Raw genomic sequence first — 72,089 nt, 5'->3', positions numbered from 1 at the left:
GGAGGAACCCCTAACAACCTCTGGAGGAACCCCTAACAACCTCTGGAGGAACTCCTAACAACCTCTGGAGGAACCCCTAACAACCTCTGGAGGAACTCCTAACAACCTCTGGAGGAACCCCTAACAACCTCTGGAGGAACTCCTAACAACCTCTGGAGGCTTATTTCATATATCTTAATAATGTATCTGTTGTATTATTCGAAAACCCATTTATGTATATATATAGATTGTTGTGATAAAGGTTGCAGACAGGGGGGTGGAACTTCTGATCGTGTGTACGCGGCATTAGAGTTAAATTCCAATGACTTTAGGTTCAAGGACTTTAACTAATAGCCTCAGCTAAATTATGTGGGGTAAACATTCTTAGCCCATATATTTAAGCTAACGCCAGGATGGCTAGGGAAGTTGACACATGATTGTCAACCTTAGTTTTCTTGGTTTTCTGTGGAGCCTAGGTTAAAGGGTGTCATAAATTCTCTTAGAAGTCATTTCTTATACAACACTGCCCCTAGAATTTGAAATTGGTAATTATTCAAGATGGCCGCATACTTGGTTGTCATGGTAATATATAAAGCACATTGTCACATTACATCATCAATTACATAGTAATGAGACACACACCCACTTTTGGGGTGGGATAAAAGTAGCTAAAGATCACAGAAAAAGGATCTCTGGAGCTCGCTATGTCCCTCTATCTCTCTGGAGGCTGAAGGAAGAAGATCTCTCTCTCTCTCTCTCGAGCTGAAGGAGGAGATCCTGAAAGGAGGAAAGATGTAGGAAGGTTGAAAGGAATCCTGTGGGACTCAACTGAAGCTTCTCAAAATGACAGACTTCTTAATGTCCTGGTAAAGTATTATTGGATTGGTTATAGTATGTGTTGAACCATTGATTAATTCTAAATCTAAATTGAACATACTGGGCCAGATTCAGAGACAAGATATGACGGCGTATCTCCTAATACGCCGTCGTATCTCTGAGTGCGGGAGGTCGTATCTTTGCGCCTGATTCAGAGAATCAGTTACGCATAGATATCCCTAAGATCCGACAGGTGTAAGAGTCTTACACCGTCGTATCTTATGCTGCATTTTCAGGCTGGCCGCTAGGTGGCGCTTCCGTGTGTTTACGCGAGGAATATGCTAATTAGGTAGATACAGCGATTCAGAAATGTACGTTCAGCCGGCGCAATTTTTTACGTCATTTACGTTAGGCTTTTTTCAGCGTATAGTTACCCGTGCCCATTGCATCCTGACCTCACGTTGTCCATTGCAAAATCCGATCTGTGTACCCGAGTCTGTGACATAGACGGCGGCCGTGCAGTTTTAAAGAATCGCGCTCCTCCTTGTGCTGTTCCGTGATAGGCGGAACACTCGGTTTTCCAGCAAACACTGTGTTCAGTGTTCCGCCTATCATGATAACCCTCTCGTCCTCTCGTCTATCATGAACGAGAGGGCGATCATGATAGGCGGAACACTGAACACAGTGTTTGCTGGGAAACTGGGTGTTCCGCCTGTGTTCAGTGTTCCGCCTATCACGGAACAACACAAGGAGGAGCGCAATTTTTTAAAAGTCACAGACTCGGGTACACAGATCAGATTCTGCAATGGACACGGTGAGGTCAGGCTGCAATGGGCACGGTGAGGTCAGGCTGCATCGGGCCCAGTGAGGTCTGGCTGCAATGGGCACAGTGAGGTCTGGCTGCAATGGGCCCAGTGAGGTCTGGCTGCAATGGGCACAGTGAGGTCAGGCTGCAATGGGCACAGTGAGGTCAGGTTGCAATGGGCCCAGTGAGGTCTGGCTGCAATGGGCACGGTGAGGTCTAGCTGCAATGGGCACTGTGAGGTCAGGCTGCAACGGGCCCAGTGAGTTCTGGCTGCAATGGGCACAGTGAGGTCTGGTTGCAATGGGCCCAGTGAGGTCTGGCTGCAATGGGCACAGTGAGGTCTGGTTGCAATGGGCACGTTGAGGTCAGGCTGCAATGGGCACGGTGAGGTCAGGCTGCAATGGGCACGTGAGGTCAGGCTGCGATGGGAACGGTGAGGTCAGGCTGCAATGGGCACAGTGAGGTCAGTTTGCAAATGGGCACAGTGAAGCTGCAAATGGGCATTGTTGACCCTTATTTCCGCTTACAATAGCTGCTGCATTCTCACCCTCAGCTTATACTCGAGTCAATACGTTTTCCCATTTTTTTGTGGTAAAATTAGGTCCTTGGCTTATACTCGGGTCGGCTTATACTCGAGTAAATACGGTAAGTCTTGATTGAATTATCAAGCTGTGCACAATATAACATTTTGTTTGTGCATTTAACAGTGTAAGTAGAAGGTCTGTTTGTTTTGAGAAGGCATCACACCATACTTAAGTAAACGTCAATTGTTTTTATAAGTCTGTGAAACCACAGAAAGATATTCATTAAGTTACCAAGTCTAAAACGTACAAGTATCATTCAAGAATTGAAATATGAACACTAGACATGTGCACAGAAAAAAAATTCTTTTTTTTTTGTTCTGTTTCGTATCGTTCCGTAGGTTCGTTTCCGTTCGTTTTTCGTAAGACGCCCGTTTTCCTGTTCGTTCCCGTTCGTTTTTCATACGACGAGATTTTTCGTATTCCGATCGTTTCGTATTTTCGTTACCGTTTTATTTTCGTACATGCGGGATGGTTCGTTATTCTGTTTAATTCATGTTCGTTACTTGTTAGACAATAATTTTTGTGAATTTTCGTCAATGATTTGCATTCTGTGTTTTGGATTCCTTTTTCTGTTCGTGTTTTCGGTCGTGTGTTCGTGTTTTCGGTCGTGTGTTCGTGTGACATCTATGACAATTTGTTGTGGATGTCATGTGGGCATGCTACTGAAGATACGAACAGAAAAAGGATTTTCGTCATTTTGTACTTTCATAAATATATCACGGGATTCGCGGCACTTTCAACACGCGGCTGATCCATATTAACTATTGTTAAGCCCCATACACTTGGTCAGACTTTTTTAACAACAAACATAAAAACGATCGTTTTCCATTCGTTCTCAGAAAATTTGTTCGTTTTGAAACTCCATCAGAAAACCATTTTTGGGTTCAAAAGTCTGGCCAACTGATCTCCCTTCAGATGAAAATCCACAGAAAAGTTTATTTGGCTTTACTGTACTACTCAGCACAAAAGAGAAGCTGCTTCACTAACTACACTCACTGCCCATTCAAAAAAACGAAAATGACATCTGTGGCAAGGGATTTGCATTCTGTGTTTTGGGTCCTTTTTCTTTAGGTGTTTTCGGTCGTGTGTTCATGTGACATCTGTGGCAAAAGATTTGCATTCTGTTGAATCCAAAATACGAACAGAAAAAAAGAATTCAAAATACAGGGTGCGGGTCTTTTGTTGTGGATGTCATGTGAGCATACGACTGAGGGTGCGAACAGAGAAGGGATTCAAACAAGATACAGAGTGCAAATCTTTTGTTATAGATGTCATTTTCGTTCTTTTGCCGTTTTCGTTTTGTCGTATTTTCGTCGGATCCTTCGTTCGTATTTGCGGTTGTTCGTTATGCGGCTCATTCGTAATCCCGTCGTTTTCGTATTTTGGTGCTTTCATTTTTTCGTATGTACACATTATTCTGCGGGTACGAAAATGAACATTTTCGTATGAAAATAACATTCGTACGAACGGGAATGCACATATCTAGTGAACACCTGGTGTCAGCCAGGGATAGACTAATACAATTCAAGTTCCTCCACAGAATTTACTATATGCCCGCTAGGTTGGCATCTATCTACCCATCAGTACAAGCGGAGTGCTGGAGATGCGGAACATGTCTTTTGGAGCTGCCCTCTGATCACTAAATTTTGGTCGGAGGTGCTGCTGATCACTGTTCCAGTAATGGTTAGGGTGAGTCTCCTGGGTTTGGTCGAGGAAGTGGTCCCCTTAAGGGCTCACAGGACGCTACTCAACATCCTTTTATTTTATGGAAGCAAGGCCATACTGTTGAGGTGGCGCAAACCGGGGGCACCTACTTTGGGCTTCTGGAAAGGCCTAGTAAATTCTATGATGCCATATCACAAGTCAACGTATTTATCAAGGGGTTGCCGAAAGAAGCTTGATAAGGTGTAGTAGGCGTGGTATAACTCAGATCTGACTGTGGGTTAATGCCTGACAGTGGGGGACGGCTAACTGTGGAATGGTTTGTATGTGTAGTGCTTTAATTATATTTAAGAGTCATGTTGGAAAGTGGGGAGGTCTCGCCATGGATTCCGTGACAGATGTGGGGATTCGGGGTGGACTTTTTTCGGACATCTCATAATATTCAGAAGATCAGTAATAAAGTCTATAAATTGCTAAACGTTAATGTTTTGTATCTCCATGCGTTGACCACCAATGTCTTTTTATCTTTACAGGTGATGATCAACATGTCTTTCCTGTAAATCCTGATCTGTAAAGTCATCATGCCATCAGAAAACCTTTCAATCTCCTTCCCCCGTGTGTTTCTCTTTGAAGGCCTTCCAGGCTGCGAGTCGGCTCACGTATGGATCTCCATCCCCATCTTCGTCATGTACCTGATGGCCGTCATCGGGAACAGTTTGCTGCTGAGCCTGATTATGAAAGAAAGACATCTGCACAGCCCTATGTACTATTTGCTTTTTATTTTGTTCGTAGCTGACATAATTGTGTGCAGCTCCGTTGTGCCGAGAATGTTGGCCCTCTTCTGGATGAACGTCAAGGAGATCCCCTCCTTCTCCTGCCTCGTTCAGATGTTCTTCATCCATTTTTTCATCTCTTTTGAATCTGGAATTCTCCTGGCCATGGCCTTTGACAGATACGTGGCAATCTGCAACCCTCTCCATTACACGACCACACTGACCAACACCTTAATAGTAAAGATAGTCACAGTTTCCCTTATCAGAGGAACCATTATAGTGACTCCATGTCCAGTGATGGCCAGTAGACTGCCGTACTGCCAGAACAACCGCATTGCCCACTGCTATTGTGACCATATGGCAGTGGTGACGTTGGCTTGTACTGATATTACTGTGAATAGTGTCTTTGGGTTGACCGTTGTCATGTTTCTCACCATATGCGATGTCACCTTCATTGCTGTGTCCTACTTCTTCATCCTGAGGTCAGTGTTGAAGCTCTCCTCTAGGGCTGCCAAAAAGAAAGCCTTTAGCACATGTACGTCCCATGTCTTCGTCTTCCTCACGTCCTACACCCTGGGGGCCTTCTCCTCCGTGACCCACAGGATAGGTAACATTGTCCCGTGTTTACACGTCATTGTGGGCGTCTTTTACATGCTCATCCCACCAGCCATAAACCCCATCATTTATGGCGTGAAGACCAAGGAGATCAGGACTGCCGTTTACAAGGTCATCACACAACTTTTGAAATGAATATCAACTACGAGTTCCATCACAGACTAGACCTCATTTACCAAAGCTGTATTTTTTTTAGTATGGGTTTGTTTCGAATACTAAACCAAGGTTGCAATAAAATGTGTATTAATTTATTCATTCATTGAATCTCCTGGATTTTATTGTGAATCTGGGCTCACCATGTCTTCCTATTAAAACAGTTCATTTGAAACACAAGACTAGATTTTTTTTTTATTTGTAGCAAGATCACGGGCCCCCTTTAGTCTAATGAGAACCCCCAGAGTTAGGGACAGCTGACATCCTTCTGTGTAGAGTAGGTTACAAGGCATGGTGGGTGTAATGCAAGGTATATTGACGACATTTCTTGAGATGTATTGTCTCTCAAACAGAACTGTGGGAGAGAGGGTTAGGGCCAGTTCACCCTTTAGTGGTTGCAATTAGCAGACTCCGAGACTTCTATAGGTATACAGCCATGCAGGGAAAGGCATAAGCAAGACACCACATCTTCATGAGTAGGACTGCTGTCTCTTAGGCCCCGTACAGGCAAGGGGACATGTCCGATGAAAACGGTCCGTGGACCGTTTTCATTGGACATGTCCGCGGGGAGATTTCGGTCTGATGGTTGTACACACCATCAAACCGAAATCCCCGTGGACAGACAGCGCAGTGACGTGGCGGTGTCGTTGACGCCGCCACGTCCGCAAACCAGGAAGTAAAATACTTCCACGCAAGCGTCAAATGGATTTGACGCATGCGTGGAAGTATTTTACTTCCTGGTTTGCGGACGTGCCGGATTTCTGTCCGCTGGTTAGGTGTACTAACCAGCGGACATGTCGGACAGACGGGTTTCTAGCCGACAAGTTTTAAAGCCTGCTTTAAAACTTTTGTCTGCTGGAAACCTGTCTGCTAGGCTGTACACACGGTCGGATCTGTCAGCTGAAACTGGTCTGCGGACCAGTTTCAGCAGACATGTTCGGTCGTGTGTACGAGGCCTTATGGCAACAGTCTTGTAATGCCCCGTACACACCTTTGTCCGACCAAACTCACATCGGAATTCTGACGGAATTCCATCAGAGTAAAATAGAACATGTTTAAACTCTGATGGAATTCATTGGAATTTCTCAGATGAGGCATACACACGGTAGAAATTTCCAATGGAAAAAGTCCATCTGACTTTTTCCATGGGAAATTCCAATCGTGTGTACAAGGCATAACAGTTTCTAACACAAGTTGTAACAAACTCCTTTCCTTCCTCTACAATACCCTCTTGTAGATCTTCACTCCACTGAGCTCCCAGTTCCTCTCACTAGACTTTCCGATCCATTGCCACTGGATAACCTGAGCTCTTCCAACCTTCTCACACAGTATTTTCCTCAACCGTCACCCCCTCTTCCCTACTGGGTCCCTAGCTTGGCACTCACAGATACTCCTAAGGTGTCACCCCCATGTTCCTGCTGGGTCCCTAGCTTGGCACACAAGACTGCCCTGCAAGCATCACCTCCGCTGGCTGAGTCCCTGGCTTGGCACCTGCTGAAGTTTCCTAATTCTTCACCGTCCCCGGGTGGTGAGAATACTGCTCAGGTACTTGCTTCAGCTACTCACTGTGGTCCCTGGTAATAAGGCGGATGGTCCCTTACTGGTGATAGCTTCCCCTCTACCTCCGACCATGACAGGTTCTACGGCCGTCACTTTTGGTCGGACTTCAAGCCACAGTACCAACCCTAATCTGCTCTCTTTCTTCTGGATAGGCTCTCAGACAGTCTAGCAGACAGATGGATAGGCCTTAGGCTTTGGTCTACCAGCCCGGGGCAGTACAACACATGCCCACCCAGACAGCAATACAGGTGGCACAGAACACCTGACTCCACCCAAATAAATAGGCTCTCCCAGCAGGCCAAGGGATTCAAGAAAACCCCAGCCATTTGGCTGAGACACCCCATGTATTTCTAATCTGTTCCTGCAATGCCCTTGTCTTATCTACTGTTCTGTTAATATCTCCAACCCATCAGAAACTCCAGCCACGTCAGTTCCAAACCTTAGAAATCACAGATTTTGACAACTAAATAGAGTCCGGTACAGGGGGACTGACCTGTTTTGACAGCACAGCGGCTAACGAGGACAAACTTGTCGCCGCCTCGGAGGAGGCCATTTTGTTGGCCCGTATCGGAGCGCAGTTAGAATCTCCACTCATAATATCCTGCACCGGACTCTATGCGGTTGCCAGTGTTGTGTCCAACCACCAATTCGTAAAAAAAACTCCAATTACTGCTGGTTTTAAATAATCCGGAAGTTTAGCGGTTGGAGTTTATGACGGGTTGGAGAACTTGACAGAATGCCACCAGATACCCCGCAATCTAGTGACAGAAGAGAGAAGCGCAGCAATTCCAGAATTAGGAAAAAGGTCAATTGATCTCCTGACAATTGGCCAAAGCAAATATCGCTTGGCAAATCACTTTGATAGCAGCCCTGCCTAAACATCAGGGTGTTACATCCTCCCCTGACTAGGAAAACTAAGTCTCGAAGTTTGCAGAAAATAATATGACCCCATAAGCCTGAGGCCCCGTACACACGACCGAGGAACTCGACGTGCCAAACACATCGAGTTCCTCGTCGAGTTCAGTGTGGAAGCCGCCGAGGAACTCGGCGGGCTGACTTTTCCCATTGACTAACGAGAAAATAGAGAACATGTTCTCTTTACGGCCCGACGAGTTCCTCGACGGGTTCCTCGCTGAAAAGTGTACACACGACCGAGTTTCTCGGCAGAATCCAGCTCCGACCGAGTTTCTGGCTGAATTCTGCCGAGAAACTCGGTCGTGTGTACGGGGCCTGAGAGTTAATGTCCTGGCAAAAACTGGGGTGGGTGGGTGAACAAGGAAATAGAATAATATTAACAACAGTACACGTGGCGTGCCACATATAATAAACATGCATAACGTACACATGAGTAAGTGGTAATTCACACAAGGGCAAATCAATAACAGGCATTGTATACAATTTTACGTGTCGCATACCACCCAAACAATGGAGGGTAAATATAAACATTGGCCTTATATCCTAACTCTCTATCTAATATATACAGTAATAAAGGATATGAATTGTTAGCTTTATTATAAAAAAAAGGCGTGTGGGGTCCCCCTAAAATCCATACCAGGCCCTTCAGGTATGGTATAGATTTTAAGGGGAACCCGTGCCAAAATAAAAAAAATGGTGTGGGGGTCCAGACAAAATCCATACCAGACCCTTATCCAAGCACGCAACCTGGCAGCTGCAGGAAAAGGGGGAGACAAGAGAGCGCCCCCCCTCCTTAACTGTATCAGGCCACATGCCCTCAACATGGGGAGGGTGCTTTGGGGTCCCCCCAAAACACCTTGTCCCCATGTTGATGGGGACAAGGGCCTCTTCCCCACAACCTTTTGCCAGTGGTTGTTGGGGTCTTCAGGCGGGGGGCTTATCGGAAGCCACCAGATCCTGCCCCCCACTATGTGAATGGGTATCGGGTACATTGTACCCCAACACATTCACCAAAAAAGTGTAAAATAATAGGAGACAGTTTGGGACAATCCCTTTATTTAAAAAAAAGTGTCCCGCGATGTAACTCCATCTTCAATCACAGCGCAGACGACCCAAGAAAACCCCCAAAAAACTGAAAAACTCCGCCTCCATGGGAGTCATCCCACCGACTGCAGCTTTTTTCTGATAACATCTATTATACAGCTGAGGGCGGGGCCACCCGGTGATGTAAACGAGAGACCCCACCCCCTCTGACGTCACGTAACATCACATGGCATCAAAAGGGGGTGAAGTCACCCGGTTACATTACCAGGTGGCCCCGCCCTTGATTATAGAAGTGCTGTCATTGCGAAAAGGCTGCAGTTGGTGGGATGCCTCCCATCGAGGCAGAGTTTTTCTGTTTGTTTTTTTTTTTGGTCCATCTGCGCCATGATTGAAGATAGATGGACATAGTGGGACAGTTTTTTTTTTTAAATGAAGGAATTGTCCAAAACTGTCTTTTGTAATTTTTACTTTTTGGTGAATGAGTAGGGGTACAATGTACCTGATACCCATACACATAGGGGGGCGTGGGATCTAGAGGCCCCTTTGTTAAAGGGGGCTTCCAGATTGCGATAAGCCCCCCACCTGCAGACCCCCACAACCACCGGGCAAGGGTTGTGAAGATGAGGCCCATTTCCCCATCAAAACAGGGACAAGGTGTTTTGGGGGGACCCCAAAGCACCCTCCCCATGTTGAGGGCATGAGGCCTGTTACGGTTCAGGAGGGGGGCACCCTCTTGTTTCCACATTTTCCTGCGGCCTACCAGGTTGCATGCTTGGCTAAGGATCTGGTATGGATTTTGGGGGGACAACCACAATTTTTTTTTTTTTTTGGTGTAAGGTTCCCCTTAAAATTCATACCAGACCTGAAGGGCCTGCTATGGATTTCGGGGGGACACCCACCCCATTTTATTTTATTTTTGCGTGTTTTTTTCAATGATGTTTATCTATATTGCCAGGATCCGACAATTCATTACAGCCGCAAACCCTTTTAAATTAAATGTTTTCCTTTAGAAATTTCATTTTGCTGTGGTACTGTTATAAACATGGTTAAGATGCGCTACTTTACAGGAAGACTAAGGAGACCCCCCCCCCCCCCCGGCACGATATTTAACCACCTAAATACAGGACACTTATACACCCTTCCTGCCCAGACTAATTTTCAGATTTCAGCGCTCTCACACTTTGAATGACAATTACTCAGTCATGCAACACTGTACCCAAACAACATTTTTATCATTATTTTCAGTGAAATAGAGCTTTCTTTTGGTGGCATTTAATCACCACTGGGGTTTTTATCATTGGGTATTCAGGTACTCTGATGGGCTAGTGACAGGTACTCGGGTACTCTGATGGGCTGGCAACAGGTACTCAGGTATTCTGATGTGCTGGTTACAGGTACTCAGATGGGCTGGTGATAGGTACTCAGGTACTCTGATCGGCTGTTGACAGGTACTCAGGTACTCTGATGGGCTGGTGACAGGTACGCAGGTACTCTGATCGGCTGGTGACAGGTACTCAGGTACTCTGATGGGCTGGTGAAAGGTACTCAGGTACTCTAATGGGCTGGTGACAGGGTCTCGGTATTCTGATGGGCTGGTGACAGGTACTCGGGTACTCTAAAGGGCTGGTTACAGGTACTCAATGAGCCTTCTATCCCCACCTCCATCAATGAGCCTTCCCTCCCCACCTCCATCAATGAGCCTTCCCTCCCCCACCTCCATCAATGAGCCTTCCCTCCCCACCTCCATCAATAAGCCCCCCCCACCTCCATCAATGAGCCCCCCCACCTCCATCAATGAGCCTTCTATCCCCACCTCCATCAATGAGCCTTCACTCCCCCACCTCCATCAATGAGCCTTCCCTCCCCACCTCCATCAATGAGCCCCCCACCTCCATCAATGAGCCCCCCCACCTCCATAAATGAGCCTTCCCTCACCACCTCCATCAATGAGCCTTCCCTCCCCACCTCCATCAATGAGCCTCCCCTCCCCACCTCCATCAATGAGCCTTCCCTCCCCACCTCCATCAATGCGCCTTCCCTCTCCCCACCTCCATCAATGAGCCTTCCTTCCCTCACCTTCAATGAGCCTTCCCTCCCCACCTCCATCAATGATCCTTCCCTCCCCACCTCCATTAATGAGCCTTCCTTCCCCACCTCATTCAATGAGCCCCCCCCCCCCTCCATCAATAAGCCCCCCCTCACCTCCATCAATGAGCCTTCCCTCCCCACCTCCATCAATGAGCCTTCCCTCCCCACCTCATTCAATGAGCCCCCCCCACCTCCATCAATGAGCCCCCCCCCACCTCCATCAATGAGCTTTCCCTCCCCACCTCCATCAATGAGCCTTCCCTCCCCACCTCCATCAATGAGCCTTCCCTCCCCACCTCCATCAATGAGCCTTCCCTCCCCACCTCCATTAATGAGCCTTCCCTTCCCACCTCTATCAATGAGCCTTCCCTCCCCACCTCCATCATTTAGCCTTCCCTCTCCACCTCCATTAATGAGCTTTCCCTCCCCACCTCCATTAATGAGCCTTCCCTCCCCCACCTCCATCAATCAGTCTTCCCTCCCCACCTCCATCAATGAGTCTTCTCTCCCCACCTCCATCAATGAGCCTTCCCTCCCCACCTCCATCAATGAGCCTTCCCTCCCCACCTCCATCAATGAGCCTTCCCTCCCCACCTCCTTCAATGAGCCTTCCCTCTCCACCTCCATTAATGAGCTTTCCCTCCCTACCTCCATCAATGAGCCTTCTATCCCCACCTCCATCAATGAGCCTTCCCTCCCCACCTCCATCAACGAGCCTCCCCTCTCCACCTCCATCAATGAGCCTTGTATCCCCACCTCCATCAATGAGCCTTCCCTCTCCACCTCCATCAATGAGCCTTCCCTCCCCACCTCCATCAATGAGCCTTCCCTCCTCCCCTCCATCAATGAGCCTTCCCTCCCCACCTCCATCAATGAGCCTTCCCTCCCCACCTCCATCAATGAGCCTTCCCTCCCCACCTCCATCAATGAGCCTTCCCCTCCCTACCTCCATCAATGAGCCTTCCCCTCCCCACCTCCATCAATGAGCCTTCCCTCCCACCTCCATCAATGAGCCTTCCCTTCCCACCTCCAACAATTATGCCTTCCCTCCCCCCACCTCCATCAATAAGCTTTCCCTCCCTCAACTCCATCAATGAGTCTTCCCTCCCCACCTCCATAAATGAGCCTTCCCTCCTCACCTCCATCAATGAGCCTTCCCTTCCCCACCTCCATCAATGAGCCTTCCCTCCTCCACCTCCATCAATGAGCCTTCCCTCCCCACCTCCATCAATGAGCCTCCCCCACCTCCATCAATGAGCCTTCCCTCCCCACCTCAATCAATGAGCCTCCCCACCTCCAACAATTAGGCCTTCCCTTCCCCACCTCCATCAATGAGTCTTCCCTCCCCTCTTCTATCAATGAGCCTTCCCTCCCGACCTCCAACAATTTGGCCTTCCCTCCCCATCTCTATCAATGAGACTTCCCTCCCCACCTCCACCAATGAGCCTTCCCTCCCCAGTCCCCACCTCCATAAATGAGCCCTCCCATCTCCATCAATAAGCCGATAAGGCTGCCCATGACTCTGTCTCCGGTTCTCCTTTTTTACTTCCTTGGACCACCTTTGGTTGGTCCTGAACACTGCAGGCCGAAATTAACATCCCACAAGAGCTGCAGTTTTGTCCCTCAAATACTTACACTTGTCCATTTTTTTTCTGGGATAACATGGTCGCTTGCTGCCCAATATATCCAACCCGCTTTCAGATAACCTGATAATCAATGTTATTCACTATATTTATATATATACAGGGCTTTTTCTCAGCAGGAATGTGGGGGAACGCACCTCCAGCACTGAATGTATGTCATGGTAAGGGGTGTTGGGTGCGCTGAATGGTCTATTGATGGTCTATTGATCTATTGGCGCTGGGGGGATCATTTTTTTTGCGTAGGGGGGTCTGTTGTTGCTCAGGTGGTATTTTGTTGCAGAAGGTCCATTGTTGCTCGAGGGGTCTATTATTGTGGGAGGGATCCATTGTTGCTGGCTTTGAGGGGGATCTACTTTTCTTGATATCATTAACAAATTTCATACAAATTTCCTAAAACCACAAAATTAAACTGTGTTCTCTAAAATAGGTGGTACGGAGAAGTGGCTAGGGGGTGAAACCGAGGGACAGTGCGCAGAGGTGGGTAGGGTACAGAAACAAGGGGTGACTCAAAAGGGAGTTCCTGTATCTATTTATTGGGAGAAATAAAGGCCTGTATATACTGTATATTATTTTTTTTTTGTTTTGTTTAATAACCAGCCCACGTAGAAAAGCGGTTTATGAACCTGTAGTAGACATTATACTGATTATTCTCATGAAGCTGAGAACATCCACACACATATTTTATTGAGCCAGAAGAAATTAATCAAATACTAATAAATCTCTGATTATAATTATAATGACAGACAGTTTATTTTCTGAATTCTCGGGAGAGACGTTTCTTGGCTGCGGAGGGACCAATTATTCCTGAACTCTCCGAGACGGAGACTCGTTCTCCTGTGAGTGACCTCCATGGTATAATCACCTGTGTTATATATAGGTGGACTGACCGGGGCTCTCCTGTCCGGCAGTCGGAGAACGTACAGATCGCTGAGTGTAAGTTAAGTCTGTGTTGCGTCTCTGGATTCCTCGTCCGCCTTTTATTTCCCCCACATTTACCAAAACACCAAAATAACTGACCCTACTGATCGGGTGTAATTGGAAGGGACACTGTCACCTTCTTCATACAGGGAAGAAAAACAGGGTCTCTACAAAGGGACCCCTCCACCACCTTATACTCACCCTGCTTGTGCTCCTCCATTGCTCCTTCCTCCATGACAGCTGGGGACACTAACTGGGGCCTTCAGGTATGGGGGAGCATGCGACTTCTTGCCCCTTTAGGCCTTGCATCCAATCACTAGGTCCACTCACAATCACATGACCAAGGAAGTGACATCACTACTCCCCCTGATCACTGTCATCACAAATTCTTGTACTATGGCTGAGAAAAGAGCGGTGAGGGGGGCATAGAAAAGGGACGTATAAGGGGTTTAGGAGGCTTTGCATGGTTTATGTCACTTAGGGCCACCATGGGACCCTCTACAGGTCATGTGGTGGCCATGGTTGGTGAAAGGAGTGAGCTTACAGGGTAGGAGGTGAAGAAGATACCCTTCAGCATGCCAATGCTGTTGATTGAAACTGCTGGGGGGAGGTCAAGGCCGGGTGGTGCTGCGGAGTAAAGAGAGGTCCACTCTGTAGTGGTGGGTGGTCCTCTCTGTTGCTGTATAGGCTGGCAGGATCTCTATTGACAGCTCTGTCTGCATCCAATTACCATTTTGGTCAGGCTGGCAATGGTGGTATCTGACTACTCACAGCCCCCCCCCATGGTTTACTGACAGCTTTCAAGCACCAGCCAGAAAAGCAGGCAGGACCCTGATAGACCTTCCCAGCAGCAGGTCCCGGATTCTGCCCCCTAGTGATGGGGTGACTATCTGACATCTCTGTGATCCCCGTCCTTTAGGAATACTCTATAATAGGGATCAGTGACACGGATTGGTACAGGTGACTTTGCTGGCTGTAGTAAGAGGAGGGACCCTATGAAAACTTTGCTATGGGGCCCCACACATTACAGTCTGAATGTCCAATCCCCTCTGGATCTTCCCACAATGATGTCATTCAGTAGATCGGATGGTTCCATGTTCTTGTAGACAGGGCCATCTTAATAGCATCATGGGCCCCTGGGCAAAGTAATGCTCTGGGGCCCCTATAACGGAGACAGTGCAGGTAAACAGAAATCACATAGGTAGGAGGTAGGGGATATCTAGGGTGTAGAGGGGTCAGAGTTCTGGGGGCAGAGGCGGCTCTTTAACTAGGCAAATTAGGCACCTAAGGCCTCGCACTCACAGGGGCCTCACGGCTGCCTAACTTACCCAATGCATTACCCCAGTTTTGAGGGACAGGGGACCTTAACGCTGCTGTGCTCAGGCAGCATTAAGAGCCCTGACTCAGAAGAGGGGCCACCAGCACCCATAACAACCAGTGAATATTGGTGACACCACCCCTTGTGACGTCAATGACCCAGCATGCCCTCAGTCAATTATGTCACAAGGGGGCGGGTTCACCAGGTAATGTCACCCCACCCCTTAGTCACTAAAAAGCAGGATCTGGGGGCCGCCTTGTTAAAGGGGGCTTCCAGATTTCGATAAGCCCCCTGCCTGCAGACCCCCCACAACCACCGGCCAGGGTTGTGCAGAAGAGGCTTTTGTTCTTGAATTATTTTTCCCATCATGGGCCCCATGCCAAGTTTTGCCTAAAGCCTCACAAAGCCTAGAGCCACCTCTGGATATCTGGGATGTAGAGGGGCAGCCCGGGCTCAAGGACCAGCTGCTTTCAGGAAAGGGCAGGGTCCCCCCCCCCCATGCAGCAGGGGCCCCTGGGCAGTGCCCAGGTTTGCCCTCTCATTAAGACAGCCCTGCTTGTAGGTAGATGTATCTGAGATTGCAGGTCACACACAATACATTCTGGATGTCCGATCCCCTCCGGATCTTCTCACAATAATGTTGTTCAGTAGATTGGATGGTTCCATGTCCTTGTGGCCTAGAAAAAATATTCATCCCCTTGAAATTTCCCACATTTTCTCATGTTACAACCAGACACGTAAATGTATTTTATTGGGATTTTATGTGAGAGATCAACACAAAGTGACACATAATTGTGAAGTGGAAGGAAAATGATAAATGATACAAATAAATAAGTGAAAAGTGTGGGGGAGGGGCATTTGTATGGTGCCCCCCGGAGTCGATACTTTGTAGAACCCCCTTTCTCTACAAGTCTTTTTGGGGGTGTCTCTACCAGCTTTGCACATCTAGAGAGGGACATTTCTGCCCATTCTTCTTCTTTGTAAAATATCTCAAGCTCTGTCAGATTGGATGAAGAGCGTCTCTGATCAGCAATTTTCAAGTCTTGCCACAGATTCTCAATGGGATTTAGGTCTGGACTGTGACTGGGCCATTCTAACACATGAATAGGCTTTGATCTAAACCATTCCATTGTAGCTCTGGCTGAACTTTAGGGTCGTTGTCCTGCTGGAAGGTGAACCCCCCCCCCCCCGGTCTCAAGTCTTTTGCAGACTAATGCCGCGTACACACGATTATTTTTCGGGTTGAAAAAAACAAAGTTTTTCAGGCTCTAGAAAAAAACAATGTTTTTTTCAACTTCATCAAGCATCCCCACCACATGATGCTGCCACCACCATGTTTCACGGTGGGGATGGTGTGTTCAGGGTGATGTGCAGTGTTAGTTTTCCCCCAGTGTTGCTTTTAGGCCCAAAAAGTTGATTTTTGGTGTCATGTGACCAGAGCACCTTCTTCCACATGTTTGCTGTGTCCCCTCCCCCACATGGCTTTTCACAAACTGCAAACAGGGCTTCGTATGTCTTTCTTCCTCCAATGTCTTTCTTCTTGTCACTCTTCCATAAAGGGCAGATTTGTGGAGAGACCACTAATAGTTGTCCTGTGGACAGATTCTCCCCCCTGAGCTGTGCAGCTCCTATGCAGCTCCTCCAGAGTTACCATGGGACCTCTTGGCTGCTTCTCTGATGAATGCTCTCCTTGCCCGGCCTGGTCAGTTTAGGAGGACGGCCATGTCTTGGTATGTTTGCAGTTGTGCCATACTCTTTCCATTTTCCGATGATGGATTGAACAGAAGCTCCGTGAGATCTTCAAAGCTTGGAAGATTTTTTTTTATAACCTAACCCTGCTTTATACTTCTCCACAACTTTATCCCTGACCTGTCTGGTGTGTTCCCCGGCCTTCATGATGCTGTTTGTTCACTAAGGTTCTCTAACAAACCTCTGAGGGCTTCACAGAACAGCCGTATTTATACTGAGATCAAATGACACACAGGTGGTCTCTATTTAGTAATTAGGTGACTTCTGAAGGCGATTGGCTCCACTAGATTTTAGTTATCAGAGTAAAGAGTTATGATCAGTGGCGGCCTGTCCATAGAGGGGGGGGGGGTGTTATTTTGAAGCACCTGATTAGAGCCAGAAGCTCTAATAGGCTTGAAAAACTGGTGGGTTTGGAGCGCAGAGCATTGCACCCTGAGGCCACCTAGTTGTGTGACCATAGCAAATTAATTTTCGCTATATTCACACAAAAGTTCCTCCCCTTCAATCAGGAGGAAAGTCTGTGAGACCTGTTTCCCGATTGGCCAAAGCGTCAGGCGATCCTATTGGATACCTAGTGCTTTGGTGGAAGAGGAGACATACGGCGGGGGAAGCTAGAGGAGTAGACACTGAAGCTGTTGTGGTCACTGCCAGCACTCTAGGGGAGAAGGAGAGGAACCTACAGCCCCGCAGGTAAGTGCCGGACCGGCCGGAGGGGTGATGTTTCAGTGCCATGCCACGCCACCGGGGGTGTTCTTTGTTTACCGCCTCCCCAAAAGAACAACCCACCAGCCGCCACTGGTTATGATGGTATTTGGTGTGTTACGTGAGAGCTCTGCCTTGGAGATCTTGTAAGGCTAAAACTAGTTTAGGATGAAGTGTAGGGGGGGGGGGTTGGACCCCAGTTTCGGTCCTTATTGCTGTTTGTGTCCCACACTGGGGAGATTTACCCTCTCTGTATGTCCCGGTGTCACTGTTTTCATTGAGACAGAAAATAACGGGAAATCCAAAATGTTTTTAGCTGTCACCAGAACAGGAAGAGAGGGGGAAATCCTCCGATGGGGACACCGGTATTATTGATTGTTCTTGATTATTCTTTTAATTAATTATTCTTTTGGGTGATCAGGTAAAATGGGCACAGCCGATGACAGATCGGGCCGCAACGCGGTGCATTTTCAGGAAGATGTCATAGGAGGTCCACCAAAAAATGTCAAACGTCCCTGTGACGAACCCTCGTCCTCAACAAGGACTATGTCCGCCATCAATGCTTCCTCTGTCCAGAACCAGCACCATCCAAGACCCCTTGGCCCCCCCAGTCACCAGACGTAACACAGTGCAGGGTGAACAACAACATCCAACTGCTTTATTATCACACATGTACCACAGATATCCAACTCCGAGACACTTCCCCCCACCCTTGGATTCAGGGTGGATTAAACTGTTCAATGACAATAGACACACAGGTCAGGTGTATTCAAACTTGAGAGGTATCTTAATATAGCGCGGTCTTACCCCAAAGGGTCCCGACGCGCATAGCAAAGTTCCTGGGAAAAGAGGACCCAGGAACCAGAAGCAGCACAGAGCGGCAGACAGGGTGGAAGAGAAAGGCTATGCAGGAAAGGCTTGCGTGAAAAGCCAAGTCTTCAGTAATCCGCGGAAGACCGGGATAGTAGGGGCCTCCTGGAGCTCGATAGGAAGGCTATTCCATAATACGGCACCCTGGTTGGGCCCGACCACCACGCCGGATCTTCTTGGGCACCGAGATGTAGAGGAGATCTCTGGCAGTAGATCTAAGTCATCTGACAAGAGCGCGTTTATGGAAATGAGAGCAGAAATAGCTTGGGGCCAGGCCTCTCAAAATCTTAAACTTCTTATCAGTAAACAGTCTTATCAGCAGGGGTGGCTGCTGGAGGAATCCCCCTCCTTCTTTCCTCACAGCAAACACACTTACATGTCCCATAATATTTGAGGCAGACACCACAATAGAACAATAGAATACAGTCACACCCCAAACCATCCCAGCAAAGAGTAGACAATATACAATATAAATATATATATACACACACAACATTCCAATGTGGCTGTACCGTAAGTCCGATTACTAGTACAGATCAGACTCGATTTCTTGTCACCCTGTGTCCCTATTAGAGACACAGGGTGATTTACACATAAGAGGCCCTGGGGAAGCTGGACACAAAGTTTCCAAAGCTCTCCCAAGGTAAGCCGAGTTGCACAACCCCCCCACCCAAAGTGACTCCCGTCACAGTCCAACCCTGCCAGAAACCATGAATCAGACCGAGACAGAAGTACAATTAAATCACACTTGTTTAATAATAATAAAAAGGTAAACAGAGTAAGCGTAGTCAAAACATAGCCAGAGTTCAGTAACCGGATCGGGTAGCCGGCGAAGCCAATGTCAGAGAGCCAGAGATAAACGTAGTAGAACAGCAAGCAGGATCAGGAGCCAGAAGGAACATCAGCTGAGCAAGTCCACAACAGGGAAACAGGATATAGTGTCTGTGATGTTGACAAGGCGAAGGCAGAGAGCAAATGAACTGGAAGGCTTTAAAGAAGAAGTAAACCTGCAAAGGTTAAGCATAACGGGCTACTATGCATCGCATAGTAGCCCATTATGTGATACTTACCTGCAGTAGAAGCCCGCAATGTCACTGTCTTCCTCCATGACAGCGAGCATCCATTCTTCACCCCTCTTCTTCCGGGGGCCGCGAACTCTGGCTCTGTGACTGGCCAGAGTCGCGGGAGCCGCCTTTAATGGCATGACCCCGGCTTGAAACGGCACAGCGTGACCTTTCAAGATGGCACATGCGCCGTTGAAGGCGTCGCTCGTAGAAATTGCGAATATTTTAGAGACCGTGTAGGTCTCAGAGATATTGCAAAGCACCTACAGGTAGGCCTTAATCTAGGCTTACCTGTAGGTGTAACTTCTCCCCGAGGGTTTACAACCACTTTAAGTAGGCAGGACTGACAAGCAGGATCAACAACAGGTGAGTCACCGTGGAGAGATAGGAGCTGGTAATTAGCTTCCACCTCAGAGAAGGAAGGGCTGAGTCCAGCCCTGACACACCCATAGGCTGGATGGGAAGTGGTTAAAGATATCATAAAAGATAATTGGTATCAATGGTGACTTATCTGAGGGGCAGAAAGTGCCCATTGCTCAAGGAACCCTTAACATCCTCTGGAGGAACCCTAGGCTTTTCATGGAACCCCTAGTTGAGAAAGGCTGCTCTAAGGGAAAGTAAATTGAAGGCCAATCACCTACATATGACCCTTGAAAGTGTTCTTCAATATTAAAAGACGAGATTGATAAAGTTAGGTGAATTTCTTTTTCTGTGACTTGACATTTTAAAGAACGTATCCTCTGGATATATTCAGAAGACCAGTAATAAAGCCTATAAATTGCTGAGCGTCAATGTTTTGTATCTCCATGCGTTGACCACCAATGTCTTTTTATCTTTACAGGTGATCACCATGTCTTTCCTGTAAATCCTGATCTCTAAAGTCATCATGCCATCAGAAAACCTTTCAATCTCCTTCCCCCGTGTGTTTCTCTTGGAAGGCCTTCCAGGCTGCGAGTCGGCTCACGTATGGATCTCCACCCCCATCTTCGTCATGTACCTGATGGCCGTCATCGGGAATTGTCTGCTGTTGAGCCTGATTATGGCAAAAAAACATCTGCACAGCCCTATGTACTATTTTCTTTCTACTTTGTTCATAGCTGACATAATTGTGTGCAGCTCCGTTGTCCCGAGAATGTTGGCCCTCTTCTGGATGAGCGTCAAGGAGATCCCCTCCTTCTCCTGCCTCGTTCAGATGTTCTTCATCCATTTCTTCAGCTCTTTTGAATCTGGAATTCTCCTGGCCATGGCCTTCGACAGATACGTGGCAATCTGCAACCCTCTCCATTACACGACCACACTGACAAACACCTTAATAGTAAAGATAGTCACGGTTTTCATCATCAGAGGAACCATTATAGTGACTCCATGTCCAGTGATGGCCAGTAGACTGCCGTACTGCCAGAACAACCGCATTGCCCACTGCTATTGTGACCATATGGCAGTGGTGACGTTGGCTTGTACTGATATTACCATCAATAGTGTCTTTGGGTTGACCGTTGTCCTGTTTGTCATCATGTGCGATGTCACCTTCATTGCTGTGTCCTACTTCTTCATCCTGAGGTCAGTGTTGAAGCTCTCCTCTAGGGCTGCCAAAAAGAAAGCCTTTAGCACATGTACGTCCCATGTCTTCGTCTTCCTCACGTCCTACACCCTGGGGGCCTTCTCCTGTGTGACCTACAGGATAGGCAGCATTGTCCCGTGTGTTCACATCATATTGGCCGTCTTTTACGTGCTCATCCCACCGGCCATAAACCCCATCATTTATGGCGTGAAGACCAAGGAGATCAGGACTGCCGTTTACAAGGTCATCACACAACTGTGAAATGAATATCAACTACGAGTTCCTTCACAGACTAGACCTCATTTACCAAAGCTGTATTTTCTTTAGTATGGGTTTGTTTCAAATACTAAACCAAGGTTACAATAAAATTTGCATTTATTTGTTTGTTTATTTATTTAATCTCCTGGATTTGATTGGCTGAGCACAGAACATGGAAGAATGTCTCCAATTAACCACTTCATAACCAACGTTACAGCCAAAAGACGGCTACAGCATGGCTCTGTTATTCAGGCAGGCCATCCATGGTTGTCCTCCCAGAAACCACGCCCCCCCCCCCCCGGAATGCTCTGTGATCATGGAAAAGGGTCAGTCAAAGTGGTCCTGTACCATGTGATCAGCTGTGTCCAACCAAAGTCAATCACAATGTAAACACACTTGCAGGTATCAGCAGTACTTTTCTTATGTGCTGTCACAGCATGAGGAGAGGAGAGAGCCAGGACCCGGCAAGTGTGACAGGGGACATGTACACAGATAATCAGGGCCCCAACAGTGCCCATCAGTGCTGTCTATCAGTCCCCATCAGTGCTGTCTATTAGTGTCCGGATTATCAATGCAGCCCCAACAGTGCCCATTAGTGCTGCCATCAGTGCCATACATCAGTGCCCATCACCATCAGTCTCGCCTATCAGTGCCTATCAGTGCCCCTCAGTGCAGCCTATCAGTGCCTATCAGTGAAGAAGAAAAAATACTTATTTACAAAATGTTATAGCAGCAACTTAGAAAAGTTATCTTTTTCAATTATTTTGATGTCTTTAAAAAAAAATTCTCTCTTTAAACTATTTGTGTGAAAAAATGATAAAAATGTCCTGTGTGTACAGTGTAGCATGACTGCATAATTGTCATTCAAAGGGTGACAGCGCTGAGAGCTGGAAATTGGCCTGGGCAGGAAGGGGGTGAAGGGGTTTAAAGCAGCTCATTTGAAAAACAAGACTACAATTTATTTGTTAAGCATCTTGTGTGGTGAACATTCCCGAGCAAGACACAGGGCACGAAATGTGCCAAACATTAGATGGTGTGGTAAGGAGTGCCGGGACACAGGTGGGTGGAGGGTTGGAAGGTCCTCTCCAGAAAGGGAGGTACAGACAAATCTGGGTTCAGGGTACAACCAGCTGGAGGGTGCTTTCCTGAAAGGAGGAGGTGGTTTATCTTGGGTACAGCCAGAATAAGGGGCATTTACAAAAGCAAGGTGGTCACCAACTCTGGGTACAGCCAGAATAAGGGGCATTTACAAAAGCAAGGTGGTCACCAACTCTGGGTACAGCCAGAATAAGGGGCATTTACAAAAGCAAGGTGGTCATCAACTCTGGGTACAGCCAGCTGGATGGTGGGGGGGGTGTTCTTGTAGCGCCCAATTATCAGTCTTTTCCCTGCTGACTGGGACCACCAACTTGCCTGTCGATCTGCCAATCTTTTTTTTTTTACATTAAAGCATCTTCTCTGGTAAGTCGAATAGTTATGTGCAGCTCTAGGAAAAACATGTCTTAGGGTTAGAGGTCAGGGTCAGGGCTAGGGTCAGGGCTAGGGTTAGGGGTCAGGGCTACTGTTAGGGGTCAGGGTCAGGGCTAGGGTTAGGGGTCAGGGCTAGGGTTAGGGCTAGGGTTAGGGGTCAGGGTCAGGGCTAGGGTTAGGGGTCAGGGTCAGGGCTAGGGGTCAGGGTCAGGACTAGGGCTAGGGTTAGGGGTCAGGGTCAGGGCTACCATTAGGGGTCAGGGTCAGGGTTACCGTTAGGGGTCAGGGCTAGGGTTAGGGTTAGGGGTCAGGGTCAGGGCTACCGTTAGGGGTCAGGGTCAGGGCTAGGGTTAGGGGTCAGGGCTAGGGGTCAGAGCTACTGTTAGGGGTCAGGGTCAGGGCTAGGGTTAGGGGTCAGGGTCAGGGCTAGGGTCAGGGCTAGGGTTAGGGGTCAGGGCTACTGTTAGGGGTCAGGGTCAGGGCTAGGGTTAGGGGTCAGGGTCAGGGCTAGGGTTAGGGCTAGGGTTAGGGGTCAGGGTCAGGGCTACTGTTAGATGCCACTCAATGTGAGTTTATTTATAGTTTTTATTGCAAATAAATGCTGGTTTTGCTACAGAGAGCACTAGATCCCTTTCCTCTTTGTTCCATATGTCCTATTGCTGCCATACCTGGGGTCGTTTGTTTTGATACGGAGATATCAGTTACCTGCTGACCCTTGATACCAGGACCTGTGTTATTGCACACCACGTTTTGTGACCTCCCGGAGGTCGAAGTATTGAGGTGAGAGGCCATCCTTATTCTCTGGTGGAGGATCTTTTCTTTGGTCGCCTGTTCTGGATTCGCACTAATTTATGAAATTATTGGATTTTTTGGACTTTATTTATTTCTTTATTTTTATAAATTTCTGCGCTGCGCTTTTTTATCACAAGTCTTTATGGGATGTTTTATTTGAATTTATCCTAAGTACTGGCTAGCACTCTTATTGTATATTTTGTATTTCACGATGGATACTCTCTTATATTTTGAACCTACAGAATATTCTACAGGGATGTGATGCTCTCCAGAAATTCTGGTTTCAGTATTTATAAAAGAGAGAGATTTCTTGAGGCCCCTTAAATAATTTACCCACGAGGAAGTCCCTGTATCTGCTGGGGTACCGCTATACGGCAGATAGGGTTTGTTCTCTGAAAATGCTTTATTTGGTTTATTCTGTACACCTCAAATTTTAATTATTCAGACTATTTGAAGTGAATGGGAAAAAATAAATCATAGTCCTGATTCTCCTCAGCCAAACAAAGGTGATCGGTTGCCATATTTAATCGGTATTTTCTTTGCAGTGCGGGTTCAGTAAGTCCGGTAAGATATGTCCAAAATTACCGAGACGTCTGTGGACAGTATAATTTCAGAACGTTCTTCTGGATCTCTTTGGTTCTTATTCCATATATTATTGGGTTGAGCATTGGAGGAATTATCAGGTATAGGATAGACAGGATAATTTGGGTGGAAGAAGCGGTGTGCCCCCCAAACCTTTGAGTGACAGCGGAGAAAAGTTCCGGGACGTAAGCCAAAACTATGACACAAACATGGCTGACTCATGTACTCCCGACTTTGTGTCTGGCCTCTCGGGATGGGAGGTTGAAGACAGCGGTTACAATGATTACATAAGACACTGTAATGCACATGACATCTACTCCAACTACAAGCAGAGCGACTGTTAACCCGTACACAACATTGACTCTAATGTTTACACAGGACAGCTTAGCTACGGCCATGTGCTCACAATAAGTATGAATAATCACATGGCTCTGGCAAAATGGCAACCTCTTGATCAGCAAAGGAAGTGGAAATATCAGGAGAGTTCCTCTCATGACCACCAAGGCTCCAATTTTTGCAATAAATGGGTTGGTCAAGACAGTGGAATATCTCAGTGGTTGGCAAATGGCAACATAGCGATCAAAGGCCATAGCCAAGACGACAGTGGAGGACATAATGGCGGAGGAATGGATGAAGAACATCTGAACCAGGCAACCCTCAAAGAAGATCTCTCGGAGGTTGAACCAGAAGATCAGGAGCATTTTGGGACGGGCAGCACTGGATTGGACAAGGTCTGATAACAACAACATGGAAATGAAGAGGTACATGGGCTGGTGGAGGCTCTGCTTCTTTTTTATTGGTAAGAAGGACACTACTGTTGGCCAACAAGGTTATCAGGTACATGAAGAAGATCAGCAATGAAATATAGACATGGACATCTTCCAGACCAGGAATTCCAATCAGGATGAAATGAGAGGAGCTCAGGTTATCACCACCAGACGCCATGACTCTATTGTGTGCTGGTTCAAGATGTCCTTTTCTAATGTTATCAGTGTAACAACATCGGGAAACACTTTAGAGATTTCTCTTCACAGAGAAAAAAATACTATTCTGCAGAGGATAAAACACGTATGAAAAAGAGGTTCACATTTATTGGTAAAATTACCGAAACTTCTGTAGACAGTATAATTTCAGAACGTTCTTCTGGATCTCTTTGGTTCTTATTCCGTATATTATTGGGTTGAGCATTGGAGGAATTATCAGGTATAGGATAGACAGGATAATTTGGGTGGAAGAAGCGGTGTGCCCCCCATACCTTTGAGTGACAGAGGAGAAAAGTGCCGGGACGTAAGACAGAAGAATGACACAAACGTGGCTGACGCACGTACTCCCGACTTTGTGTCTGGCCTCTCGGGATGGGAGGTTGAAGACAGCGGTTACAATGATTACATATGACACTGTAATGCACATGACATCTACTCCAACTACAAGCAGAGCGACTGCTAACCCGTACACAACATTGACTCTGATGTTTGCACAGGACAGCTTAGCTACGGCCATGTGTTCACAAAAAGTATGATTAATCACATGACTCCGGCAAAATGGCAACCTCTTAACCAAAAAAGAAAGTGGAAATATCAAAAGAGTTCCTCTCATGACCGCTAAGACTCCAATTTTTGCAACCAGCGGGTTGGTCAAGACGGTGGAATATCTCAATGGTTGGCATATGGCAACATATCGATCAAAGGCCATAGCCAAGACGACAGTGGAGGACATAATGGCGGAGGAATGGATGAAGAACATCTGAACCAGGCAACCCTCAAAGAAGATCTCTCGGAGGTTGAACCAGAAGATCAGGAGCATTTTGGGAAGGGCAGCACTGGATTGGACAAGGTCTGATAACAACAACATGGAAAGGAAGAGGTACATGGGCTGGTGGAGGCTCTGCTCCTTTTTAATGGTAAGCAGGACACTAATATTGGCCAACAAGGTTATCAGGTACATGAAGAAGATCGGCAATGAAATCCAGACCTGGACATCTTCCAGACCGGGAATTCCAATCAGGATGAAATAAGAGGAGCTCAGGTTATCACCACCAGACGCCATGACTCTATTGTGTGCTGGTCCAAGATGTCCTCTTCTAATATTATCAGTGTAACAACATCGGCAAACACTTTAGAGATTTCTCTTCACCATCATCTGTAGAAGACAAAACACGTATGAAAAATAGGTTCACATGTATTAATAATATTCTGGGTCTAAAAATAATCATCTCAGTTCTTCCATCTTGACCTTGTCTTCTCCCACATCTGCACTCCATGCAACCTCTCCAACTATCCTTACCCTCTCTCTGATCACTACCTTATGTATTTCACTCTCTCCCTCTCCTCCGCCTCCTCTCCCTCCTCTCCTTCCGAACGCCTAAAGGTTACTGGTAGAAACCTTCGCCACCTCAACCCTTCTCTTCTCTGCTCTGCCACTGACCACCTCTATGACAAAATCGCACCCCTGTCCTGCCCCAACCACTTCTGTCTACAACACTTCACTTCTAGCCCTACTGGACTCACTGCCCCCTCACCACACACAGAATCAGGCCCGACCCCTTCAACCTTGGCAAACAGATGATCCTAGAAGTCTGAAAAAACACAGTCGTGCTCTCGAGTGCCTGTGGCGTAAGATGAAGGCCCAGAAAGATTTCAGGGTAGTATAAATCTGCCAAGCAGGCCCACTCACTGCCCAAGAAATTGCCAATCACTTTGAGCAGAAGATTGATACAATTAACGAGGAGATCTTTACTGTTCAGGTAGCCTCTGTTTTGCTGTGTCTGGGATTTGATCCTGGGACCTGGTGTTCGTTAGACGGTTCCTATTGCCTGAACCACCAGGGAACTTGCTTTATGGTAAAATCCTGGTTATGTTCTGCTGCGTCAGTTTGGATGTTGGCTCCACCCTGGGACCAGCTGTTGGTAGTCACCTGATCAGTGGCCCTATAAATCTTCACTTCCCCTTCCTTTCCTTGCCCTAGTATAGGTTCATGTTTGTGTGGATGCAATTTGTTTCTGGTTGCTGACTTGGCTTGTTCCTGACTCCGATTCTTGGATTACCCCTTGGATTTACGCTGATCTTGTTGCCGACCCTGCCTGTTTCCAACACTGCCTTCTGGTGGACCCCTGTGTACTTCTGCCTTGGTCCACTGACTGGATTGTCCTTTCTCCCACTGGGTTCCTGTCTTTGGCCTCTACCAACTGTGAGTAATTTGCTGGTGGTTCCTCGTTAGGCTGTTTGCACTTTCTATTGTGGTCCCTTAATACTGGCTGCAGGATCTCAACCGTCCCTCCACCTGATATTGGGATAACAATACTACGGTCAGGAAACCGAAGTGACTGTTGTAATCTCCTGGCAGACTTGACACCCTCCACGCTTTACACCTCATGCCCACAGGTACAATCATTACTTCCCTCTTTCAACCCCACCACTATAGACGAGGTTGCTAAATTACTTGACAACGTCCATTTTAACACCTGCCCTCTGGATCCTGTTCCCTCGCAAATTCTACATTCAACCTTCTACACTCTCTAACCCACACCTTCAATCTCTCCCTCTCTTCTGGCATCTTCCCCCAACTCTCTAAAACATGCACTAGTCAGCCCCAAACTTAAAGCTCTCACTGGACCCATCCGATCTTAACAACCTACTTCCCGTCTCCTTGCTCCCCTTTTTTATCCAAACTCATTGAACGTCTAGTCTACAACCGACTGAGCATCCACCTTGCCAATAATGGCCTTCTTGATCCCCTTCAGTCTGGATTTTGTCCTCAACACTCCACAGAAACTGCTCTCCTAAAACTAACAAACGATATACTAACGGCAAAAACTAAGGGACACTATTCTGTGCTCCTACTCCTGGACCTCTCAGCCGCCTTCTATACGGTTGACCACCCCCTCCTTCTCAAAAAAACTCCACACCTTCAGTCTCCGTGACTGTACTCTTCACTGGTTCACTTCCTACTTAACCAACCGCACCTTCAGAGTTACTTACAACTCTACTTCCTCCTCTCCTCTTCCATTCTCAGTTGGGGTCCCCCAAGGTTCTGTTCTTGGACCTCTCCTATTTTCAATCTACACCTCCTCCCTGGGTCAGCTGATAGCCTCCCACAGCTTCTAATACCACCTCTACACTGATGACACCCAAATCTATTTCTCTGCCCCTCAACCCGCCCCTTCATTCTCCTCACGTATCACTAATTTACTATCAGATATACCACTTTGGATGTTACACCACTTCCTCAAACTCAATCTATCCAAAATAAAACTTATAATTTTCCCTCCCCCACGTGCCTCTTCCCCCGATCTCTCTGTCAAAATTGATGGCACAACCATAAGCCCATCCCCCACATGCCAAGTTCCTAGGAGTAGTCCTGGACTCTGACCTCTCCTTTAAGCCTCACATCCAATCCTTGTTCGAATCTTGCCGCCTCAACCTCCGCAACATCTCCAAAATACGCCCCTTTCTAACCAATGACACCACAAAGCCACTCCCTGGTCATCTCTCACCTCGATTACTGCAACTCCCTCCTCATTGGCTTACCTCGGCATACTCTTTCCCCCCCTTCAATCCATCATGAATGCTGCTGCCAGACTCGTCCACCTTACCGATCGCTCTGTGTCTGCTACTCCTCTCTGTCAATCCCTCCACCGGCTTCCACTCACCCGACTAATTAAATTTAAAATACTAACAAAGCCGTCCATAACTCGGCCCCCAGCTACATCACTGACCTGGTCTCTAAATACCAATCTAATCGTTCTCTTCGTTCTTCTCAAGACCTCCTGCTCTCTAGCTCTCTTATCACCTCCTCCCATGCTCGTCTCTAGGACTTTTCCAGAGCCTCTCCAAGCCTATGGTACTCCTTACCCCAATCTGTCCATCCATCTCCCTCTCTATTAGCTTTTAGAGGATCCCTGAAAACCCTCCTCTCCAGAGAAGTCTCTCCTACCCACACCTAAAAACTGTGTATTTTTATTTTCTCCATCTGATCACCCCCCCCACAGCTACTACCCTTTGTCCAACTTGTCCCTCCATTTTAGATTGTAAGCTCTAACGAGCCGAGCCCTCTGATCCTTCCTCTATTGAAAACTGTACCATCTTCTCCGATGTTGTAAAGCACTGCGCAAACTGTTGGCGCTATATAAATCCTGAATAATAATACAGTGGAACCTCGGATTACGAGTATAATTTGTTCCCGGGAGAACGCTCGTAATCCAAAGCACTCGCATATCAAAGCGAGTTTCCCCATAGGAGTCAATGGAAACAAAAATAATTAGTTCCACATTGACTTTAAAGGCATGCAATACCGCATGTAGCCAGAGGTGGGGGGGCGCCGGAGAGCCTCGGAATCACTCGGAAAGGCCTAAGGACACCTCGGCTGAACTCGGAAAGGCTTGTGAACGTAGTATTTCCGTGTCTTTCCCGGGCATTTCTGAATGTCTCAGATCGGCACAGTTGGGCTCTGCTTGGCTTTGGCACCCCTCCCCCCTACTTCAGGCCAAACGTGGTATTGCACACCACTTTGGCTTGAATCCTGCTCGTTTTTTGCAAGACAACATTCACAAACCGAGTCAGGATTTATAAAAATACAGCGCTTGTATTGCGAAACGCTCGTTACTCGCAATCCGAGGTTCCACTGTAATAATAATAATAATAATAATAATTATAAATGTATGATTATAATATGTGACTGTGGGGGAGGGGACATTAGAGTGTAAGGTCCTCTGTACAGAGACTGATGTGACTTTTTTCGTACATTCGGAAAATTTCTTTTTTTATTTGTTTTTTGCTTTTTCAGAAATTCTGAATTTTCGAGATTTTCCATGTTTTTTTTTTATTTTTTTATTTAATGCTTGTTTTTCAGTTATACAGCAACGACATGTTTATAAAAACTTACCACATTTTTTGCTCCCGTTTTTAAAAGAATAAATAGGGTAAAAAGTTAATTAAGTGAAAATATTTGGAATGGTATTAGTCGTAGAAAATGTGTCGCACATTAGAGAAACTAAAACGGCATTTTTTTTGTAGTATGGGTTAATTTCTCTGTCTATTATATTATTTAAAAAAAAAAAAGAAAGAAGAAAGAAGAAATTTTTGTTATTTTTTTTTTATATATATACAAGGTATTAAAAAAAAAAAAGAAAGGAAAAGAAAAATAGAAAGAAAAGCCTGTTTGTATTTTTTTTCTATACAACAAAATGAATAAACATATTGAAAATAAAAAGAAAAAGAAAAAGAAACAAAGTTCCCATCTAAAAAGAAAAAAAAGATACAATGTGAAAATAATTTTTCTACGTATTTGATAAGTTTCTTTGCTGAACAATTAATAAACAAAATATATATTCAGGTTATAAAAAAAAAGTAAAATTTTTTGCAAATAAAATAAAAAAGAAACGTTGTTCCTCCTCCATGTAAAGTGTCCATAGAAGTATAATTCCTAATACTGGAGATGATGAGAATGTAGTCCGGTGGAGATGATGAGAATGTAGTCCGGTGGAGATGATGAGAATGTAGTCCAGTGGAGATGATGAGAATGTAGTCCGGTGGGGAAGACTCGGCGTTCCGAGGCGCTCTCTGTGATTATAAAGCTTGTGTGATCTTCTGGGGACCGGCATGGAGGTCACATCATCTCATTATAATTAGGATGTGGATCCCATAAGAGTCACACAGACAGGCTGGGGAGATCCGGCCTTCACCGGGAGGATTTCTTCCTTCCTGTGTCTTCCTTCCCGACACAATTCTATTTTTCCTCTCCTTAGGATCACATTTCATACAATTATTTCCCCAGACGGGACAAAGAACCTCCAATGTTTTGGTAGACGACCAATTCCAGGACAACTGAAGAACCTCGAGATCCCAAACCATGAAATGTGTGTAGACAATGAGGGATGACTCATCAGCTGTCAGAGGGTTTCCCGCTGACGGCTGAATGTAAAGAGAACATGCCGGCATTTAATAATGATGAAAAAAAACTGAGTGGGGGTCCCCCCCAATGCATACCAGGCCCTTTGGGTCTAACAGCACTCCGACCCCTCTACACCCCAGATATCCCCCCAGCACTCCGCCCCCTCTACACACCAGATATCCCCCCAGGACTCTGACCCCTCTACACCCCAGATATCCCCCCCAGCACTCTGACCCCTCTACACCCCATATATCCCCCCCAGCACTCTGACCCCTCTACACTCCAGATATCCCCCCAGCACTCCGACCCCTCTACACCCCAGATATCTCCCCCAGCACTCTGACCCCTCTACACCCCCGATATCCCCCCAGCACTCCGACCCCTCTACACCCCAGATCTCCCCCCCAGCACTCCGACCCCTCTACACCCCAGATATCCCCCCCCAGCACTCTGACCCCTCTACACCCCAGATATCCTCCTCAGCACTCCGGCCCCTCTACACCCCAGATATCCCCCCAGCACTCTGACCCCTCTACACCCCAGATATCCCTCCAGGACTCTGACCCCCTCTACACCCCATATATCCCCCCAGCACTCTGACCCCTCTACACCCTAGATATCCCCCCAGCACTCTGACCCCTCTACACCTGAGATATCCCCCCAGCACTCTGACCCCTATACACCCCAGATATCCCCCCAGCACTCTGATCCCTATACACCCCAGATATCCCCCCAGCACTCTGACCCCTATACACCCCGTTGATCGGCTTTTCTCCCTTCGCGTCTGACAGACACAAGTAGAGGAGAGCCGATCGGCTGCTCTCCTGACAGGGGGGGTCTGTGCTGATTGTTTATCAGTGCAGCCCCCCTCTAGATGGCCGCCCAGAACCAGTGGTGTATTTAGGTTTTGGGCTGCCCTAGGCCTGACAAAACCCGTGCACCCTCTAGTTTAAATATGACCCACAGCTTCCCACCCTTTCCTGTGAAGGCCACACCCCCATTTGAGACCTGCTCTGACATTTCCAGTGGCCCTGCCAGTATCATTATACCGACAGTAGTGTGGTCGCTTTATGGGGGCACTAGACTGATTTGCCTCCTGGCCCAGTCTGCCCCAAGACTGGCGCTACTCTAAAAGTGTAGCGCAAGCTACGGGGACTCTTTTTGTGCTGCCCCCCTACAAAGTGCTGCCCTAGGCCTGGGCCTTGTTGGCCTAGGCCAAGATACAGCATTGCCCAGGACCACCAGGGATGCCCACCAGGTATGCCACACTGGACCACCAGGGATATGACAATCAGTACCCAGGCAGATGGCAACCAGTTTCCATCAGCAATGCCTATCAGTGCCGCCTATCAGTGTCGCCCATCAGTGTGGCCTATCAGTGCCTATCGGTATCGGTGCCATCTATATGCTGGTAACATTGCCAGTTCTACGGCCATTTCCCTGACAATATTTTTACACCTTTAACATATAGTTACGCGTTTCACATTGAAAAAAAACATAAAAAAAAACATTTATTTAATTTGTAAATAATTTTTTGATGCTTTGTACCATTGCTGATAGCTTGAAGTGTAAACAAAACAGTTGGGTTCAGTATCGGTAATTGGTATCGGCGAGTACTAAAAAAAAAGTATTGGTACTTCTACTTGTTACTCGTGATTTCCATTATTTGGCAATAGTATTACGAGCAGCAAATAGAATATGTTCTAGACATGTGCACTGCTGAAAATGTGTTTGTTTTCATTTTAGTTTAATTTGTTATTTGTTTTTCGGGTGATCGCAATTTGGAAAATTTGTAAATTCGTAAATACAAAAATTCGTAATTTTGCTAAGTTTGTCAATTCTAAGTTTCGTAAATTCGAAAATTCTTAATTTCATTGGTATTGGAAACAGATAATCTCCAAAAAATTATGTATAGCAAAAAAAAAATATATATACTGTATATATAGTTATCAAACAACCACTAAAAAGTGCAATGTGCTAGCTGCACTGAAAATAGTCCAATGACAAGCAATCTTGATCCTATACAGTAGGTTCCAGCAAACAAAAGGTTCAATGTCGGTGGTGCTGTATACAGACAAGTGCCGCTATCTCTTCCACCCGATAAAAATGTGCCACCATCACCAATGGTTAAAATCAACACTCACCAGACCCCAGATATTAATAGGCTCCAAGGTGGTGTCTTTTCTTTATCCGTCAGTGGGTGTTACCTCCTTTTTCCTTTTACAAGGTATCCTTAAATCCTCAAAGACAAGGGGCTCATCATGGTGTAGTATGTTAAAAATATATTTATTTAAAAAAGGTAAAAAAAATAACACTTACAATATAAAGTGCCTCTGACCGGCACTGAGTGTCTTTGGCAGTGTCAACCGTTAAAAGCCGCTGACCAGCATTTAAATGGCGTCCTAAGAGGTGTGCATGCCCCGCTTTTCACCGCATGTGTTGCTACAAGGGGTCCTTGCGTGCTTCACCCTCTATGTGTGTGTCCAGGCAGCCTCCATCAATCAGTTATTGATTATGAGAACAAACCATAACTACAGGATATTCAATATTTCAATCTTCAACGTTTCTAGGGAACAATAATAGATTTCAGATAAAATAAAAAATGGCATAGTTACCGATTCCAAAAGGACTATTTCCTACTGATGATTTGTAGTTACGGCCGACATATTCATGCAGATCGAGTGGTCATGTGTAATATATGGGAAGAAGATATTGTGCACTCGATCAAAATTATGGACAAGGAAGAAAATTCTTTGACCCTGCCAGACCCCCGGGTTCTACTTGTAACTTTCGCATCAGCCGAACTGACATTGCTTGTTTTTGCACTCTAATTCCTTCCGATAGTGGAAAAGTATTCCGGATCAGAGTGAATTTTAGCCAGATCCAGAGAGACTTAGGCTAGCGTATCAGTAGATACGCCAGCCTAAGTCTGAATGTGCGCCGGCGCTAATTTAAGCGTATTCTGGTAACCAGATGCGCTTTATTAGGCTCAGATACGAGCGGCGTAAGTGTCTTACACCCTCGTATCCTAAAGTGTAATTTTAAGGCTGACCGCTAGGTGGCGCTTCCATTGCGGTCGGCGTAGAATATGTAAATCACTAGATACACCTATTCACGAACGTACGCCCGGCCGACGCAGTACAGATACGCCGTTTACGTAACGCATTAGTGGCCTAAAGGTATTCCATCAAATACTGTAGATGGAATAGTAATGTAAAGTATGGCCGCCGTTCCCGCTTCGAAATTCGAAAATTTTACGTCGTTTGCGTAAGTCGTCCGTGAATAGGGATTTACTTTGTTTACGTCCACGTCGAAATCAATAGGCCCGTGCAGCGGACTTAGCCGCAATGCACACTGGGAAATGTAGGCGCACGGCACATGCGCAGTTGCAAAAAAACGTCAATCACGTCGGGTCAAGCCTAATTATCATAAAACACGCCCCCTCAGACAAATTTAAATTAGGCGTCCTTACGCCCGCCCGCTTTAGGCTACGCCGCCTTAACTTAGCAGGCAAGTACATTGTGAATCATGTACTTGCCTCGCTAACTTACGGCGGCGTAGCCTAAATGCCTTGAGCTATGCCGCCGCAAGTATGCGCTCGCCATCCTGAATCTAGCCATTTGTCTCTATTATCAGGATGTGCTGCCTCAAGGAGAACAAAAAAGAAACGGGACAGAGAACACATTTTTTTTATCTCTGAAGGAAAGTTTTTTTTTTTTTTTGCTACTGAACTCTGGGGTTCAACTACTTGCCGACCAGCCGCCGGCTGGCAGGTCGGCTCCCCTGCGCGAGAGCCCGTAGCTCTACGTCGGCTCTCGAAGCGGCCACTAGGGGCGCATGCGCGCTGCCCGCTCGTCCCTGACTTCCGTGCGCGTTCCCGGGGGGCGCGATCGCCGCCGGGCACCCGCGATTGCTCGCTACAGAGCGAGGATTGGGAGCTGTGTGTGTAAACACACAGCTCCCGGTCCTGTCAGGGGGGAAATTCCTGACCGTCTGTTCATACAATGTATGAACAGCGATCTGTCATTTCCCCTAGTGAGGCCAACCCCCCTAGAGTTAGAACACACCCAGGTAACATACTCAACCCCTTCCCTAGTGTTAACCCCTTCCCTGCCAGTGGCATTTTTATAGTAATCCAATGCATTTTTATAGCACTGATCGCTATAAAAATGCCAATAGTCCCAAAAATGTGTCAAAAGTGTCCGAAGTGTCCGCCGTAATGTCGCAGTACCGAAAAAAATCGCTGATCGCCGCCTTTACTAGTAAAAAAAATATTAATAAAAATGCCATTAAACTACCCCCTATTTTGTAAACGCTATAACTTTTGCGCAAACCAATCAAAAACGTTTATTGCGATTTTTTTTTACGAAAAATATGTAGAAGAATACGTATCGGCCCAAACTGAGGAAAAAAATAGTTTTTTTATATATTTTTGGGGGATATTTATTACAGCAAAAAGTAAAAAATATTGGGCTAGATTCAGCAAAGAATCCATAGATACGCCATGTAAATTCAAATCTGCGCCGGTGTATCTACTTTCTGTATTCAGAAAGCTAGATACGCCGACATTAGCCTAAGATCCGACTGGCGTAATTCTATTACGCTGTTGTATCTTAGGGTGCATTCTCACGCTGGCCGCTAGGTGGCGCTTCACAAACGTACGTGCGCCCGGCGTTCGTTTTTTACGTTGTTTGCGTAAGGCTTTTTCGGCGTAACGTTGTGCCTGCTTCTATGAGGCGCACTCAATGTTAAGTATGGACGTCGTTCCCGCTTCGATTTTTTAATTTTTTTACGTTGTTTGCGTAAGTCGTTCGCGAATAGGGCTGGACGTAATTTACGTTCAAGTCTAAACCAATGACGTCCTTGCGACGTCATTTGGAGCAATGCACACTGGGATATGTACACGGACGGCGCATACGCCGTTCGTACAAAACGTCAATCACATCAGGTCAACACACACTCGCTCATTACGCCATATTTTACTTGTGATCACTTGTACTCGTCTTTCACTGGGCTTGTACTTTTTTATCTATTTTATATATTTTTATCCAGTTTTTTGTCTATTTTGGCTTTTATTTTCTATGCCTAATAAAGGCTTGTTTTGGGATTAACCGCACTATGTGAGTACGTTTTCCCTTACATGGTTTCTACGTTTGGCCTGCATATCATACTCTTTCATCTGAGAACCACACCTGCACGAGCTGTCTCCTCTCATTGGATTGGACCCGTCCTGGCGGATTAAAGGCCGGCACATCAAACAGCTTCCCCACTGACATCACGGCTGCCTAGGAGCTCGTACATGCGTGTTTGACATACCGTCGCTGACGTGTATGTCCACACTTTCCGGTAAGAGTACCCATCTTTATACTTGTTTATTTGGATACTATTATGGATTGCCGATGAGGTTCCAACTGCTTATTAAGAACATCTGAGTTCCATACCTGAGAAGATCACAACATCTTCCATTCCTCTACAGTCATTTGGTCTTTTCCACAAAGAACTTCTGACCAACTCCAAAAAAAGGAAATACATTGCATATATATATTTCTTTGGACTGTATAGGCCATTTTGACCTTGGACTATCACATTTACATTTTGGAGTTACACGTTTAAATTATATGGACTTCATCTGAGGTTCTTATTATCATTTATTTTTGTGTTCCCTCACTTATCACGGTGTGTTCACATTACACATTATCCAGCTAGATCTCACTTTCTAGCTGCCTTTCAGGTTATTTACCTGTCACATTACTTGGGGGTGTGTCCCCCTTTTTTGTGTTTTTTTTATTTTTTCTTTGATTCTTCACTGAATTTTGATTATTTACCATATTTTTTGATTCATTTCACTGAATATTCAGCGCTGCACTTTTTCTTTTTTACACATTAACATAAAACACGCCTCCCCTTCCACATTTCAATTCCGCGCGCTTATGCCGGCCCCATTTACGCTACGCCGCCGCAACTTACGGAGCAAGTGATTTGTGAATACTGCACTTGCTCCTGTAAGTTGCGGCGGCGTAGCGTAAATACGATACGCTGCGCCGCCATTAGATTGCGCGCCCCTACCTGAATCTAGCCCATTATTTTTTTTCAAAATTGTGGCTCTATTTTTGTTTATAGCGCAAAAACTAAAAACCGCAGAGGTGATCAAATACCACCAAAAGAAAGCTCTATTTGTAGGCGACAAATTTCAAATGATCAAAGACATAAATTTATTTGCTCAAAAACTTTTGTTCAAGGTTCTTTATGATAAATCTTTGGTTGCTTCCCATTCTGTGCCTTTTGAACAACTAAAATACGATGCAGATGAAATCCAAGCGATAGAAAATTTGATGGAACTGTGGGAGGAGGGCCACACTGATGACGATGTTCTAGTAACTTCGTCCTTATTGGGCATATGTGATCAAATACCACCAAAAGAAAGCTCTATTTGTGGGGAAAAAAGGACGCCAATTTTGTTTGTGTACAACGTCGCACGACCGCGCAATTGTCAATTAAAGCGACGCAGTGCCGAATCGCAAAAAGTGCTCTAGTCTTTGACCAGCAATATGGTCCGGGGGTTAAGTGGTTAATCAGACAGAGTAGGGTTGCTGAGAACGCCGCGTTCAACAATGTTTTTTTTTTGTGTGTTTGTTCCAGCCCCTGCTCAAAAGGACATTGTGCGATGCCTCTGACACTAGGTGGCAGCGGTTTGCTGAGATAGAAAAATACTTTTATGATAACCTGGTAGACTGACCGATTCAAACTTAAAGAGGGAAAGCTCCATCCTCCCGGGGATGCAGTTCTGCTTCTGTTTGTACAAATAGTGTGGTTGCCATGCATGTCTTTGTGTGTTTTTTCTTTTAGGTACCGGATCTGCTATCAAGTAGAGTTGAGCAGACATCTGGATGTTGGGGTTCGGACCCGAACCCGAACTTTAAAAAAAGAACCCGAACCCGAACTCCGAACCCCATTGAAGTCAATGGGACACAGACTTTTAGTAAAAAAAATGCGCGGAGGTCCCCCCAAATTCAATAACCAGACCCTTTAGGTCTGGTATGGATATTAAGGGGAACCCCGCCATCAATTTAAAAAAAATGACGTGAGGTTCCCCCTAAATATCCACTTTTAGCGATTCGGCACTGCGTCGCTTTAACTGACAATTGCGCGGTCGTGCGACGTTGTACACAAACAAAATTGGCGTCCTTTTTTCCCCACAAATAGAGCTTTCTTTTGGTGGTATTTGTCTGGGCTGTCCCAGTGACGTAGCAGAGTGTGCGTCAGAGGGGGACGGGGTCACGTGAGGCGTGGCCGCCTCCCCTATAAAAGAAACGTCAAAGCATCGGCGCGTCATTCGCTGAGCTGTGCTCTGAATGGATGGATGTTCTCATCGCTGTACCAATCGCTGAACACATCACCCATCGCTGGAGAGATCACCCGTCGCTGGATAGGTTATTGAATTTGCGGGGATCTCCACGCATTTTTTTTCCCGAACTCCGAACCCGGACCCGAACTTTCAGCAATTATTCGGGTTCAGGTCCGGGTTCGGGAAAAACCCAAAGTCCGTACCGAACCCGAACTTTACAGTTTGGGTTCGCTCAACTCTACTATCAAGACCATCGGAGAATGGGGTGGGACTAGATAGTTCAGAGATGGGCGGTAGTGTAATATATTTGGTGTGTGACTTACAATTGATGTATCTGGAGAAGTTCTAAGTAAGGATACGATGGAGTATCTCAGGATACTCCATCGTATCTCTGTTTTTGGCACGTGTATCTATGCGAGTGATTCTTAGAATCATTTTCGCATAGATACACTTAAGATCCGCCATGTGTAAGTCACTTACACTGTCGGATCTTAAATTTAATTATTCCGCCCGCCGCTAGATGACGTTTACGTTCAGGTCTCATTTGACTATGCAAATGAGCCTGATACGCCGATTCCCGAACGAATTTGTGCCGCGTCGTCGTCGTTTAAGTCGTTTCCGTAAGCGTAAGGTTACCCCTGCTATATGAGGGGTAACCTTACGCCAGTCCGCCGTATGCCATGTTAAGTATGGCGTCGGGTCCACGTCGTCTTTTTCCGTCGGTTACGTTGTTTTACTAAGTCGTTCTTGAATACGACTTTACGTCAATGACGCTCACGTCGGCGCCATTGACGGTTTCCATTGTGAGCTGGAGCATGCGCACTGGGATATTTTTTAGCCCGGCGCATGCGCAGTTCAATCGGCGCGGGGGCGCACTTAATTTGAATACAAGCCGCCCCCTTTGAATTACGCGGCCATACGCCGGGCCATTTACACTACACCGCCGCAAATTACGGAACAAGTGCTTGGAGAATACGGCACATGCTCCAGTAAGTTTCGGTGGCGTGGTGTAAATGGCTTACACTACGCCAACGCGGGATCTATGTGAATCTGGCCCAGTGTCTTTTTCTGGAGGGGGGTGTATGTAGCGCCCACCCCAAATCTAGGGGACGCTATTTCAAATTTCAGGGAAGTCTGGGCCAGTATTTGGGCCCAGACCTATTTTATTAATACAAGTTTGCCTCTGTTCTGGCTGTGGTACCGCTTGGTAGTTTCCCTTGTTGCCTGCAGGTGCCATCCCGGCCTTATGTTGGTACACAGGTGTACCATGGTGTGTTGGGTGTCCTTTCTCGGCAGCAGTACAGAGGGAGTGGTGACCCCGCTGTGCATGCTGGGGAAGGATAATTGAGGGGCAGACGCCATTTTCTGGGGTCCTTAGCCTCGTGGCCCTCCTGGCGCGAGGTGTGCGTGTGTGTGAGCCCGACTTTGGGGCCACGTTGGCCCGGAGTCGCTTCGCTGTTTAGTAGGCCCAGCTATTCTGGCTGGGGCCTGCAATCCTAAAAGGGGATCCCAAGCTGTCTGTCCACAAGGGAGGAAGCTGTCTTAATGAAGGAAACTGGGGGAGGACCTGCCCTGGAGGAGACCGGCAAAGTGTTAGCGTCTCGGGTGAGGCCTGGTGACCGAATTAAGGAGGGATCCACTACATTGAAAGCCCTGCAGTCTGCTGGTTCCGGCTTAAAGGCTCTTCTACTGCGCGGCTGAAGGTTTGGGACTTTGCAATCCTGTGGCCGAGGATTCCTGGACGCATCCAAGTTCATTCCAAGAGGTCCGTGGCAGAGACCGTCTGGACATTAGTTTGTGCGTCATCCCGGCTACTAGGCCATGTGAGGGGGGACTATCCGGGTGAGAAATACCCACTCAATAGCTGAGAGTGGAGACTGACTGAATATTTTTTAACACTCTGTACCGTGCGCCTGAACCAGAAACTGACTGCATGGTGTGAACTAGAGCAGCCCTCAAAATTTTCCACTCGCCTACTAGCATTTGGCGAGTGGATTTAAGCTGGGGGCGAGTGATGACAGGGCTGCATGCCCAATCTTCCTCCAATCTGTGCCTACACTTAGAGTCCCGATGAGATTGGCGGCCGAAGAGGAAAGGGGCATGCTCGGGAAAAGTAGTCTGGTGAGCCGCGCACAGGCAGAGCAGTACACAGGTGCTCTCCTTACAATTCTCATTAAGCCATGGGACCCAACAGTATGACCTCTCTGAGCCTGCCCCCCTCCCCCGAGCCCCGACCAATGTAGCTGGAGAGCAGAAAGTAATGAGTGAGGTGGAGGATTGCAAAAATTACCACTCCGGTGCAGCGCTCACTGAAAGTTGCCCTGACATGAGAGCGGCAGCCTTCCAGTTTGTGCCGTTTTCTTCTCCTTGTGCTCTATGTAAGTGTCCAGCAGTTCAGCCTGAGCACTGTGAGCAGACTGGTCTCAATGTGCGCTGTCAGTGTGCGCTGTCAGTGTGTGCTGTGCTATGGTGTCAATGGCTGTGCAGTTGTGTGGATCTCAGCGCTGGATTGTACTCCCTCCCGCTGTGCTGCAGCTCCTCTCCTCTCTGCCAGCCTGAATAAAAGGGGGAAGTGGGGACATGCAAGTGTGGAGCCGCACACACAGGCTCCTGATGATGAGATGAATGGGAGAGAGAGAGAGAGGATGGGAGTTGCAGAGGAGACAGCAAGAGAATGGGGAAGAGACCCAGTTCTAGTGCCCTGTCCCTCTGGTCTGCCCCCAGTGCCCTGTCCCTCTGGTCTGCCCCCAGTGCCCTGTCCCTCTGGTCTGCCCCCAGTGCCCTGTCCCTCTGGTCTGCCCCCAGTGCCCTTTCCCTCTGGTCTGCCCCCAGTGCCCTGTCCCTCTGGTCTGCCCCCAGTGCCCTGTCCCTCTGGTCTGCCCCCAGTGCCCTTTCCCTCTGATCTGCCCCCAGTGCCCTGTCCCTCTGGTCTGCCCCCAGTGCCCTGTCCCTCTGGTCTGCCCCCAGTGCCCTGTCCCTCTGGTCTGCCCCCAGTGCCCTGTCCCTCTGGTCTGCCCCCAGTGCCCTGTCCCTCTGGTCTGCCCCCCAGTGCCCTGTCCCTCTGGTCTGCCCCCAGTGCCCTGTCCCTCTGGTCTGCCCCCAGTGCCCTGTCCCTCTGGTCTGCCCCCAGTGCCCTGTCCCTCTGATCTGCCCCCAGTGCCCTTTCCCTCTGGTCTACCCCCCAGTGCCCTGTCCCTCTGGTCTACCCCCCAGTGCCCTGTCCCTCTGGTCTGCCCCCAGTGCCCTGTCCCTCTGGTCTGCCCCCAGTGCCCTGTCCCTCTGGTCTGCCCCCAGTGCCCTGTCCCTCTGGTCTGCCCCCAGTGCCATGTCCCATTTTGTTTAAGTTGTTGTTGGTAATATTTAATTTTGTAACTTGATTCTGCATAAAACATTGTCATTCCATGAGATAATCTACGAGGGCGTGTTTACGGGTGCAATTAGGCGCAGGGCAGTGTATGAATTAGGTGGGGCAACTGGTGGCGAGTAACTCTTGAGGCCTGGCTAGTAGCTCAGGACTTGAAATTTTGAGCCCTGAACTAGAGCCATTGGAATACATGGAAAACACTGCGCATGCTTTTGTAGTGCAGAAAAATGCTCACAAAACTGTACGGAACTGCATCTGGAGTGAACTGGCCCTAAAATAACTTTTTGACACCCTGAAATGCCAGTTTAGCCGCGTTTTACCGCGTTTGCGTTTATAAGCGTTTAGTTAAGAAACATCATAAGACCCTCCCTAAGCTCAAACAGTATTATTTACCATTTCAGCCATTTTGTGAGACCAGAGTGAGTAGCAGCTGAGAGAGCAGCAGTGTACTTGTATTTAGCGTGTCACCTGCCACAAGTTGTGGGTTGTCCACTTGCCACGTCACCTGCCACAAGTTGTGGATTGTCCACTTGCCACGTCACCTGCCACAAGTTGTGGATTGTCCACTTGCCATGTCACCTGCCACAAGTTGTGGATTGTCCACTTGCTACGTCACCTGCCACAAGTTGTGGGTTGTCCACTTGCCACGTCACCTGCCACAAGTTGTGGATTGTCCACTTGCTACGTCACCTGCCACAAGTTGTGGATTGTCCACTTGCTACGTCACCTGCCACAAGTTGTGGATTGTCCACTTGCTACGTCACCTGCCACAAGTTGTGGATTGTCCACTGGCCACGTCACCTGCCACAAGTTGTGGATTGTCCACTGGCCACGTCACCTGACACAAGTTGTGGGTTGTCCACTTGCCACGTCACCTGCCACAAGTTGTGGATTGTCCACTTGCCACGTCACCTGCCACAAGTTGTGGGTTGTCCACTTGCCATGTCACCTGCCACAAGTTGTGGATTGTCCACTTGCTACGTCACCTGCCACAAGTTGTGGGTTGTCCACTTGCCACGTCACCTGCCACAAGTTGTGGATTGTCCACTTGCTACGTCACCTGCCACAAGTTGTGGATTGTCCACTTGCTACATCACCTGCCACAAGTTGTGGATTGTCCACTTGCCATGTCACCTGCCACAAGTTGTGGATTGTCCACTTGCTACGTCACCTGCCACAAGTTGTGACTTGTCCACTTGCCACGTCACCTGCCACAAGTTGTGACTTGTCCACTTGCCATGTCACCTGCCACAAGTTGTGGATTGTCCACTTGCCACGTCACCTGCCACAAGTTGTGGGTTGTCCACTTGCTACGTCACCTGCCACAAGTTGTGACTTGTCCACTTGCCACGTCACCTGCCACAAGTTGTGGATTGTCCACTTGCTACGTCACCTGCCACAAGTTGTGACTTGTCCACTTGCCACGTCACCTGCCACAAGTTGTGGATTGTCCACTTGCCACGTCACCTGCCACAAGTTGTGGGTTGTCCACTTGCCATGTCACCTGCCACAAGTTGTGACTTGTCCACTTGCCACGTCACCTGCCACAAGTTGTGGATTGTCCACTTGCTACGTCACCTGCCACAAGTTGTGACTTGTCCACTTGCCATGTCACCTGCCACAAGTTGTGGATTGTCCACTTGCCACGTCACCTGCCACAAGTTGTGGATTGTCCACTTGCCACGTCACCTGCCACAAGTTGTGGGTTGTCCACTTGCCATGTCACCTGCCACAAGTTGTGGATTGTCCACTTGCTACGTCACCTGCCACAAGTTGTGGATTGTCCACTTGCCACGTCACCTGGCCACGTCACCTGCCACAAGTTGTGGGTTGTCCACTTGCCATGTCACCTGCCACAAGTTGTGGATTGTCCACTTGCCACGTCACCTGCCACAAGTTGTGGATTGTCCACTTGCCACGTCACCTGGCCACGTCACCTGCCACAAGTTGTGGACAGAGCAGGTAACATGTTTGTTATTTTAATTTGACTTTAATATCACTTTAAGGTTGCCCGTGGGACTTTAACCAGTTAGCAACCGCCCTATAGACGAAATACGTCTACAAGGCGGTTGCTTAATTCTAGGAGGGCGTCAATGTACGTCCTCCTAGAATCGCGCTCCCGCGCGCCCTGTGGGGCGCGCACACGGGAGTCTCCGTGACCGCCGGGTCCTCCGGACCCGGCTGATCACGGATCACAGTAAATCGCCGCTGATAGCGGCGGTTTACCACGTGAACGCTCCGTCCAATGACGGAGCGATCACTAGTAAACAAACCGGCGTCATGTGATGACGCCGGTTCCTCCCTTTCCTCTCTGTACCGAACTGTACAGTGTGAGAGAGGAGAGGGGAGAGAGCGGAAGCAGCAGCAGCTGCTGCTGCTGCTGCGGGCTGGATCTGTGACACATGCAGTCACAGATCCAGCCATCGATCCCTCCCTGTGCAATACTCTGCAGTACCAGCCATACTCTGCAATGCCCCCACACTCTGCAATGCCCCCACACTCTGCAATGCCCCCACACTCTGCAATGCCCCCACACTCTGCAATACCCCAAAATACTCTGCAATGCCCCCACACTCTGCAATGCCCCCACACTGTGCAATACCCCAAAATACTCTGCAATACCCCAAAATACTCTGCAATGCCCGCAATACTCCGCAATGCCCCGCAATACTCCGCAATGCCCCGCAATACTCCGCAATGCCCCACAATACTCCGCAATACCCCGCAATACTCCGCAATACCCCGCAATACCCCGCAATACTCCGCAATACCCCACAATACCCCGCAATACTCCGCAATACCCCACAATACCCCACAATACCCCGCAATACCCCGCAATACTCTGCAATACCCTGCAATAGCCCACAATACTCCGCAATACCCCACAATACCCCACAATACCCCGCAATACTCCGCAATACCCCGCAATACCCCACAATACCCCGCAATACCCCACAATACCCCGCAATACCCCGCAATACTCCGCAATGCCCCGCAATACTCCGCAATGCCCCACAATACCCCACAATACTCTGCAATACCCCGCAATACTCTGCAATACCCCGCAATACCCCGCAATACTCCGCAATACCCCACAATACTCCGCAATACCCCACAATACTCCGCAATACCCCACAATACTCCGCAATACCCCACAATACTCCGCAATACCCCACAATACTCCGCAATACCCTGCAACGTCGTCTATGGGGATTTTTAAGTAGCGAAGTTTGGCGCCATTCCACGAGCGTGTGCAATTTTGAAGGGTGACATGTTGGGTATCTATTTACTCAGCGTAACTTCATCTTTCACATTTATGCAAAAGAATGAAGAAAAAATACTAAATTTGCCAAATTTTATAACAGAAACAAAGAAAAAATATTTTTTTTTACAGAATTTTCAGTCTTTTTTCTTTTATAGCGCAAAAAATAAAAAACCCAACGGTGATTAAATACCACCAAAAGAAAGCTCCATTTGTGTTAAAAAAAGGACGAAAATTTCATTTGGGTACAGTGTTGTATGACTGAGTAATTGTCATTCAAATTGTGAGAGCACCGAAAGCTGAAAATTGGTCTGGTTATTAAGGGGGTTTACGTGCCCAGTGGTCAAGTGGTTAACAGGAGTTGCACCAAACAAAAATAAATCAACAAATTCTAAAATATGTACCGTATATATATTTTATTGAAATACATAATAAATGCCTAGATTACAGTTCCTAAAGAAACGCGTTTCGTAAAGCAACGCTCACTTCATCATGAGACAGACATGTTATATAGGATATATACGGAAAGACCAAGGCCCGGATTCACAAAGCACTTGCGCCGACGTATCTCCAGATCCGCCGCGTAAGTGCAAAAATATGCCGTTGTATATGTGCGCCGGACCCACAAACTAAGATGCGCCTAAAAACAGGCTTCAACCCGCCGATGTACCTTGCCTACGCCGGCGTAGCGTGGGCGCACATTTAGGCTGGACGCTCCCATTGTTTAGCCAGTCAAATATACAAATGAGGGAAATACGGCGATTCACGAATGTAAAAGCGCCCAACACAGGCTTAGCGATGTGATCGTAAGTTGTACGTCCGGCGTAAAGTTATGCCCCATAAAGGAGGTGTAACCCAGCAGCAGACATGCACAGGCGTATTTTACGTTGTTTGCGTTAGACGTGTGTCTGGCTGGGCGTAGGTTACATTCATGGCGTAGGCAGTGATCCAGCGTATCTTAGGCAGTTGTTCCGATGTGGTTTTGAGCATGCGCAGAGGGATGCGTCCACGTCCCGACGCATGCGCAATTCGTGATATGTATCTGTCTGGCGCTCGGACCATCATTTGCATGGGGTCACGCCTCATTTGCATGGCTCACGCCCACTTCCACCTACGCCAACTTTCACCTTCGAAACCCAGCGCAGTTTTGGAAGCAGTGCCTTTGTGAATTCCATGCTTGCCTCTCTGCGCTGCGTCGGCGTAGCGCACAGGGGGATGTGCTGCGGCGGCGTAATGTGCGCCTGCTGTCTGTGAATCCGGGCCATAGTCATTAATACACCGTATTACAAAAGAAAAATCTACTTGGCAGGAAAAAAGATATATGCCATGAAAAGGGTAATTATAGTAGTACCGTATATACTCGAGTATAAGCCGGGGCACCTAATTTTACCACAAAAAAATGGGAAAACGTATTGACTCGAGTATAAGCCTAGGGTGTCCATCTGCATGCCTCACTGTGCCTCACTTTGCCCTCTGTGTCCATGTGCATGCCTCACTGTGCCCATGCCTCACTGTGCGCATGCCTCACTGTGCCCATGCCTCACTGTGCCCATGCCTCACTGTGCGCATGCCTCACTGTGCGCATGCCTCACTGTGCGCATGCCTCACTGTGCCCATGCCTCACTGTGCCCATGACTAGACTTACGTTTACCATTGGAGTATATAGAAGGGGTGCCCGGCTTTAAAAAATCGGTGCACCCCAGTCGTAGGTCTCCCAGACAGCAAACTTTTCACACTTATAGAGAAGAACTGGGGCTACATGTGTGCCGAATTCCGGGTCTAGGGGACCTACAACCGGGCAGTACCGGGTCCCCAAATTTACCGGAGAAATTACCATTTAACATGGGAGTCTATGGAAGGGGTGCCGGAATTTGAAAAATCGGTGCTCCCCGGAAGTAGGTCCCCCAGACAACAAACTTTGCACACTTGTAGAGAGAGAGTGGGGCTACATGTGTGCTAAGATTGACCGCGGTATCGGGGCCCTAAAGTCCGGGAGATCAGGCGCAAACAGGAGACTCGAGTATAAGCCGAGGGGGCATTTTCAGCACCAAAAAAATGTGCTGAAAAACTTGGCTTAGGCCCCATACACACGATAGAATCCATCCGCTGATAAATCCCAGCAAATGGGTTTCAGCGGATAGATCCTATGGTGTGTACACTCCAGCGGATCTGTTTCCGCGGATATTTCTCCCCTGGGATGGATTCCAGCAGATCGAATATTCGCTGACATGCCAAACAAATCTATCTGCTGGAATCCATCCCAACGGATGGATCCGCTGGTCTGTATAGACTCACCGGATCCATCCGTCCGAAGGGATCCCCCGCATGCGTCGTAATGATTCGACGCATGCGTGGAATTCCTTATATGACAGCGTCGCGCACGTCGCCGCGTCATAATCGCGGCGACGGCGCGACACATCATCGCCAGAGGATTTCGGCGCGGATTTCAATGCGATGGTGTGTACACTCCATCGCATGGAAATCCGCAGAAATCCTCGAGAGGATTTATCCGCGGAAACGGTCCGCTGGACCGTATCCGCGGATAAATCCTCCCGTGTGTATGGGGCCTTATACTCGAGTATATACGGTAGTATTAACTCAAAAAACAATTGTCAAAAAGTACCAGGGATAACCACTGACCTTTGTTACTTATTTGGTGGGCGGTTATGCCCTGTACTTTTTGACAATAATTTTTTTTTTTTTTTAGTAAGTTTATCCTTTTTATGGCGTGTAAATTTTCCTTTTGGAATACGGTGCATTAATGAATTGGTCTTTCGACAAATATCTTATATAACATGTCTTCTCCTGATGAAGTGAACGCTGTTTTACGAAACGTGTCAGGGCTCCAACAATTTTTTCTCTCGTGTATACATTTTACAATTATGTACGACTTTTTTGGTGTACAATTTGTGTAAGATCTTTTATTATGCATTTCAAAAAAAGTGTTTTTTTTTTATTTGTTTTTTTTACTTATTTTTGTTTGGTGCAACTCCTGTTAAAGTCCCACGGGCAACCTTAATATAGGAGTAATATTAGAAGACTTCCAAATGAAAAGATCTACAAATCACGTAGAAGAACAAACCGTTAAAGCCTCGTACACACGCACGGTTTTCTCGGCAAGAAGGCTGCTGGGAGAGCTCTCTGCAGAGAAAACCATTCGTGTTCATGGTCTCTCGGAATCTCGACGAGAAAAATAAGAGAACCTGCTCTCTATTTTTCTCGTTGGGATTCTCGGCAGAGTGTTTCCTGCCGAGAAACCCGAGCGTGTGTATACTTACCGGCCTCCATGGAAACCAGCGCATGCTCGAAAAAGACTTTGACGCATGCGCGGTAGCTTCCAAGGGCAGTGTAGGGTGTATCAAGATGGCGGCGACGGCATCGAATGTGACGAGCGCATGCTCATCGTAGTCAATGATGTCCCCCGCGTTCTTGCCATTTAAAAGAACAACGTTTTTTTATGTGTGTGTACACAGGGCTTGGCAAGACAAGCTTGCCAGGAATCCCGTCGAGAAAGCCAAACTTTTTTTTTCTACAAGATTCTCGCCCGTGTGTACGAGGCTTAAAGGTATATTTCTCCTGAATTACAGGTTCTCACTGCAGAATGGTAAACATTCATTTATGGTCATGTCAACCACGTGCTTGTGCCAATTGAGAAGGTATAGATCATGGAACCATGTAGCAGGAAAAGTATCCCATAAGCCGCACTGTTAGAAATCATGGAGGCACTTTTATTACCTACAACTCAAACATGCATTTGAGGCTCAGCGGGAGGATGACATATGGGTCATGGATGTGGCATCGGTCTTTAACTACCTGTCCGACGTGTCCTCCTACAAGGGATTTATATCCAGTTGCTATGCTATGCTGCTAAACCTCTTCTTACCGGGTGCCCCTCACAAGGCGGTGGCGCTGTGGGAACGGGATGTAGGAGCGTTTGAGGATGAGCAGTGGGAAGAGGCCTTGCAGGCGGTTCCCGCTTGCTCCCTGAATGTGGCACATAGACTTTCACAACTTTACATCCTCCTACGGGTTCACTATACGCCGGCCAGGCTGGCGAGGATGGGACTGGTGGTAGACCCCTGCTGTACAAGGTGCTGTAGAGACCATGGAGATCTCATTCACCTCCTGTGGCGATGCCCGAAGCTCCATCTATACTGGTCAGGGGTGGTGGACACGATTAACAGGGCCTTTCAGGCTCAGGTTCCTTTGGAGCCCAATGTGTGTCTCCTGGGGATCACGGAGGGTCTCCTGGTAGAGGATATCCCTAGACAGGCTATAGGCAGAGCTCTGTTCCAGGCTCGCCTGATAATACTGAGACACTGGAAGGACACTGAACCACCAACAGTGCAGGAATGGGTTAAACAAATGGGGGTCACTCTGAGGTTGGAGAAGGTGGTGTATCAGAAACGAGGGACAAGCGGTAAATATGAGAAGTTATGGGCCCAGTGGCTGGATGTTCCTGGGCTTGCCCCAATAGATTTGGTCTACGACAGGTTATTTTAGGGCCTCTTCCAGTCGGGTTGGGAGCAACCTCACAAGCCCCGCAGGGGGAAGGGACGGGAATGGTTGCAGGGAATTTTACCACGTTGCGGAGATTTGACTGTACTACAAAGTTTTGTTTTATGTGTACTCTCCCATGTGATTTTCAATGTGAATATGCTCTGGAGATTGTAAACTGTTTTATTTTTATATATGCTCAATAAAAAACCTTTGTTTGAGAAAAAAAAAAGAAATCATGGAGCCCCGTACAGCCTACCTGACGGGGGCCCCCTTTAACCCGCCCTTGAACCCCACCCCTGGCTCCTCGCCTATCCTGGCTTCAAACATGTAACAGAATGAGCCATGGGAGGTCCTCTTTGTGGAGGGATCTGTGGTCTATGAGACCCCCATAGCTCTCTTTTAGCCTCCAAAGCATCTGGTCAAACTGATATTGCTGCTCCTACCGGGCTTTAGAAAGCCTTGTGTTTATTTTGTAGAAATTAACTATGTAGTTGCCCTGTGACGGGAGTCACTTTGGGTGGGGGGTTTGTGCAACTCAGCTTACCTTGGGGGGGTCTGGAAACTCTGGCCCGGATTTAGAAAGGACTTACGACGTCGTATCTCCAGATACGCCGTTGTAAGTCCAAATGAGCGCCGTCGTATCTATGCGCTGATTCATATAGGCAGTTATGCCCGAATTTGTCCAAGATACGACTGACGTAAGTCTCTTACGCCGTCGTATCTTGGGCGCATATTTACGCTGGCCGAAAGGGGCGCTTCAATTGATTTACACTTTGAATATGTAAATGAGCAAGATACGCCGATTCACGAACGTACTTACGCCCGTTGCAGTAATCTACGCCGTTAACGTAAGGCGTACGTCCGGCGTAACTTTACCCCTCATAAAGCAGGCATAAGTCATGTTAAGGTATGGACGTCGGAAAAGTCGGAACAGCCGTCGTATTTTACGTCGTTTACGTAAGTCGTACGTGAATGGTGCTGGGCGAAAGTTACGTTCACGTCGTACACATTGAGCCGGCGTATCTTAGGGCGTAAATTTGACGTGATTCTAAGCATGTGCGCGAATGCGCCATTCGATCGGCCATGCATTTACATGGGGTCACAATTCATTATAATACAACACGTCCACTACCTGCCTACTTTGAATTAGGCGGGCTTACACCAGCCTATTTACGTTACGCCGGCGCAACTATGGGAGCAAGTGCTTTGTGAATACTCAGCTTGCCTCTCAATGTTACGTCGGCATAGCGCATATGCGATGCGCTACGCCGGCACAAAGATGCGCCGATGTCTCTGAATTCGGCCCTCTGTGTCCAGCTTCCAGTTTGAAGACACCTGACCTGTGTGTCTACTGTCATTGGACAGTTTAACCCGCCCTGAATCCAAGGGTGGGGGGAGTGTCTCTGAGTTATTTATCTGTTGTAACATGTGTGATAATAAATCAGTTTGATGTCGTTGTTCACCCTACGCTGTATTACGGCTGGGGACTGGGTAAGCTAAGGGGTCTTGGATAGTGTTGGTTCTGGACAGAAGAAGCATTGATGGCGGACATAGTCCTGTTGAGGACAAGGGTTCGTCACATGCCTGGGCCCCTCCAATTGATCTGATAGGGCCAGGCCTGGTACAACAGGACTGGCTGTACTGCCTTGTTGGCAGCCCTGAGCCACACATCGCTGCACGTTCTCTGTAAAAGAGTATGTGTCAGGCTCAGGCAGGCCACATTCCAACATGTTTCACTCCACCCCCGCAGTGTCCCCATGGTTAAGCTTCGGAGGGTGGAGTAAATCCCGCTGGGGGCATGGCCTGGTTGGAGCGCAGGCTGAGACTGCCACAGGACTTGCAGTGATGTTCACCTTATGGGATACTTTTCCTGCTACCTGGTGACGTCTGGAGCTGAGACGTGCTCCGTTCCGGGCCGGCACTCCCAGCAGTTGGCATTGGATGAGGACCCTCTAAAGAGCCTGAGCAGCACCTATACTGTCTATCTCACAGGTGTCAAACACAAGGCCCACGGGCCAAATCAGGCCCTCCAGGTCATTTCATGTGGCCCTTGCACCTCTCCTGCAGCTGCAGGAGAGCTCCAGCCCTCCTCTGGTTCTCCTTCAGACCCCTACTTTCTGCTTTCAAGCAATGCATCCATATTCTTCCCAGCAGCATTATAAGGAAAGGGGGGTGCAATGTGATGTAAGGGAGAGTGGGGGACTCAACTTCTGATGGTGGGAGGGGGGGCTCTTGACATATAATGTAAGGGGAGGGGATGCGCTGGACATCTAATCTTACATACACAATCTGCCCTTTTGAGGGCAATCATAATGCTGATGCGGCCCCATGATGAAATTGAGTTTGACACTCCTGGTCTATCTGGTTCATAGTATAGATCATGGGCGTAACATTGCTGGCACTAACATACCCCCCCTCCCCAAAAAAATGTTTTTTTACTTTTTTAAACCATTAGCTATTAATTAGAACTTCTTCATAGCTTTGCTCAGCCAAGGGAATGTCATTGCCATTTTATCTGCATGTGATCGTTCTTTCCAGTGCGGGTTCAATACGTCCAGCAAAATCTGTCCAAAATTACTGAAATCTTGACTTTTGTGGACAGTATAATTTTAAAACATTTCTCTTGATCTCTTTGGTCTTTACTCCGTATATTATTGGGTTCAGCATTGGGGGAATTATCAGGTATAGGTTGGACAAGATAATTTGAGAGGAAGAAGCGGTGTGCCCCCCAAACCTTTGAGTGACAAAGGCGAAAAGTGCCGGGATGTAAGCCAATAGAATGACACAAATGTGGCTGACGCACGTACTCCCGACTTTGTGTCTGGCCTCTCGGGATGGGAGGTTGAAAACAGAGATTACAATCATTGAATACGAAACTGTAATACCGATTAAATCTACGGCTGTAAGCAGAATGGCTACTAACCCGTAGACAACATTAACTCCGATGTCTGCACAGGCCAGTTTAGCCACGGCAATGTGTTCACAATACGTATGCTCGATCCTGTGGCTGCTGCAAAAAAACAACCTCCTGACCAGGAAAGGATAGGGTAACACCAGAAGAGTTCCTCTTATGACCGCCAAGACTCCAATTTTTGTAATTAATGGGTTGGTCAAGATGGTGGTATATCTCAAAGGTTGGCATATGGCCACATAGCGATCAAAGGCCATAGCCAAGAGGACAGAAGAACACATGACGGTGAAAGAATGGATGAAGAACATCTGAACCAGGCAACCTTCAAAGGTGATCTCTTGGAGGTTGAACAAGAAGATCAGGAGCATCTTAGGGAGGACAGTATTGGACTGGACGAGGTCTGATAACAACAACATGGAAAGGAAGAGGTACATGGGCTGGTGGAGGCTCTCCTCTGTTTTAATGGTAAGAAGGACACTAATATTGGCCAACAAGGTTATCAGGTACATGGAGAAGACCGGCAATGAAAACCAGAACTGGATGTTTTCCATCCCAGGAATTCCAATCAGGAGGAAATAAGAGGAGCTCAGATTATTATCCCCGGATATCATGATGTCTGTGTGCTGGTCCAAGATGTCCTCTTCTAATATTACTCAGTGCGACAAAATCAGGACACACTTTAGGGATTTCTCTTCAATGAGATAAAACACGATTCTGCAGAAGACAAACAGATATGAAAAAGAGTTGCACGTTGTTTTTACTAATAACACAGGCCTAAAAAATGCTAAGCAGGGCAAGAGCAGGCTGAGTAGGAGATGGCTCTATGGGAGGAAAGCTATCAAGTAATCTTCCCCTAGGCGGTATCTGTTACTGAGTGTCACGTACCTGGTGGAGATCGAGCTGGAGAGGGGGCTTCTCTTGCACCTGCTGTCCAACACCCCTGGTAGTGATGACAGGGAGTGAAGGACACAGAGTGGCATGGGGGCCAATGTAGCAGTTGGCTCTGGCTGGGTCTTGGCAGGACGCAGGTAGCTGAAGAGCGCTGGGCAGGTACCAGGAACAGGAGCTCCATGACGCTGGATCAGCAGATGTACGCGTAGCCGTGACATGAGCCAGGGGGTCAACAACAGCCTGGCAGAGCAGGTACCGAGACATGAGACAGTGTCATGGATATGCAATAAAGTCTGGCAGCTTACCTGATCTCCATGTGTTCATTAAAGGCCTGACCCTCCTTCTGACTGTCTTTTATCACCTTCCTCCCTGTATTGCTCCACCCTAGGCCATCCCAGGAAGCCTATATTAACCATTGCACTGCTAGTCTGCTTTGCTGTTCAACCGTGTTGTTAGCTTTAGTTCCGGTCTGCAGTGTGCTATGATTATCTTCCTGTGTACCGTTTTTGTCTCATCCCTGACTTCTCCTGTTTGTCTGTGATCCTGACCTTTTGCCTGTCCCTTGGTTACCCTTGTCTGCCTGTTGCCCTGACCTCGGCTTACCCATCACTATCGCTTGTCCTTCTTACTGCTTCCCCTCTCTCCCTGCGGAGCATGGCTTAGGGGATCCCAGGGGTCGCGACCTGGATCCAGCTGCGGTGAAGGCCATCCCCACCACTAGAGGCTCTGGTGAACACAAAGCTGGGTCTTAGACTCCGCGCCCTGGGCGATCTTGGGTCCACGCTTCCTCTCTAATCACAGTAGTCGGCCATAGTGTTCACTACCCTGTGGTGCATCCCTGACCTCAACGGGGTGCATTTGTCATCTGGCCGCAGGTGACCTGACAGTTTGAACAGCAAAGCAGACTTGCAGTGCAATGGTTAATATAGGCTTCCTGGGATGGCCTAGGGTGGAGCAATACAGGGAGGAAGGTGATAAAAGACAGTCAGGAGAGTCAGGCCTCTAATGAACACATAGAGATCAGGTAAGCTGCCATATGGTGTCCCCCTTGGTCCTCCAGCCCCATGGTGTCCCCCTCTGTCCCCCCCCCCCACGGTGTCCCCCTCTGTCCTCCAGCCCCATGCTGTCCCCCTGTGTCCTCCATACCCCCCAACAGTATATATACTGTTTTTGTGTGTGTTTGCAAAATGAAAGTGGGCCGGTCTGGATGATGTCCAGGGCCACATTTTTGTCCCAGTCCAGCCTTGGCCTATAGTGTGCCTTACTGTGTCTGAAGAATACCCCGCATATCTGTGTTGATGCTGTGTGATCTACGAGTATAACTGGGAAGACCTTTGGCACCATTAGTGCCTGCACCCGGGCAGTGTTGGGGAACGTTCTTTTGATGGAGCAAAGCTTTACTCATAGCAGTTACCGAGACTGTTACTGCAAGTCTTACTTGCCCTGTGTAACGGATTATGGACTATTCTGCCTGGACATTGATAATAATTGCAGGATCTTGAGAGACTACAAGATGTTGGTTAATTGTGACCCCAACCAGTCAATATTCTATGACTCAGTCTAGTGACATGCTAATTGCGTCAGGGCCTGGGAGACAGTCCATTGTCCTTGTATAAAGGTGTTGTAATGGACAGGTGTTAATCCCAGGTCTGCTCTCAGAACTATAATTATGCATGCTAAAAACTGTTTATGTGTGATAACACTGTCTCTGTATGCGGAGACGAAACGTCTGCCTAGGAGACAGAGTGGGTGAAGGTTTTGTTGTTATTAATTAAAGAATGTTTAGTAATTAGCCTTAATGTGTGATGAGGGGGGGAGTGTCATTTGTTTCTGTACAGTTGTAACCAGATATAAGGAGGAAAAATGTGGAAAATAAAGGCAGTCTGCTTGACCCTTCAAACGTAGCACGTCTCGTTTCTTGGAAGGGCGTTCGATGGGATATACCGGCGGTACTTGCATATCGCAGCTTGCCAGGGAAAAGGACGTCTCCAACGGCTGAGACCCTCACACCAGTGGGTAGCCGTTACACCCTGCTACCACAAGTGTTAATACCAGAGATACCTACTGTGTTGCTGCAAGTAGTCTTGTAACCCTTCCACCATACTACTTTTCCAAATACAAGAACTGTTACCTCTTCTTCAGCTCTGTGTTTGCCATGCTCTCCGCACAGGTACCTTAGCCCCTGGCCCCACCCACAACCCACCTATCACAGTTCCACCTTATCGTGCCAATAATGCATATCCCTCCATGGCCTCCTCACTCCCTCATCACAGCACACCCCTCTCCACCTACCTTACCCCACCAAGAAGCACACCCTCCATGGCCTCCTCACTCCCTCCCACAACACAACCCTCTCCACCTACCTTATCCTACCAAGAAGCACACCATCCATGGCCTCCTCACTCCCTCATCACAACACACCCCTCTCCACCTACCTTATCCCACCAAGAAGGACACCCTCCATGGCCTCCTCACTCCCTCATCACAACACACCCCTCTCCACCTACCTTATCCTACCAAGAAGGACACCCTCCATGGCCTCCTCACTCCCTCCCACAACACAACCCTCTCCACCTACCTTATCCTACCAAGAAGCACACCCTCCATGGCCTCCTCACTCCCTCATCACAACACACCCCTCTCCACTTACCTTACCCCACCAAGAAGCACACCCTTCATGGCCTCCTCACTCCCTCATCACAACACAACCCTCTCCACTTATCCTACCAAAAAGCACACCCTCCATGGTCTCCTCATTAGGAATGAGCTTCGAGTTTGAGTCGAACTCATGTTCGACTCGAACATTGCCTGTTCGCCGAACAACAAACAATTTGGGGTGTTCGCGGCAAATTCGAAAAGCCGCGGAACACCCTGTTAAGTCTATGGGAGAAATCTAAAGTACTCATTTTAAAGGCCAAAATGCAATTTATTGTCCTAAAAAGTGTTTGGGGACCTGGGTCCTGCCCCAGGGGACATGTATCAATGCAAAAAAAAGTTTTAAAAACGTCCGTTTTTTTCAGGAGCAGTGATTTTAATAATGCTAAAAGTGAAACAATAAAAGTGAAATATTCCTTTAAATTTCGTACCTAGGGGGGTGTAAAGTCAGCATGTGAAATATCGCATGTTTCTCGTACATAGAACTGTCCCTGCACAAAGTGTCATTTCTGAAAGAAAAAAAGGCATTTAAAACCGGACTTGCGGCTATAATGAATTGTCGGCTCTGGCAATTCAGAGATGATTCATTCATAAAAAATAAAAAAAAGCGTGGGAGTCCCCCAAATTCCATTACCAGGCCCTTCAGGTCTGGTATGGATATTAGGGGGAACCCCGCCGTCAATTAAAAAAAAATGACGTGGGGTTCCCCCCAAATATGCATTACAGACCCTTCAGGTCTGGTGTGGATTTTAAGGGGAACTCCACCCCAATTTAAAAAAAAAATGGTGTGGAGTTCCCCCAAAAATTCACACCAGACCCTTATACGAGCACGTTAACCTGGCCTGCTGCAGAAAAGAAGGGGGGACAGAGTGCGGCCCCCCCTCTCCTGAGACAAGGGCCTCATCCCCACAACCCTTGCCCGGTGGTTGTGGGGGTCTGCGGGCGGGGGGCTTATCAGAATCTGGAAGACCCCTTTAACAGGGGGGAAAAAAAGGGGACCCCCAGATCCTGCCCCCCCCCTATGTGAATTGGTAATGGGGTAAATTGTACCTCTACCATTTCACAAAGGAAGTGTAAATAGTTGTAAAAAACACACACACACTGTAGAAAAAAGTCCTTTATTAATAAAAAAAAAAATAATAATCCAGCGGTGGTAATCCACTCGGTCCCGGCTTCCTGCTCCAACGTTGTCTGTATCCAGCGACGGTGATCTCCTCTCCAGTCCAGCGATGAGAAGATCTTCAAAGCGCAGCATCGGCGGCCTCCTCTCTCCGCCAGACACAGCCCGGCGAATGACGCTGCTGAAGCTGTGACATTTATTTAATAGGTGAGGCGGTGGCCACCAGTCACGTGACCCCGCCCCCTTTGTTAAAGGGGTCTTCCAGATTCTGATAAGCCCCCCGCCCGCAGACCCCCACAACCACCGGGCAAGGGTTGTGGGGATGAGGCCCTTGTCCCCATCAACATGGGGACATCCTCCCCATGTTGAGGGCATGTGGCCTGGTACGGTTCAGGTGAGGGGGGGCTCTCTCGCCCCCCTCTTTTCTGCGGCCGGCCAGGTTAACGTGCTCGGATAAGGGGTCTGGTGTGGATTTTTGGGGGAACTCCACAACATTTTTTTTAAAACATTTGTGGTGGAGTTCCCCTTAAAATCTTTACCAGACCTGAAGGGTCTGGAATGGATATTTGGGGGGAACCCCACGTCATTTTTGTTTTTAAATTGATGGCGGGGTTCCCCTTAATATCCATTCCAGACCTGAAGGGCCTGGTAATTGAATTTGGGGGGACCCCCACACTTTTTTTTATTTATTTTTTATGAATGAATTCGCCAGAGCCGACAATTCATTATAGCCGCAAGTCCAGTTTTAAATTACTTTTTTTCTTTCAGAAATGACACTTTGTGCAGGGACAGTTCTATGTACGGGAAACATGCGATGTTTCACATGCTGACTTTACACCCCCCCAGGTACGAAATTTAAAGGAATATTTCACTTTTATTATTTCACTTTTAGCATTATTAAATTCACTGCTCCCGAAAAAACGGCCGTTTTTAAAACTTTTTTTTGCATTGATACATGTCCCCTGGGACAGGACCCGGGTCCCCAAACACTTTTTAGGACAATAACTTGCATATTAGCCTTTAAAATTAGCACTTTAGATTTCAAATGTTCGAGTCCCATAGACTTTAATAGGGTTCTAAAGTTCACACGAACATTTGGTGCGAACCGAACAGGGGGGTGTTCGACTCATCCCTACTCTCCACCTACCTTATCCTACCAAGAAGCACACCCTCCATGAACACCTCACCCCCTCATCACAGCACACCCCCCTCAACCTACCTTACTCCACCAAGAAGCACACCCTCCATGGCCTCCTCACTCCCTCATCACAACACACCCCTCTCCACCTACCTTACCCCACCAAGAAGCACACCCTCCATGGCCTCCTCACTCCCTCATCACAACACACCCCTCTCCACCTACCTTACCCCACCAAGAAGCACACCCTCCATGGCCTCCTCACTTCAACATCACAGCACATCCGTCTCCACCTACCTTACCCCCACCAAGAAGTGCACCTCTCCATGGCCACCTCACCCCCTCATTACAGTACATCCCTCTCCACCCACCTTACCTGACCAAAGAAGCACATCCCTCTGTAGCCACCTCACCTCCTCATCACAGCATGTCCCTCCACATCCACTTCACCTCACCAATGACGCACATATATTCTTCACCCCCATATCAGAATACACCTCCCCTCATCACAGCACAGTCCTCTGTTGCCAACTTACACCATTATTGCAGTGCACCCCTCCTCCATCACCTCTGGCCCCTCTATGCAGTGCACCCCTCCACATCACCTCTGGCCCCTCTATGAAGTGCACCCTTCCACCATCACCTCAGCCCGTTCATCACAGCACTGCTTCTCACACACACCTAGCCCCCTCTGTCACCGCTCCCCCTCACACTCACCTTGGTTGTCCATAACAGTACCAACCACCTTACCCCCTCGGTCACAGCATCACCTCCCTATTACTTCACCCTTCGGTCACAGTACCCCCCACCTCTGCTGTGCACCAATCTACCCACTGAAGGACATTAGAGTGTAAGCTCCTCTGGTACAGAGACTGATAATACTGGATCAGTGTTCTCGGTGATTTCTCTCTCCTCCCTATATTCCTGTGTAATACTACACTATAGTCCCCCAGTCTGTAGAAATCTAGATGAGCAATCGTTTCTCACCTCGCCGTGTAATGGCGGTCAGAGGACGCAGGTTGTCACATCTTCAGCTATTCTACGGTAATGGAAATCATCTGTAATTATAAAGCTTGTGTGATCCTCCGGGGACCCGCACAGCGGACAGTAAAGTGACGTGGATGTCAAACCATTTCATTATAATTAAGCTGTAGATCCCTCAGGAGTCACATGGAGCAGCTGGGGAGATACGACCATCGTCTGGATGTGTCTGCCATAGAGAATTCTAATTGTTCTCTCCTTGTCATTCCATAATTATTCCATAAGACTGGACAAAGACCCCAAAATATTTTGGATGGCTCTACTTGCTATAGAGTTCAGTGAGACAATGGGAATCCATGTTGATAATCCATGTTGGAAACTCATGTTGGGAACTCATGTTGGAAATCCATGTTGGGAACTCATGTTGGGAATCCATGTTGGGAATCCATTTTGGGAATCCATGTTGGAAATCCTTGTTGGGAACCCATATTGGAAATCCATGTTGGGAACCCATGTTGGGAACCCATATTGGAAATCCATGTTGGGAACCCATGTTGGGAACCCATATTGGAAATCCATGTTGGCAATCCATCTTGGCAATCCATGTTGGCAATCCATGTTGGCAATCCATGTTGGCAATCCATGTTGGCAATCCATGTTGGCAATCCATGTTGGGAATCCATGTTGGAAATCCATGTTGGCAATCCATGTTGGGAACCCATGTTGGAAATCCATGTTGGGAATCCATGTTGGGAATCCATGTTGGGAATCCATTTTTGGAAATTCATGTTGGGAACCCATGTTGGGAACCCATATTGGAAATCCATGTTGGGAACCCATGTTGGGAATCCATGTTGATAATCCATGTTGATAATCCATGTTGGAAACTCATGTTGGGAACTCATGTTGGGAACTCATGTTGGGAACTCATGTTGAGAACTCATGTTGGGAATCCATGTTGGGAATCCATTTTGGGAATCCATGTTGGGAACCCATATTGGAAATCCATGTTGGAAATCCATGTTGGGAACCCATGTTGTAAATCCATGTTGGGAACCCATGTTGGAAATCCATGTTGGAAATCCATGTTGGAAATCCATGTTGAGAACACATGTTGGAAATCCATGTGGCCAATCCATGTTGGGAACACATGTTGGGAACACATGTTGGAAATCCATGTTGGCAATCCATGTTGGGAATCCATGTTGGGAATCCATTTTTGGGAACCCATGTTGGAAATCCATGTTGAAAATCCATGTTGGGAATCCATGTTGGGAACCCATGTTGGTAATCCATGTTGGGAACCCACGTTGGCAATCCATGTTGGCAATCCATGTTGGCAATCCATGTTGGAAATCCATGTTGGGAACCCATTATTGGAAATCCATGTTGGAAATCCATATTGGAAATCTATGTTGGGAACTGTAACAGGAGGGCCCGTGGGACCCAGAGGCTCTTGCAGGGTGTGGGGTACTCCTGTTTCAGCTTCACCAATGACTCTTGTGTCTAAAGTCATCCTATGTCCACTAGGGGCATAGGATGACTGAGAAATGATATATTGGACTACATGAGATGGGGCAGTAATGTAATCCACAATATATTCAAGAGTGTCTGCAAGAACTAATTACAGGTTGTTGATTCTGAACCCAACATGTCAATAGAAGAGTGACTCATTCATGTGGGAACACAGACTGTTAAGTCTGCTACTGTCATGTAAACTAACCTTAGTCTGGCTTCTAAAGACCTTCCATTGTGTGATGCTAATTAACACTGTATTGTGTGAATTTCTATTGATGATAAATGTGTATTGTATAGCAGGTGAGAAGAGCTAGAGTCATAATGTCTGACTTGTCAGCTGTAGCTAATTAGCTCATGTGGATTGTGTCAGACCGGGTGCCAGAAAGTCTACCCAAGATGTGTATTGGAGGCTCGTTAGGAAGCATTGTATAATGTTGTGGGTAGAGTTGAGTCATTGTTCATATTTGGTTGCTGACTGTATATAAGAAGCCTGAGTTTACCATTAAAGGGTCTATTCGTTTTGAACCAGAGAACAGAGCTGTGTGTCTCGTTTATGGGGAATCCTATGGGTTGTGTTTGTCTGCTGGATTGTGGAGTGTCGACAAGCTGTCGTGGGTTGGTGGAATGGAATATCGTAAACGGCGTTAACCTCTGACCGTTACAATTGGTGGCAGCGGTGGGATGATTCCATCGCTGGAACAGCTACAAGAGGACACAGGACAATGGAGACACAGTATAAACGGCTGAAGCTCTCTTCCCTCATGGACTTACTGGAGAACCGGTGCAGACCGGCCAACAACCGTAAAAAAAGGATCATTATCGCAGAACTTGTCGAAATGGATAGAGCTGAAAGGCCCAGCGTAACAGACAGGACACCCGAGAAGGCAAGTTTTGACCGGGCTGTTAAACTAAGACTGGCACAGTATGGTCCTAACCCTCCATCGGAGATCATAGACCTGGTTATAGCGGCTGTGGATGCAACTTGGCTACATCAAAGAGGTGCTGCAGCAGCAGAAGTCACATCAGCACCAACTGAAGAGAGAGGAGAGGTACAGATACCAGTCCCCATGGAAGAGGAATTCAGAAGGAGGTTACAAGAGATGCGGAAACAGCACAGAGGACCAGTATCAGAGGAGGCCCTGCTGGCATGGTCGGATGTGATTTGTTGCCAACTCTGGAAGGAAGCGCTAGCTCTTGAGCAGCAACACCAGGGAAAGGTCCTCCCCTCCATCCATGGAAGGTACTGGCCGCAGTATGACGCACGAATGCCGTTGTTGGGGGAACAACCGAAGCAGGAGTGGACAGCCGAGTTAAGCAGGCTGATCCAGACGAGAGCTACAGAGCCCTCTGGTGGTATGTAGCCCAAGAGTGCCCGTTGTCAGTGGATGACAGCCCCACGGTCATCCACTCTACTAAGTCTTCGGCATGTTGCGGCTCAACATGGTTAGCTGCCGAAAACAAGGACGAGCGTGTCCAACGGCCACGTGCTGATGAGGATGCACCGTGTCCACGACCAGCACTGTTGCCTCTAGACACAGAGCCTGCTTGCCCTTGTGACTCTCTGCCTCTCCTTGTTGTCCTTCCAGACATATTAATGGCCTGCAGAGGACACGTGCAGTACACACACCTCGTAGCTTTAGGTGCAAACTACAGAGCACACGTGCAGTACACACACCTCGTAGCTTTAGGTGCAAACTACAGAGCACACGGGCAGTACACACCAAGTAGATTTAGGTGCAAACTACAGAGGACACATGCAGTACACACCTAGTAGCTTTATGTGCAAACTACAGAGGACACGGGCAGTACACACCAAGTAGCTTTAGGTGCAAACTACAGAGCACATGGCCAGTACACACCAAGTAGCTTTAGGTGCAAACTACAGAGCACATGTGCAGTACACACCAAGTAGCTTTAGGTGCAAACTACAGCGCACACGGGCAGTACACACCAAGTAGCTTTAGGTGCAAACTACAGCGCACACGGGCAGTACACACCAAGTAGCTTTAGGTGCAAACTACAGCGCACACGGGCAGTACACACCAAGTAGCTTTAGGTGCAAACTACAGAGCACACGGCCAGTACACACCAAGTAGCTTTAGGTGCAAACACCACGTAAGAATGCTGCAGCTAGCACAATCAACTACCTGTCAGTAAATTAGGAAGAACTGATCTAGCTAAACTATACAGTGTATAAATATATATACAACACCTGGGATGTATATATATCCTCTACACACTGCAACTTTAACTGACTAGCCTGCCTGCTCTATCTACCTAGAAAAAAAGACACACTCTCTCTCTCTAGGACAGATCTCTAACCACCGCCGCAACACACTACACAAGGCCGCCCTGCAGGCAGCCTTTTATAGTGTGGGGCGTGTACTAAAATCCCTGAGCCATAATTGGCCAAAGCCACCCTGGCTTTGGCCAATTATGGCTCTCCGTTTTTTGCGCGCTGTGATTGGCCAAGCATGCGGGTCATAGTGCATGCTTGGCCAATCATCAGCCAGCAATGCCGCAGTGAATTATGGGCCGGGACGCGCCACTCAAATTTGGCGCGAACGGCCCGTAACGTTCGTATTTCGACGAACGATTGAAAATACGATGTTCGAGTCGAACATGGGTTTGACTCGAACACGAAGCTCATCCCTATTTCTAACCCATGTAATAGGCTTAAACACATTCTACTGCTCCTAACAGGTAAGAAGATACCACTAGGGATGAGCCGAACACCCCCCCTGTTCGGTTCGCACCAGAACTTGCGAACACACCAAATGTTCGTGTGAACTTTAGAACCCCATTAAAGTCTATGGGACTCGAACATTTGAAATCTAAAGTGCTAATTGTAAAGGCTAATATGCAAGTTATTGTCCTAAAAAGTGTTTGGGGACCCGGGTCCTGTCCCAGGGGACATGTATCAATGCAAAAAAAAGTTTTAAAAACGGCAGTTTTTTCGGGAGCAGTGAATTTAATAATACTAAAAGTGAAACAATTAAAGTGAAATATCACTTTAAATTTCGTACCTAGGGGGGGTGTAAGGCCCTTCAGGTCTGATATGGATATTAAGGGGAACACCGCCATCAATTTAAAAAAAATTATGTGGGGTTCCCCCCAAATATCCATTCCAGACCCCTCAGGTCTGGTGTGGATTTTAAGGGAAATCCACCCCAAATACAAAAAAAATGGCGTGGAGTTCCCCCAATTCACACCAGACCCCTTATCCGAGCACGTTAACCTGGCTGGCCGCAGAAAAGAGGGGGGGACAGAGTGCGGCCCCCCCTCTCCTGAACCGTACCAGGCCACATGCCCTCAACATGGGGAGGATATCCCCATGTTGATGGGGACAAGGGCCTCATCCCCACAACCCTTGCCCGGTGGTTGTAGGGGTCTGCGGGCGGGGGGCTTATCAGAATCTGGAAGACCCCTTTAACAAAGGGGACCCCCAGATCCTGCCCCCCCTATGTCTTCCAGTCTTCCCCCTTGCGTCAGAGGGGGCTTCCCCAGTGACGTAGCAGAGGGTGCGTCAGAGGTGGTGGGGTCACGTGACGGGTGGCCCCGCCTCCCCTATATAAGAAATGTCAAAGCTACAGAGCTGTGAGAGCTACAAAGCTGTGAGAGGAGGTCGGCATGGCTGCGCTCTGGATGGATCTTCTCATCGCTGGACCGGATGATCTTCTCATCGCTGGACCGGAGATCACCCGTCACTGGATACAGACAACGTTGGAGCAGGGAGCTGGGACTGAGTGGATTACCACCGCTGGATTTTTTTTCTTTTTTTTTTCTAATAAAGGACTTTTTTCTACGGTGTCTGTGTGTTTTTTCCAACTATTTACACTTCCTTTGTGAAATGGTAGGGGTACAATGTACCCCATTACCAATTCACATAGGGGGGGCCAGGATCTGGGGGTCCCCTTTGTTAAAGGGGTCTTCCAGATTCTGATAAGCCCCCGCCCGCAGCCCCCACAACCACCGGGCAAGGGTTGTGGGAATGAGACCCTTGTCCCCATCAACATGGGGACATCCTCCCCATGTTGAGGGCATGTGGCCTGGTACGGTTCAGGAGAGGGGGTGGCCGCACTCTGTCCCCCCCTCTTTTCTGCGGCCGGCCAGGTTAATGTGCTCGGATAAGGGGTCTGGTGTGAATTTTTGGGGGAACTGAATTGTTCGTTGTTCGCCGAACAGGCAATGTTCGAGTCGAACATGAGTTTGACTCGAACTCGAAGCTCATCCCTAGATACCACATGCATGAGACTTTTTCACAGCCTAACTACATGAAGAGGTCCAAAATCCAAGGAGCACCTTTGGGCTTTCTAAGGGCATAAATTACACATCTAGGCCCAGATTCTCGTAGATCGGCGCATCTTTATGCCAGCGTAGCGCATCTCAGATGCGTTACGCCGACGTAACTTAGAGAGGCAAGCTCCGTATTCTCTAATCAGAAGCATGCATTTTTGCGCCGGCGTACCGTAAAATCGTCGGCGTAAGATGGCATAATTCAAAGTAGGAAGGAAGTGGGTGTGATCCATTTAAATTAACCGTGACCCCATGCAAATGAATGACCGTCACGTGATCGTGATGTCCCGCGCCCCTCTGCGCATGCTCACTACTACGCCTGCCGTTAATCCTGAGTTACGGCGGCCCACCGTTTACACCCAGGGCATAAATGCGCCCAGACATGCGCCCGTCGAGTGCAAAAGTACACCTGTTTGGTTTGGTGAATATACTTTTGCGCTATTATTGTGGATATGTCTGCCCGGCGTTCTGGGAACAGAAAAAAGTACTTCTCCCCACAGGAGAAGGGTATCATCCTTGCTGCCATGGAGAGGTACTACGATCGCCTCCATGGGGCACGTAGCAAGGACACCAGTAAGGGCAGAAGGGACGAGATCCTTATGAGGATCACCAACCAAGTGAATGCCGTGGGCAATGAGGTGAGGAGGCCCCAGGACATATCGAAGAAGATGAACGATCTTCGCAGGAGGGTGAAGGAGAAGATGGCCATCATGGCGAGGCATGCCAGGGGCACTGGTGGTGGACCAGCCTCTAGGGTCCGTCTGACTCCTGACGAGCAGGTTGTTGCCCGCTGCCTTACTAGGGTGCAAGTGGAGGGAGTGCAGGGCTACGACTCAGTTGAGCCGCCCTTGAGGACAGGTAAGTGTATTTTTTCTCCTATCTGGTGTGTAGCATGTGAGGGGGGGGGAATATGTGACAAGTGTGTGGGTCCACCAACATGTGAATGTTTTGTGTCATCCGCAGATGTCCAGGAGGGAGCTGGGCCATCTGGTGTCTCTGCCCGTCCCACACCATCATCCCCTGATGATTCTGCCCCTGACACCCTGGGAAGCCAAGAGGCATTGGTGGAGGGGAGTGCCCAGACCTCCAGTGATGAGGTCATTCAGGATGTTGCTGAACATTTGGGTGAGGAGGTGTCCCTCTATCTCGAGGAGTCGTCCATCTCGGCTGGTCCATCCCGGACGTCAAGCCTCCGATCCTCTAGTCCCTCTGGCTCCATCCCCAACCCACCCACTCCCTCAAGTCCCTCCCCCTATGCCAAGCCTGAAGCCTCTCCTGGCCCCAGGAAGGCAACCAGGAAGACCAGGGGGGGTTCCGGACTACCTGCCAGTGAACCTGACCACTGCCCAGGACTCGCAGACCCGCCATATGGGTGAGATGGCCCAGGACATGAGGAGAGTGGCCGACAGCCTGGACTCCAGGGGACACATCAATGACGGTCTGTATGATGTGGCTGGCAACACAGCAGCTGTCATCACCTGCTTGGGGGAGCTGCAGGCCACAACGGCTACCCTCGTGGCAGAGGTGCGGACCCTGTCGGAGGCCGTCCAGGGCCACACAGCTGCCATTGAGGCGGAGGGGTTACGTTCACGGCAGATGCAGGCAGAGACCAACATCATTCTGACCCGCATTGCCGTGGTGTTAGAGGGCAGGCCTCCAGCCATGGTGGATGCTCCTCCACCTGATGTCCCCCCCCCCACCATCAACCAGGCAGTTGCGGAGCCATGGCCGTGACAGCAGCCGGGGCAACTAATTTTGTTTATTTATTTTTTATTGCTCTGGTTAAGAGTTTTTTTTTCTTGCTCTGGTTAAGAGTTTTTTTTTTTAATAATGCACACAGTGAGGCATGCAGATTAGTGTGACTGGTGTGTGAATGTGGGGGGGGGGTGACACTCCTGCCAGCAAAGGGGTGTCACCCTCGGTCGTTGGGGAGAATTTATGCCCACGACCCGTGTGAATGTGGTATGAATGGTCAGCAACATAATTGGAGCCTTGCCGTGGTGTTGCTGCTCCCAAGTCCTGCATGGTGTACTTTGGTCTAATCCAATATGAGGTGGATGTGGTGTGTGTGAGCTAGGGACCACAGTGGTGTGCATGCATGCATTCTCCTTGTGCCATGATGAATGTGTGTGTTTAATGTGCAAAGATGCGTTCCACGAGGCATCTCCTGACTGCTGTTCCCTCAGCAGACGGGGTAGCCTCAGTTAGGGGGGGGCTGTGTGGTTGGGGGGTCAGGTCATCACGTAGGTCAATCTGCAGGCCCTTTCTCACGGCGAAGTTGTGCAGCATGCAACATGCACCGATGATCTGGCACACAAAGTTTGGGGAATGCAACAGGGTCTCCCCGGACTTATCCAGGCATCGGAAACGGGACTTCAGGAGGCCAAATGTGCGTTCCACCACTCCACGGGTACGTGCGTGTGCTTCATTGTATCTTCTCTCTCCTCTGGTTTTGGGAGTCCGGAATGGAGTCATGAGATGGGGTCCAAGTGCATATGCAGAGTCACCTGGAAGGAAAAAAACAGGAGGATGTTAGCCATGCATGTGCCCCTCGTGATGTCTGCATCATGGGGGGGGACAGTCATGCCTGACTCCCATATGTCACTCACCAACCAGCCAGCTGTCCCCATACACGTTCTGTTCAAATTCTGTTGGAATGTTGCTTTGACGGTATATGTAGCTGTTGTGGCAGGACACGGGGGGTTTGGCACGGACGTGCCATATGAGGCCTTGGGCATCGGCTATCACCTGTACGTTGATGGAATGCCAATGCTTCCTATTGCAGTATATGTGCTCTGTGTCATAGGGGGCTGTAGTGCCACATGTGTGCAATCAATGGCCTCCACGGTGCGTGGCAATATGTCAATTCTGTAGAAATCTGCCATTGCCTTCTGCCGCAGGTGCTCCTGGGTGGGTATGATGATGTGGTGGGACATGCATCTGAGGATTGCGGGGACAACCTGGTGCACACATCTGCTCATTCTGGATTGTGACATCCCAGCCACTACTCCACTTGTGCGCTGAAAAGATCCAGTTGCCAGGAAATGCAGTGTTGCCAGGACCTTCACCAGTGGCTGCACTGCATGTGAGCGGTGTGTTGGGCTGGTGATGTCATCATGCAGGGTTGTGGCTAATTCCAGGATGGCATTAGTGTTGAATCTGAAGATGCAATACACCTCCGATTCCCCCATGGCAAAGACGTTTATGCGCGTTCGGTATATCCTCTCCCGTGCCCTCCTCCTACGCGCCTGGGCACACACTAGTATAGCTATGACCATGGATGCCCCTGGCATGTTGGCACACAGAAGTCTTGTCCTGCAACTGTGGTTGCTCAGCTCATCCGTAACGGTGCTGCTGTTGCTGCTCTCCAGCTGACCTACACACGTCTGGTGCAAAGTTGCCCCTGCTTTATGAGGGGCAAGTTTTAGGCCGGACATACAGCTTACGCGCACCACGCGTAGCCTGCGTCGGGCGGGCGTACGTTCGGGAATCGGCGTATCCCCCTCATTTGCATATTTGAATAGGAAATCAATGGGAGCGCAAGATGCGTCCAGTGTAAATATGCGCCTACGTTACGCCGGCGTAGAAAAGTTACGCCGGTCGGAAGAAGCCTATTTTCAGGCGTATCTGGTTCTGTGGGTACGGCGCATAGATACGCCGTTGTATATTTACACTTACGGCGCGCATCTGGAGATACGCCGGTGTAACTTCTTTGAGAATCTGGGCCCTAGTTTCCAGACTACCTAGGACATTTTGGAGGCCCTGGAGCACCAGGAAAGTAGAAAAACACATAAAATGACGACATTTTGGAAAAGAAAATACTCCAAGGTATTTTTTAGGAGGCATAGTGAGCCTTTTGAAAACTTCATTTTTTTTGCCCAAGGTTTTTTGAAAAATGCGAAGTCAATTTTTTTACACAAAGTTGTAAGTTTTCTAGGATACACACAGTATGGGCATACTTAGATCTACACCCCAAAACACATTCTGCTCCTCCTCCTAAATATGGGGATACCACATGTGAAACTTTCTCAGCATTTGGATCGATTATGTACTGGACTTTATATCTTGTCTATCACAAACTCAATCAACACTGCATAGAAACCAGACTCCAATGTACTGTAATGGTTGGCTCTGAACAGGTGATCAGGGAATAAAGCTTAGTGTAGCATCACCAATAGCAGCCCCTGATCATATAAGCCAAGCAATCCTAGCCTGCTGGTACATAGCTGATCCCAGGAATGTCATGTTCACTGGTAAGGAAGTACAAGGAGGCTTAAGAAATGAAAAACAATAGAGTTCCCATGGTTCCAGGAGTGGAGTTGTCCACAGAGGATGGCTGGGACTGGTGTCTCAGAGGAATGTTGTCAGCGGGATGTGCAGATCAGAGACGGCTCTTTAATCAGGCAAATTAGGTGGGCGCCTAAGGCCTCGCACTCACAGGGGCCTCACTGCCGCCTTTACTTACCCAATGCATTACCCCAATTTTGAGGGACAGGGGACCTTAACGCTGCTGCTGCTGTGCTCAAGCAGCGGTAAGAGCCCTGACTCTGGAGAGGGGCCGTTAGCGTCCCTAATAACCAGTGAATATCAGTGACACCACCACTTATGACGTCACTGACCCAGCATGCCCTCAGTCAATGACTTCACAAGGGGGCGGGTTCACCAGGTGACATCCCCCCTCTTAGTTATTAAAAAGCAGCATCTGGGGGCCGCCTTGGGGATTCCAGATTCCGATAAGCCCCCTCCCCGCAGACCCCCATAACCACCGGCCAGGGTTGTGGGGAAGAGGCTCTTGTTCTTGAATTATTTTTCCCATCATGGGTGTGAATGGGACCCCATGTCAAGTTTTGCCTAAGGTCTCACAAAGCCTAGAGCCGCCTCTGGTGCAGATAGGGAGGCCCGGAGTGGAAAGACAGCACAGCAAGATAACGCAGGGCTGGGCATGACTGTGTGGAGGTAGGGCAAGCAGGAGTTAAGGTGAGTAAGGAAGCTGATTGGGGGGAAAGGAAAAGGCAGGCTGTGCAGAGAGGGGAGGGGTATTATAAAAAGGAGAGGCGGGCACTCGGGAGGAGAGTGCGGGAAGGAAAGCAAGGAGGCAGGATTTTCCCACCCATCCTCCCTTGTTGTGTTGTGTGTTCTCGGTGTCGTTTGTGTGTTTTCTTTTCTTTCAGGTCGGAAGGTTGAGTTCGTCATGACAGCTGTGGCAGTGTGGTTGGCGGTGTTCGTTGGTCTTTGACGGTGGCAGTTACAGATGTGATGGAAATGGTGGTGGGCTCATCGGTGGGATGGGACCCTTATGGGGTTTATTCCAGTGGAACGGTGTCTGCTGGAATACGGTGATGGTTGCACTGCGGTGGAAAAAGGTTTGTCTCCGAGCTGGGTCGGCTGGGGGCCGGTTATGGTTAATGTTTCCACAGTGTAAGGCCGGGTACTCACGACCAAACATGTATGGTGAAAGCGGTCCGTCGGACCGTTTTCACCATACATGTCTGCCAGAGGGCTTCTGTACGATGGTTGTACACACCATCGTACAGAAGTCCGCGCGTAAACAATACGCGGGGCGTGTCCGCGGTGTCGCCGCGTCGATGACGCGGTGTCGCCGCGACAATGACGCAGCGACGTGGGCGGCCCGCCTTTAAAATGCTTCCACGCATGCGTCGAAGTCATTCGACGCATGCGAGGGACGGCGGGCGCCTGGACATGTACGGTAGGTCTGTACTGACGACCGTACATGTCCGAGCGGACAGGATTCCAGCGGACGGTTTTAAAACACGTCCAGGAATATTTGTCTGCTGGGAAAAGGCCCGGCAGGCAAATGTTTGCTGGAATTCGGCCCGCTCGCGCCCACACACGACCGAACATGTCTGCTGAAACTGGCCCGCGGACCAGTTTCAGCAGACATGTTTGGTCGTGAGTATGGGTCCTAAGGTTAAAGGTTAAAGAAAGGAAGGTTAAGCCGGGTTACCGTCATAGACCAACAAGCTGGGTTATTATTATTATTATTAAAAGTGTTTATTAAATTGTTAAGAAAAAGTTGGTGTGATTTAATTATTTTATTTAAAATTATTTATGTTTAAAAAATAAAAATTGGCTGTTGTGGCCATTTTTACTCCAACAAGATTTGTGTCTCTCGTTAATCTAGAAAGGGTTATAAGGTATGGTAAAATGGGGTTTGATGGTTCGGGGGGGTAATTGGGCTATCCGAAGTACACTGGTCAGGGTCAGTTCATGTGGTCAATAAACAGGCAAAGGATCAGTCCACTCAGCAGTAGAGATGTACAGAACTGTTCGCCGGCGAATAAATCGCGGCAAATTTTGCGCGTTCGCGTTCGCCGATGCGAGCGAACATATGCGATGTTCGATCCGCCTCCTATTATTTTTCATTGAGCAAACTTTGACCCTCTATTTCAAAAGTCAGCAGACACATTCCAGCCAATCAGCAGCATACCCTCCCTCCCTGACCCTCCCACCTCTAGGGCAGCAACCATTTTAGATTCATTCGGAACCTGCATTCTTAGTGAGAGGAGGGATAGTGCTGCTGCTGCTGAATTGATAGGGAAAGAATAGCTAGAGTAGTGTTTTCAGTGTCCTGAACGACTCATCTGATCTCTGCTGTAAGGACAGCACCCCAAAAAGCCCTTTTTAGGGCTGGTAACCCCAAAAAGCCCTTTTTAGGGCTGGTATATCAGTCTGCTTTTTTTTCTCTGTAATCTCATTGCAGTTGCCTGCTAGGAAGGCAGCGTGTGTGTGTCAGGATCACAGCGTACACTGTGCCCAGTGCCATCCACCACTCATCTATCTTGATGGCTTTTTTTTCTCTGTAATCTCATTGCAGTTGCCTGCTAGGAAGGCAGTCTGTGTGTGTCAGGATCACAGCGTACACTGTGCCCAGTGCCATCCACCACTCATCTATCTTGGTGGCTTTTTTTTCTCTGTAATCTCATTGCAGTTGCCTGCTAGGAAGGCAGCCTGTGTGTGTCAGGATCACAGCGTACACTGTGCCCAGTGCCATCCACCACTCATCTATCTTGGTGGCTTTTTTTTCTCTGTAATCTCATTGCAGTTGCCTGCTAGGAAGGTGTGACGGTATCGGTATGATATCCCCGTCAACGTTCCCTTCTTCCCATAACGAAAATCACCCCAATATTCCACGAGGAGGGATATCCCTGGAATCGCCCAGAAAGCCACACATGAGACCAGCTTACTGCTAGAACAACACAGAGTTTTAATCATAAGAAACCAGAGCTTATATGTGGTTACAACTGTTACAATGACAAATCTCCGCCCCCCCTCACACAG

General features: G+C 48.1%; 4 protein-coding genes and 1 pseudogene across 4 annotated transcripts; 2 read left to right on the top strand and 3 right to left on the bottom strand.

The window, feature by feature from the left end:
- The first annotated feature begins 4,427 nt into the window (after window positions 1-4,427).
- Window positions 4,428-5,453, top strand: LOC120928454 (olfactory receptor 52K1-like). Its single transcript, XM_040339554.1, has one exon. It carries the CDS (start codon window positions 4,428-4,430, stop codon window positions 5,367-5,369), a length of 942 nt encoding a protein of 313 aa, XP_040195488.1. The 3' UTR covers window positions 5,370-5,453.
- A 14,674-nt stretch (window positions 5,454-20,127) lies between these two features.
- On the top strand, window positions 20,128-21,172 carry LOC120928453 (olfactory receptor 52K1-like). Its single transcript, XM_040339553.1, has one exon. It carries the CDS (start codon window positions 20,145-20,147, stop codon window positions 21,078-21,080), a length of 936 nt encoding a protein of 311 aa, XP_040195487.1. The 5' UTR covers window positions 20,128-20,144; the 3' UTR covers window positions 21,081-21,172.
- Window positions 21,173-23,920: 2,748 nt separating this feature from the next.
- LOC120929588 lies at window positions 23,921-24,866 on the bottom strand (annotated as a pseudogene).
- Window positions 24,867-25,022: 156 nt separating this feature from the next.
- LOC120929558 (olfactory receptor 52N4-like) lies at window positions 25,023-25,967 on the bottom strand. Its single transcript, XM_040341142.1, has one exon. It carries the CDS (start codon window positions 25,965-25,967, stop codon window positions 25,023-25,025), a length of 945 nt encoding a protein of 314 aa, XP_040197076.1.
- Window positions 25,968-51,811: 25,844 nt separating this feature from the next.
- On the bottom strand, window positions 51,812-52,903 carry LOC120928452 (putative olfactory receptor 52P1). The gene has a single exon (XM_040339552.1). It carries the CDS (start codon window positions 52,800-52,802, stop codon window positions 51,855-51,857), a length of 948 nt encoding a protein of 315 aa, XP_040195486.1. The 5' UTR covers window positions 52,803-52,903; the 3' UTR covers window positions 51,812-51,854.
- Between the last annotated feature and the right edge of the window lie 19,186 nt (window positions 52,904-72,089).

This window comes from Rana temporaria, chromosome 2 (genome assembly GCF_905171775.1).
Source record: "Rana temporaria chromosome 2, aRanTem1.1, whole genome shotgun sequence".
Taxonomy (NCBI): Eukaryota; Metazoa; Chordata; class Amphibia; order Anura; family Ranidae; genus Rana; species Rana temporaria.
The sequence above is the reverse complement of the archived record's forward strand: the minus strand, read 5'-3'. Positions and strand labels throughout refer to the sequence as shown.

Coding starts and splice junctions, on each gene's coding strand:
- LOC120928454 (XM_040339554.1), top strand. CDS start 4,428: ATGCCATCAGAAAACCTTTCAATCTCCTTCCCCCGTGTGTTTCTCTTT.
- LOC120928453 (XM_040339553.1), top strand. CDS start 20,145: ATGCCATCAGAAAACCTTTCAATCTCCTTCCCCCGTGTGTTTCTCTTG.
- LOC120929558 (XM_040341142.1), bottom strand. CDS start 25,967: ATGGCGTCTGGTGGTGATAACCTGAGCTCCTCTTATTTCATCCTGATT.
- LOC120928452 (XM_040339552.1), bottom strand. CDS start 52,802: ATGATATCCGGGGATAATAATCTGAGCTCCTCTTATTTCCTCCTGATT.